The sequence below is a fragment of the Oncorhynchus tshawytscha genome, linkage group LG10, assembly GCF_018296145.1.
Source record: "Oncorhynchus tshawytscha isolate Ot180627B linkage group LG10, Otsh_v2.0, whole genome shotgun sequence".
Lineage (NCBI taxonomy): Eukaryota > Metazoa > Chordata > Actinopteri > Salmoniformes > Salmonidae > Oncorhynchus > Oncorhynchus tshawytscha.
The window spans coordinates 43954135-44026223 of NC_056438.1; the positions used below are offsets into that span (position 1 = coordinate 43954135).

General features: G+C 42.5%; 1 protein-coding gene across 1 annotated transcript; it reads left to right on the forward strand.

Moving 5' to 3' along the window:
- Positions 1 to 6496: 6496 nt before the first annotated feature.
- ephb3a (eph receptor B3a) lies at positions 6497 to 54856 on the forward strand. The gene is made up of 15 exons (XM_042328575.1): positions 6497 to 7257; positions 21708 to 21772; positions 25853 to 26525; positions 30262 to 30417; positions 31916 to 32251; positions 33090 to 33214; positions 34031 to 34187; positions 35113 to 35221; positions 35475 to 35527; positions 36839 to 36961; positions 38725 to 38972; positions 47183 to 47398; positions 48192 to 48341; positions 50175 to 50368; positions 52873 to 54856. The coding sequence occupies exons 1-15, from the start codon at positions 7194 to 7196 to the stop codon at positions 52985 to 52987; spliced, it is 2784 nt and encodes a 927-aa protein (XP_042184509.1). The 5' UTR covers positions 6497 to 7193; the 3' UTR covers positions 52988 to 54856.
- The last annotated feature ends 17233 nt before the right edge of the window (positions 54857 to 72089 follow it).

Consider the following 72089-nt stretch of genomic DNA (forward strand, 5'->3'; position numbering starts at 1 on the left):
ATTTAGAACCAAGACACACAGACTTCCAATATTGTCCAAAGAGCTTTATTCACCTTTGTTTTATGCCCTGGCCTTCAATGCCCTCCCCCCCGCCCCCACCCCATACACACAACCCCCCTACACACACACATACACACACACACACACCCCGTCCACACATACGGTAGCAGAGTCGACTGACTCCATAATACGCAGGAGAGCTCAGGCTCTGAGATGATCTGTCATCCTCTCCTGTCAGCTTAGCGCCACTGTGCCTCCCCTTTCAGACGCTGTTTCGCAGCTGATACCTCTAGTGCAATTCTCTATTCCCAGGCTTATCCTTGGTGTGCGTCCCAAATGGCACTCTATTCCCTACATAATGCACTACTTTTGACCAGAGCCCTACGGGCCTGCTCAAAAGTATTGCACTTCACAGGGAATAGGGTGCCATTTGGGAGTTAGCCCTTGACTTCGTGTCGTCTCGCTGCAGCGTCTCTTCGGCATGCTTTGTGAAATGTGTTTTCCCCCCCACCTCATCCCAATGACTGAATTATCATTTGTGGACTGCAGCGGGATCGTAAAAGGTTCTCTCCACAATGATTCTTCATAACACACATGTCACCACCACAGCAAAACCCAGATGGTTGTATTCTCAGTCCATGGTCAAAAGCTAAGGTATACAGTATGTGATGGACTTGACTACCTGTGTTAGGATCGGTTTGAATGAATGAATGAAGACACAGACAGACAGACAGACAGACAGACAGACAGACAGACATCTATATTTTAGTCATTTAGCAGGGCACATCCATCTATCTACAGTGCCTTCAGAAAGTATTCACACCCCTTGACTTTTTCCACATTTGGTTGTGTTCCAGCCTGAAATTAAAATTCATTACATTTAGATGTTGTGTCTCTGATCTACACACAATACCCCATAATGTGAAAGTGGAACTATGTTTTTAGACATTTTTACAAATGAATAAAAACAAGTAAAAGTTCAAATGTCTTGAGTCAATAAGTATTCAAACCATTTTGTTATGGCAAGCCTAAATAAGTTCAGGAGTAAACATTTGCTTAACAAGTCAGATACGTTGCATTGACCTACTCCATGTGCAATAGTGGTGTGTAACATGATTTTTGAATGACTACCTCATCTCTGTACCCCACGCATACAATTATCTGTAAGATCCCTCAGTCGAGCAGTGAATTTCAAGCACAGATTCAACGACAAAGACCATGGAGGTTCTCCAACGCCTCGCAAAGAAGGGCACCTATTGGTAGACGGGTAAAAAAACTGACATTGAATATCCCTTTGAGCAAGGTGAAGTTATTCACCACACTTTGGATGGTGTATCAATACACCCAGTCACTACAGAGATACTGGCGTCCTTCCTAACTCAGTTGTCGGAGAGGAAGAAAACTGTTCAGGGATTTCACCATGAGGCCAATGGTCATTTTAAAACAGTTACAGACTTAAATCGCTGAGGATGGATCGACAACATTGTAGTTACTCCACAATACTAACCTAAATGACATAGTAAAAAGAAGGAAGCTTGTACAGAATCCTGCCTGTTTGGCCCTGTCCGGGGTATCATTGGATGGGGCCACAGTGTCTCCTGACCCCTCCTGTCTCAGCCTCCAGTATTTATGCTGCAGTAGTTTATGTGTCGGGGGGCTAGGGTCAGTCTGTTGTATCTGGAGAATTTCTCCTGTCTTATCCGGTGTCCTGTGTGAATTTAAGTATGCTCTCTCTAATTCTCTCTTTCTTTCTCTTTCTTTCTTTCTTTCTTTCTTTCTCTGTCTCGGAGGACCTGAGCCCTAGGACCATGCCTCAAGACTACCTGGCATGATGACTCCTTGCTGTCCCCAGTCCACCTGCCGTGCTGCTGCTCCAGTTTCAACTGTTCTGCCTGCGGCTATGGAACCCTGACCTGTTCACCGGACGTGCTACCTGTCCCAGACCTGCTGTTTTCAACTCTCTAGAGACAGCAGGAGCGGTAGAGATACTCTCAATGATCGGCTATGAAAAGCCAACTGACAACTACTGTGATTATTAATATTTGACCATGCTGGTCATTTTTGAACATTTGAACATCTTGACCATGTTCTGTTATAATCGCCACCCGGCACAGCCAGAAGAGGACTGGCCACCCCTCATAGCCTGGTTCCTCTCTAGGTTTCTTCCTAGGTTTAAGCCTTTCTAGGGAGTTTTTCCTAGCCACCGTGCTTCTACACCTGCGTTGCTTGATGTTTGTGGTTTTTGCAAACTTTAGTGCAAAGGCTGGGTTTCTGTACGGCACTTTGATATATCAGCTGATGTGAGAAGGGCTATATAAATACATTTGATTTGATTTGAATATAAATATTACAAAACATGCATCATGTTTGCAATAAGGCACTAAAGTTTGCAAAAGGCACCTTATTGATCTCCTGTGTAGCTCAGTTGGTAGAGCATGGCACTTGTAATGTCAGGGTGGTGGGTTTGAGTCCCACAGGGGACCAGTAAAAAAAAGGAAAAGCATTTATGCACTCACTACCGTAAGTTGCTCTGGATAAGAGTGTCTGCTGGTTGACTAAAACGGAATGTTGTGCTGTGAAAACATTTGCAAAGAAATGCATTTTTTTCCTGAATACCAACATCACTGAGCAGCACTCTTCATATTTTCAAGCATGGTGGTGGCTGCAACATGTTATATGGGTATGCTTGTCATCTGCAAGAACTAGACCATTTTTAGGATGAAAAGGAAAGGAATAAAGCTAAGCACAGGCAAAGTCCTAGAGGAAAAACCTGGTTCAGTCTGCTTTCCAACAGACAGTGGGAGACAAATTCACCTTTCAGCAGAATAATAACCTAACACACAAGGCCAAATATACACTGGAGTTAATTACCAAGACAACATTGAATGTTCCTGAGTGGCCTAGTTACAGTTTTGACGTAAATCGTCTTGAAAATCTATGGCAAGACTTGAAAATGGCCGTTTAGGAATAATCAACAGCCAACATGACGGAGCTTGAAGAATAAAAATAAATAAATAATGGCCAAATATTGTACAATCCAGGTTTGCAAAGCTCTTAGAGACTTACCCAGAAAGACTCACAGCTGTAATCGCTGCCAATTGGGATTCTAACATCTTATTTTAGTAATTACATAAGAGGATAGTAATGGATGTACAGAACTAGTAACTGATAATTCCCTGTGAGAGATGACCATGGTCACACTTCTGATAGCACCACAGCCCACTGGTGTGGACTATTCATTGGCAGTGTAAGTTTTTTTTTTCTTTAACCTCAGAGGGTTGAACATTTATCCAATGAAAATGTATTTGTGTTTCATTTTCCATCCTCCCCAAAAATAATTTTGACTTTGGCGTTAGAGAGTATTTTGTTTAGATCGTTGACAAAAAAAATGACAAATCCATTTTAATCCTGCTTTGTAACACAACAAAATGTGGAAAAAGTCAAGGGGTGTGAATCCGTTCCTAAGGCACTGTAGATAACTTACCGGACCTCTAATTCATATACAGAATTCTATAGAGCATTCTCTCAGGCCCCAACCTTCTGGAAATAGCAGACAGAATCATGGTGGTATTGATGATAATGTGTTGATGGCAACATGTTAATGATAGTGTGTAAATGATACTGTTGACCAACACGTTCCTAGGAAGAGGAAGTCACAGAATGAGTGAGAGGTTTAGATTTCACACCCGCATAGATGCTGGCAACACTCTTCAGATGACAGTCCTTCCTCTCTTCAGAAGCCCCTCTGTTGTTAAATTCCTGCTATAAGTGGTGGTCTAAAATGCAGTGTTTGCCCTATAACCCACCTAACGCCTTTCATACTTTCCCCCTTGAATTCAGGAAACACTGGTCCTTTGTTAAATGACAGAAATCGATCCTCTCTCTCTCTCTCTCACACACACACACACACACACACACACACACACACACACACACACACACACACACACACACACACATAGGTATCCAATACACACAGGAAGGGGTATCCAATACACATAGGGAGGAGAGTGAGAGTGTTACCACCCCTACACACAAATTAAAGTATTTGAAAATGCTCCTCCACAGGCTACTTGATAGACTGGTTACTCTTTGCTTCTTGATAGCACTGACTGAATATACAGTTCATTCGTTGTCTTGACATCTGCTAATGAGAAAAACACCCTGTATAAAAAAAGTACACTTTCCATATTCTCAAAAGAAAAACACTGTTTTGAGTCTGTCAACTATTAAAGCACCCAATACATTGATCGCTAGATGCATAAGTTACATCACAACCACAACAATTGATTACACCCCCCCCACAAACACACACACACAAGTATATACAGTATGTATATATGCTGCATTCTTGGAATTTATGTAGAATACCCCCCTCCATTTTAGTATGATGTCATTGATTCTATGAAAATGCCAGGAAGCAGCGTCATATTTTTGGTTCAGTGTCAATGTAGTGATATGTGGTTTAAAGAGTCCTCCTGTCCATCACTGTTTCAATGGCGGGGCAGACCCAAGCCTGCTGGGAACTGAACTGTAGATAATAAGACCATAGAGACTGGGGACAAAACAAAAATAGTCGGGAGCTGGGGAGTCTGTGTGAGTGGGTGGGTTGGGGGGGGTCACATGGGGGCTACGGGGAGCTGGTCATGGGGGGATCAAGCTGGTGCGGGGGCAAAGGGGGGAACAGAGGAGAGAGACAGATGAATTAGCAGTGTTGAAGGGGAGCCTTGTTTGAACATGGGACTCATGAGTGCCATGCCCTGTAGCCTACACACACCACTGGGGGGAGAGACAAAGGAGAAGAGGTGTAGTGTAATGGAGTCTTAATCCTTATGAGTCTAAGTGACATCATTAAAAAAAATCCCATCAAAGTCTGTCAATTTAAGGTAGAGATATCAGGTCTTTTTGCATGGGCAGCACTCCAATCCACCGCATCTGCTACAGCGGTGTTTGTCAGACCATGAAACATCCTGAAAACCGGTCTTCCACAATATGGAAAGGGGAGACTCAAATGAACATGATGGTGTTCTCTGTTTTGCTCTATGACCACCACAAGTGACACGGGACTCATCTGAAGGTAACCCATAGAAACAAATGGAAGTAGTTTTGTGCCATCACAAATAAGGGGTTTAATGTGTAAAAAATATATATATTCCCTGAGCTTCTTTAAATCTCCTAGACATAGGACAGACATTTCAAAACCTTATTCCTTATGATTTTGACTGTCTTTTTGCCATTTATGAATGTGTTATTCAAGGTGTTTCTATGGGCTATAGTGTTAAAGGCTATAGTAGCCATCGAGTTTGCTGACGGAACGACGGTGGTAGGACTGATCCCCGATGACGATGAGCCTCCTATAGGCAGTGTTGTGCCAGGACAACAACCTCTCCCTCAACGTCCGCAAGACAAAGGAGCTGATTATGGACTACAGGAAACAGAGGGGTTGTAGTGGAGCGGGTCTAGAGCTTCAAGGTCCTCGGTGTCCACATCACGAAGGAATTAACATGGTCCACACACACCCACACAGTCGTGAAGAGGGTACGACAGCACCTCTTCCCCCTCAGGAGGCTGAAAGGATTTGGCATGGCCCCCGAGATCCTCAAAAGGTTCTACAGTTGCACCATTGAGAGCATCTTGACTGGCTGCATCTTCGCCTGGTACGGCAACTGCAAGGCACCCGACCACAAGACGGTACAGAGGGTGGTGTGCATGGCCCTGCCATCTAGGACCTCTATACCAGGCGGTGTCAGAGAAAGGCCCGAGAAATTGTCAAAGACTCCAGCCACCCAAGTCATAAACTGTTCTTTCTGCTACCACTCGGCAAGCAGTACCACTGCATCAAGTCTGGAACCAACAAGACCCTGAACAGCTTCTACCCCCAAGCCAAGAAAACTGCTCAATAGCTCATCAATGGCTACACGGACGACTTGCACTGACCAATTTTTCCACTAACTCACTTGCACTGACTCTATGTCCTCACACTGGACTCTACCCGCACACTCAAACATACTTACACTGACACCCCAAAACACAAATACACACACCACACAAACATAATATGCTCACACATGCATACGGATGCCACACACACTTTCACACTCACCACATACGCTGCTGCTACTGTCTACTATGTTGTTGCCTAGTCAGTTTACTCCTACCTATATGTACATATACACCTCAATTACCTCATACCCCAGAACATGGACTCTGTACTGGTACTCCCTGTACATAGCCATGTTATTTTACTCATTATTATTATTCATTATTCACTGTCTATTTATTCCTATTGTCACAATTTCGATTTATTTTTCATTTTTATATTTAATTAACTCTGCATTGTTGGAAAAGGACCCGTAAGTAAGCATTCCACTGTTAGTCTACACCTGTTGTTTACAAAGCATGTGACAAATAAAATATGATTGGACACTCAATAACCCGCGGGAGGCGCTATCTATCCATTTCAAAACGAGGCGTAGATATCGACATTCGTCACCTATCCACAGTTCGTTTTGTATCGAAAATGGATTGATTCAGACAGGTTGGGATTTGAATGAACAGAACCTCCACATAAACCAAGGCCTTTCTCTTGTCTCTGATGCTGGTCCCCAAAGTTCACGACATTCTCTCCGCGTCTCGGGAGGGGTGTGACTAGCAGAGCAGGGCAGCTGCTCCACAGCAGACAACCCCCCTCTTCTTACCCCTTCACCCGCACGCCCCAGCCCCCCTCTGTCTCGGCAGTCCCAATTGCCATTCCAACGAACACTCCTTGAGGAGCAACAGCTACATCTGAGTCAGCGAAGTGGATTACTGAGTTTTTCGAAGAAAAAAAAGAAGAAGATTTGCAGTATTTTTGGAGCAATGTGCGAGTGTATAGATGCGCTTTTGGACTACAATTTGGCATCGCTAAAGCGCGAGAAAGGCGGAGAGAAAGCGCATTGTAATGCTCCATAGCTTTGCTGTTTCTCCGTGGATTTGGCCGATGATTTGAATGAATAACAAAAATGACTACTTTCGGCGATTGGATGTAGGCTAGTGGAATGGGATGGTTTTTATTTGTTGCATTAATTCAAGACATGAGAATAAAGAGATTTGTAAAAGGTTCTACGTCTCGGGTGGTTTAGGTGCTGTGTATTGTGTGGCACCATCTGAAGGGTCCAGGCAAAACCCTTATTAATGTTGCAAGATCCTAGTTTATGACAATGGATTACTTGCTGTGGATATGCAGCTTTGTGCTTCCCGTGGTATTAGCTGTTGAAGGTATGTATGTCAAATCATTTTAATATACTACACTTTTGCTTGAACTTTTCATTTACATGTAGCCCCATTCTGATTAATCGGATTATAATACTCAATTAATTGGTATATACAGCCTGAAACTAATGACTGCAAAATCGTGTAAATATTCCTCACAAGACAGAATGTTGAGTAAATCTAAAAATCTGTACTCGGAATTTGAGGCAAAATATCCACAGGAAATATTTTTTTACCCGACTTTTTAGGGGTCCGGTAGGTACAGTGCCTTGCAAAAGTATTCAGACCCCTTGGATTTCTTCACATTTTGTTGTGTTTCAAAGTGCGATTAAAATTTATGCAATTGTCATTTTTTGTTAACAATCTACACAAAATACTTTAATGTCAAAGTGGACGTAGTTTCATATACGTTTTTTTTTATAGCATATATATATATATATATATAAAAATCTAACAAATATAGTCGTTGCGTACGTTTTCCACAAGCCTAATTTGGTGAAAGTGTCAAATTTAGCTTAAGAAATCACATGTTACATGGGCTCATTCTGTGAAATAATAGGATTTGACATTTTTTTACTTTAATTTTTCCTCTGTCCCCCACCCATCCATACATTACATCTGTAAGTTTGCCTCCCGAAGTGGCGCAGCAGTCTAAGGCACTGCATCTCAGTGCCAGAGGCGTCACTGGTTCAAATTCAGGCTGCATCACATATAACTGTGATTGGCTGGAGTAGGCCGTCATTGTAAATAAGAATTTGTTCTGAACTGACTTGCCTAGTTAAATAAAAGGTTAATGTTCCCTTCGTCAAGTATTCCATTTCAAGCACAGATTCAACTACTAAGACGAGGGAAATTTTCAAAAGCCTCATAAAGAAGGGCATTGATTGGTAGGTAGGTAACAATAACTATGTCTTTAAGCATGGTCAAGTTAAGAATTATGCTGTGGATGATGTATTAAACCACCCAGACAATATTAAAGACACAGTCATCCTGCTGAACTGAGCAGCAGGACAGGAAGAAAACCGCTCAGGGATGTCACCATGAGACCATCTGGGATTTTAAAACAGCCACAAAGTTTAAAAGCTGTGATGGGAGAAAACAGATCAAGAACATTGTACTGACTCCACAATAATGACCTAAATGACAGAGTGAAAAGAAGAACACAAGTATACTAAATCAAAAGTATTCTTAAACATGCATCTTTGTGCACTAAAATTATTTTCAAGCATCGGCAAATACTGGGGATTGTTTCAGGATAAAAAGAAATGGGATGGAGCTAAACACAGGCAAAATCCTAGTCTGCTTTACACCTGAGACTAGGAGAGGAATTCACCTTTCAGCAGGACAATAACCTACAACAGAAGGCTAAATCTACACGGGAATTGCTTACCAAGAAGATAGTGAATGTACTTGAGTGGTAAAGTTATAGTTTTGACTTAAATCTGCTTGACAATCTATGGCATGACTTGAAAATAGCAATTTGTGTAGATTGCTGACAAAAAAAGACAATTAAATCAAATTTGATCTCACTTGGTAACACAATAAAATGTGAAGAAATCCAAGGGGGTTGAATACTTTTGCAAGGCACTGTATATGTTTGGCACCTAGGTAAAGTGAATTTTATATTGGATCTTCGTTTTTTCTCTCGTCAATGGCTATTGAACCAAGCCTACCATGACACTGAATATTGTATATTCTGAATCAAGGGAGGATGGCGAACAATCAAAACCTTTTTTGTTGGGTGGTTTAAAATATAGATATTTTATGTAAATCAGAATAAAAAAACGAATAATGAAATTCACACAAAAAAGGAGTCAGAATATATCATTTTCAATGTCAGGCTCCCGAGTGGTGCAGCGCACTAAGACACTGCATCTCAGTGCTAGAGGTGTTACTACGGACCCTGGTTCAAATCCAGGCTGTATCACAACTGGCTGTATGTAATTGGGAGTCCCATAGGGCAGTCACAATTGGCCCAGTGTCGTTAGGGTTACGCTGGGGTAGGCTGTCATTGTAAATAAGAATTTGTTCTTAACTGACTTGCCTATTTAAATAAATAAAATGTCATGGCATGCTTGGTTCAATAGAAATTGACAAGAGAAAAACAAATATCCAATATAAAACACATTTTTACCTTGGTGCTGAACTCAATCAATCAATCCAATTCATTTAAAAAGCCATCAGCAGATGTCACTGAACCATATACCTACAGGCTCTACAGAAAGTCAGGTAAACAATACTTTCCCGTGGAAATGTTGTCTCAAATTTCAAACAGCTTGAAGGATAAACCGCCCAGACAACCGGTAGAATAAGTTTAGATATAATTGTATTCTGGCTTGTAAGGAACATTTACACAATTTTGCAGGCATTAGTTTCAGGTTGTATATACCAATGAATTGCGTATTACAGCCTGATTAATCAGACTAGCAGCCTAGATGTTTCCAAAGAATGTGGGTGTTTGCAAGCCATGATGAACTGCCAAAAATGCGATTATGTTTGAATATGAATATTACATTGTATAATAAGATGAAGCGCAGCTTTATTTTGCCAATGGCATGGCGTATACAAAAATCTGTTATTTTCATTGCAGGTTTTAACTGTGATAGGCTTAAAAAAATTTTTTGTTGTTGCTAAATCGCCTCTGTTGGCACAATTGAAAATGGATAGAGTAGATCGATTGTTTGGATACAAAGTTACCATTTATGTTCATACTATTCGGGTACGGCCTGTTTTGTATCACACCACTGTATTGTGCTGTGGTTGAGTCACGCATTGGATTTATTCTAGGAAAACGGACTAATGAGAACATACACACAACACACACACACAGAGACAGTTCCTTGGTATAGCTTTCCCCACAAAGGAAAGCAGGAACGCCCCATGCATTTTCGGTCCTCCACATGTCACCCATGTGTCACACGTCATTGCAGCTGCATCCCCGTCGCTATTGTCAACTACCTTTTGCTGCGTTGTCACACCCACTAGTTGAGTATTTCATTATGTTGGGTTGCTTGACCAAGCCCATGACACAGCTCAATATGACATAAAGCATTAATCCTAAATAAAACACCCACATACTGTATTTTGCTTCTCACAAAGTACACAAAGTACCACAGATAGGAGCTAGTTATCCGTGTCTTTGATATTACACTGATGGGGAGGTTATATACTGAATGTTTTCATATATGTTCAAAATAGGTGCCAAACATTACATGCTCAGTGTAAAAAACTTTAGCGTCAGTCTATACATTTCCTTCCTGTAGGGAAAAGCCAATATCTCTGGCAATTTAAAGAGGAAAGAAGAAACAAATCCTCTAATATCCTGAAGCTTTCTCTCTAGCCAATCAATACCAGTCAATTGTGTGTGTCATAGGACACATACAAAATGACAGGCCAAAGATACACGTAGGCAAGTTGCCTGTAGCTTTGTCTGATCAAGCAGACTGTAATACACAATGTAATTGGTATATACAGCCTAAAATATTGGAGTGCAAAATCATGTAAAATTTCCTTACAAGCCAGACTGTTGAATATAATTACATTTGAACTAGCTCTACCTGTTGTCTGGGCAGTTTTTCCTTCAGCTGCTTGAAATTTGAGACAAAATATCCACAGACAAGCATTCTCTCAACCAGCTTCACTTCAACCAAGAGTGTGCAAATCTGTCATCAAGGCAAAGGGGGGCTTTTTTGATTTATCACTTTTTTGGTTACTACATGATTCCATATTTGTTATTTCATATTTTTGATGTCTGTTACAATAATAGTAAAAATAAAGACAAACACTTTAATGAGTAGGTGTGTCCAAACTTTTGACTGGTACTGTACATCAGGAGGGTTGGCAAACCAGGTCCGCGGTTTGTGCTGAGTTCATGTGTCACGGTTTTCCTTAGGTGAAAGAGAGTCAGACCAAAATGCGGCGTGGCTATTGCGATCCATGTTTAATGAGACAAAGTAAACACGATCAAATACAAAAACAAATAAACGTAACACGAAAACCGAAACAGCCTAATACTGGTGCAAAGTAACACAGAGACAGGAACAAGGACAATCACCCACAAAACCCAACACCAAACAGGCTACCTAATTATGGTTCCCCATCAGAGACAATGACGAACACCTGCCTCTGATTGAGAACCATATCAGGCCATACATAGAACTAGACAAACTAGACATGTAACATAGAATGCCCACTCAGCTCACACCCTGACCAACCAAAACATAGAAACATACAAAGCAAACTATGGTCAGGGTGTGACATCATGGCTTAGTCGACTTGCTAACTGGTTGTATTTCTACTCATGCTTTGGCCAACTACTGTAGTTTAGCAGGTCGGAAATTTCAGAGTTTCCTAGTTCCGACTAGCACATGAACGGGGCATTATCCTCTGTGTTGGGTTATGCCAAACTGGTCAAATCCCAGGGAGAGATAAATGTCCCCAGATTTATTTCTGCTTTATGCAGGGTCCTACACTTTTAATTGAAGTCTGTGTATTTATAAATTGTCAATCTGATATCTTGAATATGGTTTTTGCCAATAATTTGTGATTGCTTGTAATGGTATGGTCCATGTCGAAGTATCCCATGTACCATACTTAAAGAAAACCTAAACCAAGGTAACTTCATTTAGACTCTACCAGCTCCTTTATAGATTTCTCTCCAAATTCCGCCACGTTCCCCGCCTGCCTTTCCTTCCCTGAGTAAAATGTGCTTCTCTTGTACGCCAGCCAGTGTTATCGCTCATCAATTATGGTGCCAGAGTCTAAATCAATGCAGCGGCAGCCTCCCTAGCTGGTCTCACAGAGATTTTCATAGGCTGATGATCAGCCAGTTTTCCCAACAACTTCACTTACACAACACTGGGTTGTTAACTAATGTCTGTCCTCTGAGGACGGGGGCAGGTTCGAGTAGTTGAAGTGTATTATGGGTTTTAAGGTTGTCGGGGTCGATGCCTCGTTGTCAGTATGGTGGATTCCAAGAGATTTCATTGGAATTTGGTTCTTGAATTGGCAGTTGCCTGTTGGTTTCCGTTACTTTTGTTTTGTCTATTTATTTACTTTTTGTCCTTCAAATTAATCCAATTCATTTGAGTGAGGTACAGTGCCGTTTAGTTCACTCCAATAGATTCATTGGAATTCATGGAAGTCTTGAATTAGCAGTTTCACGTTGGTTTCTATTAGGATATGTATTTTTTCAACACCAGTATGTCAGTCAAATTTTTTTGGGTGATTGGAGTTCAATGTCCAACTGTGTCCTTGGGTCTGTCCATGAGTTTAGCTAGTGACATAAGCTCTGGCCTCCTAGTCACCCATGCAATGGACATATGACAGGGTCAGTGAGTCACCTTCTTTATGACTAACCCCTATAACAGTGATGTTGTGCACTTGTGCTATTTTCAGAGTCGCATGGTATTGGAACGTAGCTGCAATTACGTAATAACTCAGAAAACCTTAACATCCTACAGAAATAGCTCACTAGGTATGCATGGCTGCAGAAGAACACACTAATATCCAATCATTTCCACACGTATAACTACGGAAGTAATACCGGCGCATGCTTTATTTATCTCTTCTCTGTAGAGCATACAGTAAATACTCATAATTATGAATGGAACCATATGCGCAGATGCAAATAGCCTGAAGGAGAACGTGGAATTGGGGTCGGCTTGAGTTGATTAAAGCGGTTCAACAAGCGTCAAACATAACATTGCTCAATCTTGCAATTGTGTGTAGAGGAAAAGGAAGACCCACTCACACGCAAACTAGACAGCGAGATAGTCATACAGTAGGCCTAAGCACTCTGAATTTGCCACTACGAATTTGCTGTTTACAGTCAAAATACCCATTTGTTGTATGTAGCCGACCATGCACAAAATCAGTGGAGAGATGTTACGCCTTTGAATATTTCATCTGTTTGTGGATGGGAGTGTGAAATTAATACGAGGAGAGGCTTTCCTTCCATAGCAGCCCATCTCAACAAAGTGAATTAAATATTAGCATGTGTGCTCCCATAGCAGCAGTGAGCATGTTTGCTCCAGTGATCAAAAACAGTATACACCATGGGCGGTGAATGAGATGCTGTAAGGACAACAAGTTCCCGTTTGAGCAGTTTTTTTGGCCCTGGGGAAGGTATCATCACTGCCAGTTTTATGATGGGGGGGGGTACATTTGAGTTATAGCATCAAGGGGAGACGTTTAAACGGTACATGTACATGAAGGGCAAATGCGTAGGTAGAGAGCTGTACATTTGGGACGCTGTTCAATCAAAAGCTGTGTCCGGCTTTCAGATTTCTGTCAATAACGATATATACTTCATTCGCGTCTAAAGTGTTTTTTTAAAATTTAGTAATGGGCCTACAGTTAATTCTCAATCTGAATTTAACTCATGTGTTAAGCCTGTGGATACAGGACCTCTAATCTACACTGATGTTCTTTGTGTGTTAGTGCGTGGAACTCTTCCCAGGCAAACACATGTTCAGTAATAATGAGCCTCGCTAGGGTCTGTGGAGAGTTCAGTTGGAGTAGAGTTTATGTTACCTCTATGCACACAGAGCGTTGAATCTAACATAAAAGAATCAACCTGGACCCTTAGATGGGCTTTTTGTCTTGGCTCTTGTTGAATGTGAAGACAGCTAGTCAGTGTTCTTGCTGCCTCAAGAAGCCCATCAAATTGCCAGATTTGAGTTATAGCAGCAAGGGGAGACTTAAACGGTACATGTACATGGAAAGCAAATGCGTAGGTAGAGAGTTGTACACTTGGGATGCTATCCAATCGAAAGCTGTGCCCGGCTTTTAGGTTTCTGTCAAAAACAATGCTTCTAAAGCATGTTTGATTTAGTATTGGGCCTACAGTAAATTGTTCTCAATCTGAATTGAACTAATGTGTTAAGCCTGTGGATACAGGACCTCTAATCTACAAGGTTCTTTGTATGTTAGTGCGTGGAACTCTTCTCATGTCCTCAATCTTCACACAATACCCCATAATGACAAAGCGAACAGGTTTTTAGAAATGTTGGCAAATTTATAAAAATAAAAATAAACTTATTTACAAAAGTATTCAGACCCTTTGCTATGAGACTTTAAATTGAACTAAGGTGCATCCTGTTTCCATTGATCATCCTTGAGATTTTTCTACAACTTGGAGTCCACCTGTGGCAAATTCTGTTGATTGGACATCATTTGGAAAGGCACACACCTGTCTATTTAAGGTCCCACAGTCCCACCAAGCCATGAGATCTAAGGAGTTGTCTGTAGAGCTCCGAGACAGGATTGTGTCGAGGCACAGATCTGACGTAAGGATACCAAGACAGTTTTGCAGCATTGAAGGTCCCCGAGAACACAGTGGCCTCCATCATTCTTAAATGGAAGAAGTTTGGAACCACCAAGATTCTTCCTAGAGCTGGGGGAGAAGGGCCTTGGTCAGGTAGGTGACCTAAAACCCGATGGTCACTCTCACAGAGGACCAGAGTTCCTCTGTGGAGATGGGAGAACCTTCCAGAAGGACAACCGTCTCTGCAGCAATCCATTCTTTATGGTGGAGTGGCAAGACAGAAGCCATGCCTCAGTAAAAGGCGCCTGACAGCCCGCTTGGAGTTTGCCAAAGGCACCTAAAAGACTCTCAGACCATGAGAAACAAGATTCTCAAGCTTGTAGCATCATACCCCAAAAGACTCAAGGCTATAATCACTGCCAAATGTGTATAATTACTCTATTAGTACATTCCAAAATCACTAATAGATTTTATTTAACCTTTATTTTGACAGGGAGTCATGCTGAAACCAATGTCTCTTTTGGTCATTTCTATCAAGGCACAAGGCGAGACCCAAATGTAGACACAGGAGGCAGATGGTTGGAGTCTTACAATGTTTATTAATCTAAAGGGATAGGCAAGAGAAATGTCGTGGACAGGCAAAAAGGTCAAAACCAGAGCAGAGTCCAGGAGGTACAGAGTGGTAGACAGGCTTGTGCTCAAGGCAGGCAGAATGGTCAGGCAGGCAAGTCCAGAAACGGGCAAGGGTCAAAACCGGGAGGACTAGAAAAAGGCGAATGCAAAAGCAGGAGAACGGGAAAACTGCTTGCTGACTTGGAAACATACAAGACGAACTGGCACAGAGAGACAGGAAACACAGGGATAAATACACTGGGGGAAAAGCGACACCTGGAGGAGGTGGAGACAATCACAAGGACAGGTGAAACAGATCAGGGCATGACAATTTCCATGTAAAAGGACCCATGAGCACCAACATGAAGTTCATACAGATGTTGGATCTTAATTTGATCACTTTTGTTGCTGAGAATGTTCCTGCTCAGCAGGAAATGTAGCCTGTTTGTTTTTTGAAAAGGCTTCTAAAGTTTTTAATTTTCACTTTGAAATTTGACTTGATTTGCCCTGACAAAAATGTATCAACCCCTACAAAAATGTCCATTAACTATAATCCACATAATAATTAGCATTTTATGTTACTGCAGGGTTATTTTCCTTAAGTAACAAACTGCCTTCAAATCCCATATCTGTAAGAGCATATAGAATTTGGTGTAAAATGAAAGCTAAGAGTCTATATTTTTGGGAAATTAAGGCATGGATACGTTTTTCAATAATTTCCTTGTGCTGTACTGTATAGTTTACTAGGGCTGGCACAATTACCGTATAACCATGTAACTGACGGTTATGGATGAAATAAAATAACCGTCAAAACCGGGGAAAAAATGTCATTAAGGCAAAAGGTGGCTACTTTGAACACTTTTTTGGTTACTACATGATTCCATATATGTTATTTCATACTTTTGATGTCTCAAGTTTTGACTGGTACTGTATATAATAATTTTGAATTGACAGCTGACTGAAGAGGGGACGGCCGGGCATTCGTGCGTTTGAGTCTGTTTCTGAGATAACGTGGACTCTTAAAACAACGTGATTAAACTTTGTTGCCCCATTTTAAAACAAGCAAGGTGTTGCAGCAAATTATGAATAGATTGGGCTTGGAACTTCTAACCTTGGCCATTTGACAGGTAAACTCATTTGTAAATTATTATTCTATATCTTTTTTTTGCTATTCAAACCGTTATTACGGAGACCGTGGTCATTTGGCGGGCCTATTATCATCATCCAAAATTCCATGACCGTCACAGCCCTATACTCTACTTTTCTTTACTGTATTGTGAAAACTTGTGAAGCATAGACATCTATAGTTGGTAAAGTTTTGTCCGGTCTGGACTAGAGGTCGACCGATTATTGGATGACCAAAAAACCCCTGCTACCGATTAATCGGTCGATTTTAAAAATGTATTTGTAATAATGACAATTACAACAATACTGAATGAACACTTATTTTAACTTAATACAGTATAATACATCCATAAAATCAATTCAGCCTCAAATAAATAATGAAACATGTTCAATTTGGTTTAAATAATGCAACAACTAAGTGTTGGAGAAGAAAGTAAAAGTGCAATATGTGCCATGTAAGAAAACTAACGTTTAAGTTCCTTGCTCAGGACATGAGAACATATGAAAGCTGGTTGTTCCTTTTAACATGAGTCTTCAATATTCCCAGGTAAGAAGTTTTAGGTTGTAGTTACTATAGGAATTATAGGACTATTTCTCTCTATACAATTTGTATTTCATATACCTTTAACTATTGGATGTTCTTATAGGCACTTTAGTATTGCCAGTGTAACAGTATAGCTTCCGTACCTCTTCTCGCTCCTACCTAGGCTCGAACCAGGAACACATCGACAACAGCCACCCTCGAAGCAGCGTTACCCATGCAGAGCAAGGGGAACAACCACTCCAAGTCTCAGAGCAAGTGTCGTTTGAAACGCTATTAGCACGCACCCCGCTAACTAGCTAGCCATTTCACATCGGTTACACGAGCCTAATCTCGGGAGTTGATAGGCTTGAAGTCATAAACAGCGCAATGCTTGAAGCACAGCGAAGAGTGGCTGGCAAAATGCACGAAAGTGCTGTTTTGAATGAATGCTTACGAGCCTGCTGGTGCCTACCATCGCTCAGTCAGACTGCTCTATGAAATCATAGACTTAATTATAACATAATAACACACAGAAATGCGAGCCTTGGGTCATTAATATGGTTGAATCTGGAAACTATCATCTCGAAAACAAGGTGTTTATTCTTTCAGTGAAGTACGGAACCGCTCCGTATTTTATCTAACGGGTGGCATCCATCAGTCTAAATATTCCTGTTACATTGCACAACCTTCAATGTTATGTCATAATTACGTAAAATGAGTTCGCAATGAACCAGGCGGCCCAAACTGTTGCATATACCCTGACTCTGCGTGCAATGAACGCAAGAGAAGCGACACAATTTCACCTGGTTAATATTGCCTGCTAACCTGGATTTCTTTTAGCTAAATATGCAGGTTTAAAAATATATACTTCTGTGTATTGATTTTAAGAAAGGTATTGGTGTTTATGGTTAGGTACATGTTGGAGCAACGACAGTCCTTTTTCGCGAATGCGCACTGCATCGATTATATGCAACGCAGGACATGCTAGATAAACTAGTAATATCATCAACCATGTGTAGTTATAACTAGTGATTATGATTGATTAAGTTTAATGCTAGCTAGCAACTTACCTTGGCTTCTTACTGCATTCGCGTAACAGGCGGGCTCCTCGTGAGGCAGGTGGTTAGAGCGTTGGACTAGTTAACTGTAAGGTTGCAAGATTGAATCCCTGAGCTGACAAGGTAAAAATCTGTCGTTCTGCCCCGGAACAAGGCAGTTAACCCACCGTTCCTAGGCCGTCATTGAAAATAAGAATGTGTTCTTTAATTGACTTGCCTAGTTAAATAAAGATTAAATAAAGGTGTTTTTTTTAAATAGGCAAAATTGGCGTCCAAAGTTACCGATTTCCGATTTGTTATGAAAACTTGAAATCAGCCCTAATTAATCGGCCATTCCGATTAATCGGTCGACCTCTAGTCTGGACCAACCAAATTGGGTCTTGTTTGGGGGGCAGATCTCATTAGAATAATAGCCAGTGGGTAGAATAATACTCAAACAAGACGTTTTCTACCTTTGTGTAACTATTTAGGATGCATTACCATGAAGAGAATGACATTCACAATTATACATTTCTGTATAGTACAGATCCAGGACCCATGATGTCGTTCTGTTAACGTCATTCTGTTACCGGGTGTTGACCCACTTCACTTAGTTCAATAATCAAAGTAGATTTTTTTCAAACTCAAGGTGTCATGTTATAGCTGACACCCCATTCTTTCTGCAGACATCTTTGAATCTTAAGTCGGACTAGATATTTAACAAAGAGTTTGGAAAATGTGGTCACATAAAAAACGGAGAGAGATTTTACTGTCATTCTGTTACCAAACTTTGCATCGGCGCTGTTGCTCAAGTAAATGTGTTTTAGGAAAATTGTCAGTAGCAATTGTTAAAAGTAGACCCTCATAGGTGTATGGTTTGTTAAACTTTGCAATCAATGGTTTTTGCTTGGCATACATTTCAATGTGAGAAAGTGAGTCTCAGCGTCACTCTGTTACCGTGGAATTGCCCTTTTACAGATGAACCCCGTATACACATCAAAACACATAAATACACATGTCAATATTCACATCAATACACAAAAGCAAAACACAGTCATGGAAAACAAACACATTATTCATTAAAAAAAGGTGCTCAATCAGCCTTTTGAAATGTATTATAATACATTTGAAGCGATAGTGTGATCAAGTGTTTTGGCGCCATTTCGCGCTGCTTTGAGACAAGCGCAGGGACTCGTCTTGATAAATCAATCAATGTGCGATTTCTTTCTTTTCACTAAATCTTTGTTTGGATATTGGTTGGGCTACAATTAGGCTGTGGAAATGTTAGCCGAATTGAGGTGCTGCTCATGATCATCTTGTCTCGTTGGCTCATTTGTTAGCACTGATCAGAGCATTTTGCCAAGCATGTTACTGTATGTAGCATATAACAAGTGGATTATTTTCCTCTTCAGTCGCCTGTGACTTCTCTTAATCAATCAATGTGATTTTGTTTCAGTGAATCGCCGTCTGTATATTTGGTTAAATCTCTGTCTGGGCAAATGAGTAGAGGGGCTAGCTCATCTGTCACTGATTAGATACAGTTCGCATTGCAATAATGTAGCCTAAATCAAGTGCAGGCCTATTATTTAGCCTGATCACGTGTAGGCAACTCCAAAAGCCCACGGAGGTTGTGAAATATGAACACAAGACTCACGTGCTTTTGTAAAATATAGATTTTCGATTATTTTCTATCGGTATCGTGATGAAGACACTCTCATTGTAAGACCCGACGCCTTTCTCCCTAACAAAGCGGAGTGAGGGTAGGAAAAGACATGAAACGTGGATTTAAAAAAAGCATGTGCTTGCCATGGGCTCAATTCAAAATTACAGCCATTCCACACCTTGCTGTATCTATAAATACTATTTGTATTTTATTCTGTTATGCTTGAATTCTATTCTTAGGCTACCCTAATCGCAGTCAACACACATATTTTACAGACGGCTAAGTGTGTCTTGTTTGTTTAATGAACAAAACAACTGTGGGCTGCACAGACCAGTAACATAATTCATCTCAATATGCCATTCGATTCTTTAGAAATGACATTTTATTAGTCTTATAAATGTTTCTTAGGACCTGCCTAAAACAAATTTAATAACGGATTTCCTTGTGATGGTGTATATTCAATGGATTTATTCAAATAGACGTCCACCCACATGGGCCCAGGTCTACTATCGCTCCACAACTTGCCCGCATGTGCACTGGAGATTTAAAAGGCTTATTCCGGCAAGAATGTGGTAAACAAATGGGACTATATGAATTGGGTTCTAAAAAACATTGGCAGATTTTTTTAGCAGGCACCATACCGTAAAGTCTGTCTGTAAAGGGAATGAGAATCAAGAAGGTAACCTTTTACACCTTATAGCTAATCTAGATCCAAACTATGGTAATAAGGAAGCTAATCCTCAGGTTTTGGGGAGTAACTGATTACAAAATAAACTAACTGGAATCAGATATGTTACCAGCAAAAAGCATTCTAATCAGATTACAGGTACTTTTGAAAACTAGATGATTACTTCTTGGATTACTTTTAAATTCAGAAAGGATTTTTGCGAAAATACATTGACACCTTTTTCTCAATGACATTCAATTCAGCATTGAAAAAAGGTGCAAGTTTAAGTTTGTTCTGACCACAAGTCGGAGACCACCATGATTCAGATTACATTACTGAGTTTGGGTAATCCAAAAGTTACATTCCAATGTTGGACAGGTAACTAGTAACTGTAATGGATTGCATTTAGAAAGTAACCTACCCAACCCTGATAGTTTTTACCCTTATTTAACTAGGCAAGTCAGTTAAGAACAAATTCTTATTTACAATGATGGCCTACACTGGCCAAACCCGGACGACGCTGGGCCAATTGTGCGCCACCCTATGGGATTCCCAATCACGGCTGGTTGTGATACAGCCTGGAATCAAACCAGGGTGTTTGTAGTGACACCTCAAGCACTGAGATGTAGTGCCTTAGACCGCTGCGCCACACGGGGGCCCAAGCTCCCATGCTTGAGCTTCTATTCAAAGTAATTGACACAACTGTAAATTGGAGGTGCATTCCAGTAAACAACAAGAAGATAACCTTTTGCAAGCCTTTGTTGTGTTTTGATGACTTCTCTCAACCATCATACAGATTGACAGGTGACAACGAGGTCTATTGATCCTCTTATTTCCTCTTTCTTCCCTGTATTTGTTTAACCTCCTCATCCTTCGATTTTCATACTCCTGACTCTCTCAAAATGACCTGTATAATACGAGGTCACCACTCTGGGGAATCCACTATGGCTGGGCCGAGTAGTGATTTGTGATTGATTGTGATATCACTGAGTAATAAAGCTTTGAAATTCGATCGAGATGATTTCTCCCTCCTAGAGGATGGGACGTTTTCTCAAATTTCTACATTTTCAGTGATATCAAAGGCAGACAGGTTTTTTCTTCCATCATCATCTTTTTATTTAGAGCTTTATGAGGATTTAACAGTTTTCTCATGACAGACTTTCTGTGTACCCAGTTTTTTATGTATCCGTGTGGAATTGATGCCGATAGACTTACTGTCGTCTTATGAGAAGAATAGACAAAAATAATAAATAAGGTAAATAATAGACTTCTGCTTTTAGGACTATAATTTTTATTTCCAACCACCACTTACTAGTTATTGCAGCGTTTCCCAAACTCGGTCCTCAGGACCCCAAGGGGGTTTTGGTTTTTGCCCTAGCACTACACAGCTGATTCGAATGATGAAAACATTTATGATTAGTTGATTATTTGAATCAGCTGTGTAGTGCTAGGGCTAAAACGAAAGCGTGCACCCCTTGGGGCCCCGGGTTTGGGAAACGCTGAGTTATTGTTTGTTATAATAGCTTCTTGGTTTAACTAACTCTCCTGTTCTTGATTTATAGAAACACTAATGGACAGCAAGTGGGCGACCACAGAACTGGCCTGGACCACATTTCCGGAGAGTGGGGTGAGTGTGTTGTTATTCCACAGCATTTGTTACATTTGCTACTTAGTACAGCTCCCCCTGACTTAAACGACACACCTCCCACTGTTTTATACCTCTCTTTGTAAAGTTTCTTTTCTTTTCTTCATTGCTAAAAACAAATGAGAAACATACACCTTTTAAGTTTTACTTTTAAGCAAAGTTTTTCTTAAATGAAGATCCCCAAACCTCCAAAATAGTCCAAAACACAAATCTCCAATATAGTAAAAAAAAATACTAAACTCTGCTACATACTCATGTTGAGTACATATAGACCCAAAATGGCAACAAACACGGCTGCAGCAACACTAGCTGAAGAATTTGGAAATACAGTACCAGTCAAAAGTTTGGACACACCTACTCATTCCAGGGGTTTTCTTTGTTTACTATTTTCTACATTGTAGATTAATAGAGAATACATAACAACTATGAAATAACACATTGAATCATGTAGTAACCAAAAAAGTGTTTAAACAAATCTAAATATATTTTGTATTTGAAAAATCTCAAAGTAGCCACTATTTGCCTTGATAACAGCTTTGCACACTCTTGGCATTCTCTCAACCAGCTTCTTGAGGTATTCACCTGGAATGCATTTCAATTAACAGGTGCACCTTGTTCAGTTAATTTGTGGAATTTCTTTCCTTCTAATGCGTTTGAGCCAATCAGTTGGGTTTGTGACAAGGGAGGGGTGGTATACAGAACATAGCCCTATTTGGTAAAAGACCAAGTCCATATTATGGCAAGAACAGCTCAAATAAGCAAGAGAAATGACAGTCCATCATTACTTGAAGACATGAAGGTCAGTCAATCTGGAAAATTTCAATAACTTTGAAAGTTTCTTCAAGTGCAGTCGCAAAAACCATCAAGCACTATGATGAAACTGGCTCTCATGAGGACTGCCACAGTAAAAGAAGACCCAGTTACCGCGGCTGCAGAGGATAAGTTCATTATAGTTAACTGAACCTCAGGTTGCAGCCCAAATAAATGCTTCACAGAGTTCAAATAACAGACACATCTCAACATCCACTGTTCAGAGGAGACTGTGTGAATCAGCCCTTCATGGTCGAAACCACTACTAAAGGACACCAATAAGAAGAAGAGAATTTATTGGGCCCAGAAACATGAGCAAAGGATATTAGACCAGTGGAAATCTGTCCTTTGGTCTGATGAGTCCAAATTTGAGATATTTGGTTCAAACCGCCGTGTTTTGTGAGACGCAGAGTAGTTTAACAGATGATCTCCACATGTGTAGTTCCCACCGTGAAGCATGGAGGAGGAGGTGTGATAGTGTGGGGGTGCTTTGCTGGTGATACTGTTGGTGATTTATTTAAAATTCAAGGCACATTTGACCAGCATGGCTACCACAGCATTCTGCAGCAATATGCCATCCCATCTGGTTTGCGCTTAGTGGGGCTATCATTTTGTTTTTCAACAGAACAATGACCCAACATACCTCCAGGCTGTGTAAGGGTTATTTGACCAATAAGAAGATTGATAGAGTGCTGAATCAGATGACTTGGCCTCCACAATCTCCGACCTCAACCTATTTGAAATGGTTTGGGATGAGTCGGACCGCAAAGTGAAGGAAAAGCAGCCAACAAGTGCTCAGCGTATGTGTAAACTCCTTCAAGGCGGTTGGAAAAGCATTCCAGGTGAAGTTGGTCGAGAGAATGCCAAGATTGTGCAAAGCTGTCATCAAGGCAAAGGGTGGCTACTTTCAATCATCTCAAATATAAAATATTTAGATTTGTTTAACACTTTTTTGGTTACTACATGATTCCATATGTGTTATGTCACAGTTTATGTCTTCACTATTATTCTACAATGTAGAAAATAGTAAAAAATTATGAAAAACCCTTGAATGAGTACATGTGTCCAAACTTTTGACTTGTACTGTATTTCTCTTAAAGTGGAAGAAGCCAATAGGCAAATTACAGCTGGGAATGAATATTTCAGCCGATCATATCCCCCATAGAAATGGTGAGAAAATAAAACAACATATATTTGACCCCTAGGCTAACAGCTTGACAGACCTTCCCCACTCCCGGGCAGTGTAATTTGTCTTTTGTACGTGAGCGCAAAGTCAGTCGATGAAACCGATGGGTTACCATGGCAACAATCTTTGGCAGTCCATTCTTTTCAGGCCTTTCTGCAGACTCACACCGAATGTCTTTGCACCCCAAGAAGTCATATGTCATTAGGGCAAGGCGGCCCTCTCAAAATGCGTGACAAGCCCATACGTTCTGTCCGGGTGCAATTATCATATTTGTGAGGTATTGCTGCTGCGACGTGTTGCACTTGATTTATGGTGTAGAACGCTGACTCCTGGACTCATCGTTTTGGAATAAATTGCATGCGTGCATGCTCTGCCAAATATGGAATTATGCATTCTGTTCCTCTTGTTGAATTGATCAATGTTTGGAGCCCTCATTAAGAATGGAAATGAATTATTCAGGTTGAGTTGTTAGAATCAAAAGATTAACTTCTTGGAAAAGGTGATTTATTCCTTGGGCAAAAATATGTTAATAACCCAGTTAATCATGGATCATGGTTAATCATGGATTTAATCCTGTAATAGATAGCTCTTTGAATATTTCCTATAGGTAGTCATGCCTATATTGTAGAATATATTTGGTGTAGAATATCTGGGGATATGAACTGGTGTAAATGGTTTATTTGCTGACTGCAGAGAACCATATCATCGTTAGACTGTTGTTGAAGCTAAGTGCTGTGAAATAATTAATTGACTGCTTCACTCAATGAGGTATACTGACCACGTTTCATAGCATGCAAAAAATACTTCTCACGGCTTTGAAGAGTAGGCTTGGAAATGTTCCACTTGAAATATACCACTTGAATCGCAAAGTACCGTAAAACTTCAATTAAACGCTGAGTCTCAAATAGCTGCCTGTCCCTTTTAATAGCCGAGCAACGCCACACATTTCAACACACAAACACCTGTTTCAAATAAACACCGGGTCTAAATGAATTGTTTATGCGGTAACCATGAATTACCATGAATTGTTTATGAGTTGTAACGTTTGATTTGTTGCATGAAATAATTCAGTAACGTCTCGAAAAGATTATGTCAATCATCCGTTTTCATCACAAGTAAGAAACTGCTAGCCATTGGTTGCGAACAGCTGAGAACTTCTAGCTAGCGGGCAAGCATAAAAACAGTCAACAACTTTGGGGAGTACACACCCTCAGAAATCGTCCGATCGCCCTCTAATGGCAAAAGTAAGAACTGCCGAAAATGTATGGTCAAACACGAAAACAATTGCTCTGTGAAAGAAAAACATTTTGGGGGTTGAAATAGAGGCATACTAAGACAAAATAAAACGTGACACAGTGTGTAAATGATAACACATTATTGAAGGAAATGAAGAAATGTATTAAAATGCTGGAAGTGAATGCTGGAACTAAACAATTAACTATTCAAATGAGCAAAAGCTGTGCGAATTAGGGAAATAGACGCCTGGCTCAAATAGAAGCCGGTCTCTAATAAGCGCCTGTTGTGTTCAGTGATTTGAGCAAATAAACAGCCAGTCTATTAATTCAAGTATTACACTATACACCATAACACCTCCATGATGCAACCAGAAAGAGGACATTGCATTTGAATTGCCCCTTTAGTAAATAATGCACTGTTTGCATTATACACGATTTGACATTAGAAATGGCAGAACTCATTAAAAATAGGCCCTATAATCTCTTTCAATATCAGCACTTACTAAATTACTGTAGCATTTGGAGAACCAACATTTCCTAGGAAGGACATTCTGCATTCTGATTGCTACCTTTCCTGTGCAATTATACTATGATTATATGAAGACCTAGGTTCAATTAGTATTTGTTTTCTTTCAAAGGCTTTGCATGTTAGAGCCTGTCTGGAGTGCCAAATGAGTAGGGTTTGCATTTTTGGCACTATTGCATTGGTTCAAGCAAGCTCAACCAAACGCAGCTAAACTATTTGAAATAAAATAAATACTATTTGAACCCAGGTCTGATGATATCTACAGTTCTCTTCACTAGTAACATTGTTTGTCTGTTTTCCTGCAGTGGGAGGAGGTGAGCGGCTACGATGATTCAATGAGTCCTATCAGGACATACCAGGTGTGCAATGTGCGCGAACCCAACCAGAACAATTGGCTGAGGACGGACTTCATCCCCCGTAAGGGCGTGCTGCGCGTCTACGTGGAGCTCAAGTTCTCTGTCCGTGACTGTGCCAGTATTCCCAACATCCCCGGCTCCTGCAAGGAGACCTTTAACCTCTTCTACTACGAGTCTGATGGCGATACCGCTACGGAAAGTAGTCCCTTGTGGAGGGAGACTCCTTATGTCAAAGTTGACACCATTGCCCCTGATGAGAGTTTTTCCTTGCTCGAGGCAGGCAGGATCAACACCAAAGTGAGAAGCTTTGGCCCTATTTCCAAGGCCGGCTTCTACCTGGCCTTTCAGGACCTGGGGGCTTGTATGTCCTTGATATCCGTGCGGGTTTTCTTCAAGAAGTGCTCGACGACCATCGCAAACTTCGCCGTCTTCCCCGAGACGGCCACAGGGGCCGAGGCCACCTCCTTGGTCATCGCCCCAGGGGCGTGTGTGTCTAACGCGCAGGAGTTGTCCGTCCCTCTTAAGCTATACTGCAACGGGGATGGGGAGTGGATGGTTCCCGTGGGGTCTTGTACCTGCATGCCGGGGTTTGAGCCTGCTATGGCCGACACGCAGTGCCAGGGTGAGTTTTTAGTCTATAGGTTTTTACTTTGGACTAAAGCCTGTTTTTTAATGTTGATATCCCTTTAAATGGGCAATAGGGATGCATAACAACAGAGGTTTCAAAAACAGGGGCACTTCCTGATTGGATTTTCCTCAGACAAAATTTTGACAGTTTTGGAAACTTTAGAGTTTTCTATCCTAATATGTCAATTATATGCTAATTCTAGCATCTGGTCCTGAGAAATAGGCCATTTACTTTGGGAACGTTATTTTTCCAAACATAATTTTTTTCCCCCCTAGCTTCAAGAGCTTAACTAAAGTTTTTAATGCTTAACTACAGCCTGGGTTTTAATGCTTAACCAAAGCCTGGTTTTTAATGCTTAGCTAAAGCATTGTTATAATGCTTAACCAAAGCCTGGTTTTTAATGCTTAACCAAAGCCTGGTTTTTAATGCTTAACCAAAGCCTGGTTTTAATGCTTAACTAAAGCCTGGTTTTTAATGCTTAACCAAAGCCTGGTTTTTAATGCTTAGCCAAAGCCTGGGTTTTTTATGCTCAATTCAAGTCACACAGTCTACTCCACCCTCTGTATGTATTGTGTGGCGCATGAATGAAGGGTGAAGGAGGGTGGAGAGTTTGCATTAATGAGCTGTTGCGGAGAGCAGCAGCATACAAATATTGAGAGAGGGGGGGATCGGAGGGAGAGGGAGAATGAGATAGTGAAAGGGAAAAAGATAGTGAGGAGAGAAAGGAAGATAGTGGGAGAGAGATTGTGTGAGGGAGAGACAGAGATTGTAAAGGAGAAAGAGATATTGAGGTGGAGAGAGATATATTGTGAGACGGAGAAGGAGAGATAAAGCGAGAGACAGACAGAGGGAGAGAGAGAGAGAAGGACAATGAGATTGAGCTGTGAATTGCTGATTGCCCATGCCAAAATGAGGAACGGTCAGAGAAAGAAAGAGAAGCTTCCTCGTCTCTCTCCTTTCTTCACCTGGGCGTGAGAAACGGTGAATAACACGCGCCAGAGAGCTCATTTATGGCCATTTGGCGGCTCAAGGTTAAAAGCCTGTTGTCGACGCCTGATAAAAGGCTCTCCAGAGGCTTCAGGCGTGGCGGAGGTGGGCGGTGGCGAGGAGGAGGAAGTATAATTTCCTGTATGGTCTCCCCACCGTTAGTTCATCTACAGGCGGCTGCACTCATTACCACCGCTCAGACCACCGTGAGCCAACACTGCCACCGCTCACCATTAATCACAGGGATGTTACATCAGTCTAGAGAGAGAGGTGGAATGAAGAGAGAAGGGGGGGGTTGTAGAGAGGGAGGGATGGAGAGGAAAGAGGGGATAGAGAGGGGAGGAGAGAGGGAGGGGTGGTGGAGAGGGAGGGTGTGTGGGGGGAGAGGGAGGGTGAGTGGGAGGTGGGGTAGAGAGGGAGAGGCCAGTGAGGGCCACAGAACTTTCAGGTATCAGAGAGAGAAAGACAAATGGGCATTCCCTCCAAGGTTAATGGATTAAAGCGGAGGATTCAAGTGATTGTCCTCGAGAAACAAAACAAACAAACAAAATTAAACGATGGTGCAGTATATAATAAGACAAACATAAATCAGATTAATGTTTCAAGAGTGTATCTGGGTCTGAGGTCTTAGTCGAGTTACGAGATCCAAAACACATTTTCATGTTATCTTAACCAAACTATTTATTACATTTTTTTTTTTAGCTAGAATGCGGAACTTTAAAGTTCGCTAAATTCACACGAAGTGGCATTCCCGGAGAATTAGGACTTAGCTTAAAATCAAACTGGAAAACCACTTAGCCCGACTAGTTAATCACAACCTCTCGCCAGAAAGGTTTTTACGAGCACCCATGCTGATAAGACAGATGTTAGCCAGAGCCACGGTTTTACACCACACTTAAGGAATGTGAGAAAGGTGAAAGTAGAGTCTAGTTTCTAAGTGATATTTACAACCTCTTAGTGTAAACCTCCTTAACCCGACTTTTAGTGCAAATCTTAACCCCGTTTGAGGTTGAGACCTTTTTTGGTTTATCTTGACACTTTTGTCAATGACGTTGGCGATTGAATTGATAGAGGTTGGCCCCCGACAAAGAGAAGCAAACCAGCATCCCTATAGTTGCAAATGATTGATGATCAAGCTGCTTTGTACCCACGTTTTTGAATTGTGTTCTTCTAAGCCCCAGATAGACACCTGAGTGATGGATTCGGGTGTGTGCTTACTTTCTTTCAATAGTATCCTCCACCCTTGTTAGCCAGACCGGAACAATCTACTGTAATCCGTCCATCTTCATCTTTCGCTCTCAATTTACCTGTCATCCATAGTCCTCTCTGGGATAGATTGAAATCCCTCATATGTTATGATGAAAATGAGAGGGTATGAAGGATTTGCACAGACTAGCTAGAAGTTTCTAACGGCTTCCTGACATATTTCCACCCCACACGGACTGAGGTAGTCGAGTGTGACGATATGACACGGAGGTCTTTGACAGACTAGCTAGAGGGATGTGACAAATGAGGAGAGAGAAAAAAATCTTAGCGTTTATTTTTTTTTGTGTTGGTTTTCCGTTAAAACGATAAGAAATGTTAATAAATTCCGTGTGATTTCAATGTGCGTCCATTTCAGATAGTTAAGCATTGCACCTGTATTACCATTACTGTACCTCAGTTCCACCTCGCAAATGTTGCATTTTACCGCCTTCTCACTTAACTTCTCAAAGCATTGCCGTGTAGGACTTCGCTGATGTCGCTTGCCTTCCTCTGCCATTTTTCCCCAACCGTTAACAGCAATGACGTGGTGGGGGAGAGTCGTCTCCAAAATAATCGACTCCTGGTGTCGACTCCCATTTCTGAGTGCCAAGATTAGAATCCGCAAGGAATCGACTCCTACGATTTGGATACTTTTGGAACGGAGGAAACGGATTAGTTGGTGTACCTCTGGAAAAAAAATAACACACACATTTGCGTCTTCCAAAGCAAGGGAGAAAGAGGGGACGGGCACAGTACAGGCATGTCGGCCACTAGGTAGACAGAGTCAGAATCGTGCACTAGGCCTGTCTAGCGGCAATCAAAAGCTGAATCTCACAATGGAATGCTTTATCTTGCAAACTTCAGTAAAGCAGGGCCTATCATTAAGGAATATGCTAGTATACTCTACACGCACCAGACCGAAGACTGAACACACACTTGCATCATTAGCGAAGAGAAAGAGCAGACGAGCCGGCACGAGGAAGAGAGACGAGGGGGCAGGCAGAAAGAACCGTGTGGATATGTCATGGTAATCTGTATCTCACAATGTCTTGTCTTGCAAATTTGCCAAGTAGCCTAAAGTTCACCTCTATCTCTCTGGGTTTATTTAAATTACCCAACTTTCCCCAGGCCTTTATAGCCTATCGTCTAGTTGGGCTATAACACGGCAAAGAATATGTTTCGTAATAACTGCACTGTGATTTTAATTTTGTTTACGATCGCAATTGTGTTCACACCCCTCGCTAGAAGTTTCCATAATAAAGAGTTTAGGTGCTCCTCACCCATTCAAACGTACCCCGAAAGAGATAGTCTAGTGTAACATTATGGTTTGAAAGATTTGGACAGAGTAGCTCTCTCAAACTCAACGAGAATGGCCCTAATATCAATAGTTAGGCCTTTCTAACATTCTTGACCCCTAGTCGGCCTTGGTTTGGGGTTGTGCTTTATTGACTTTGACAGTGTTCTGACTGTCCCTTTCGCTTTTGTCTTCCCAATATAGCGTGCGCCCCCGGGTCATTCAAGTACAAGCAGGGGGAGGGCTCGTGTTACCCCTGCCCCCCCAACAGTCGCACGAGCTCCAGGGGGGCCAACATCTGCCTATGCCAGAATGGCTTCTACCGTGCCGACAGTGACCCTCCAGACTCAGCCTGCACCAGTAAGTCAAGCTCACCGTTTTTCATTAGCAGTCGTCATTGGCCGTAGATATTCAATGAAGATTCTCCGTTGAGCATGGGAGATTCTCCATGCGATTTAGTCTAGAACTAGGCTTAACCTTTGTCTGAGGAACTGGCCCAGAAAGTTTTTCGAAAACCGCTATGGTACAAGTGTCTGTGAAGGCAGTTTAGTTTTAACTTGAGCAACTGCGGTTGTTTCCACAGACACCTTTATCAGAGAAATCCCCCTTTTTCTCAGAGATATCACAATAGGTGTGTGATAGACATGCACTGCTTTGACATTGTGACATAGCCTAACAGCAAAGGCCTTTTTTCCCCCTCTGGCATAACATACATTAACTGTGACTGAGCCCCTATGACTCGTGCACACTCTCCTTGTTGAGAAAATTCGGACTGTGTCACTGTGTCCAAATCTTTTCAAACCACTGTGCCACTATCGTCGCAGACCATTCGGACTCCATACATCCCCTATAGCCTGTCAGAGCGTGTGCCAGGCCTGGCAGACAATGTTTAGCAAGGGGTCGAGGGTGTTGTACTCGAAAGCTCAGCTCGGGCTCACGTTGGGAGCCCAGCATTTTAGACTTTGTGCCCAGTTAGATGAGGCCACATTCTAAACTGTGTCAGTCTAATTGGATAGGACAGAGGGGGGAGACACTAGCTCCACTTAGGACGAACAGGCAGAGGAGCTGAACTGAGTTGGTTGAGATGCGTGAACTGACACACTCTGAAAGCATTACCTCGCCATGTGCTGCTGCCGTAGTAGGTGTTGTCTGAGTCGGCTTTGAGAGGCGTTTGGGTTTAGATTCCCCCCCCAGCCTCTGTAACTGGATGAAAGAAACATTCTGCTTGCTGCTCCAGCTGTCCCCTGTAGCATTTATCACACGTTACCCCGATTTCATACCGTTCTTATTTAAAGAACTCGTCTCCATTGAGTAACACTGTTCCATAGGTATACACTACTATGCACCACCGCTGTGCAATGGATCATTTAAATTCAGATCATCGCTATTTTATGGGTAATGAATCAAGTTTCATGAATAGTGATGTTTAAGTCAAGCGTGGCTTGGATATGGTTTATATTCGCTGTATGAATCCTGCTATTTATTTCATCATGTATATAGCAGAACATATTTCTACTTCATGGAATGAACTCCCGTTGCTATTTAATGGGTAATGATTTAAGTTCCATGAATTATAATGTTGAAGTCATGCATGGAATGAACATGGTATATATAAAATAAATGAAGACTTCTGTTCAATTTTGTGCTGGAGATCATATTTCTCCACCAGAAAGTGGACAGTTGTATGAACTGTATAGACCCAGGAAGATAAGCCCTAATTGGTATCTTAGTAAGAAAATCATAAATGCTTAGAGTGGGGTTCGAAGACTATGGTTTTAACAGTGAGGTTCTACAATATTAGCCTCTATAAGGGGTGTTCAGAGGACATCACTAACCCGTATGTGGCGTTTCTGTCCAGCGGTGCCCTCGCCACCTCAGAACGTCATCTCCACGGTGAACGAGACCTCGATCGCCCTGGAGTGGGAGGAGCCGCTGGACGTCGGTGGGCGGGACGACGTCATCTACAACGTGGTGTGTAAGAAGTGTCAGCGCGACCAGAGCCCGTGCTCGCGCTGCGACGACAACATGGACATGTCGCCGCGCCGACTCGGCCTGACCCAGAAGAAGGTGGTGGTGAGGAACCTGCAGGCGCACACCCGCTACAGCTTTGAGGTCCAGGCGGTCAACGGCGTCTCTGGGAAGAGCCCCGGCGCACCGCGATACGCCACCGTCAACATCACCACCAACCAGGCCGGTTAGTATCGTCGCAACGCTTTGTCAGCGCTTAACGTTAGCAGCACTCAACATGAATAATTGATATCGGCACTCACTCTCACCTCACCACACGACAACACACCACTCAAGGTCACCACTGTAAGTGAAGTAGCTACCTACCACTTAACATCGCCTCTCTGACTACACGACGACACACCACTCAATGTCACCAACTTTACCACTCAACTCAGGTTAGCAGCAACAAAGTCATCTACTTTCTACCGTCTCATCTTGTTCTCAGGACTGATGCTTTGTGTGAGTTTATGGCCTCAGTATGTGTCATTTCAGCTTAGTACCAAATCAATAAACTGAAATGTCATGGAGAATGGTCACATAAATGTCATGGAGAATGGTCACATAAATGTCATGGAGAATGGTCACATAAATGTCATGGAGAATGGTCACATAAATGTCATGGAGAATGGTCACATAAATGTCATGGAGAATGGTCACATAAATGTCATGGAGAATGGTCACATAAATGTCATGGAGAATGGTCACATAAATGTCATGGAGAATGGTCACATAAATGTCATGGAGAATGGTCACATAAATGTCATGGAGAATGGTCACATAAATGTCATGGAGAATGGTCACATAAATGTCATGGAGAATGGTCACATAAATGTCATGGAGAATGGTCACATAAATGTCATGGTAAGAAGTCAGATAATTGTAAACAATGCCAGATGAAGAGCTTGTACACGTTGCCAATTTCATTTATACAGTGGAACAAAAATGCTCTTAACATATTTAACATGAAAGCTTGCATTTCTTTTTACTTATTTACATCACCCTTTTTTGTTGTCCAATCACAGCACCGTCAGCAATACCCACAGTGCACCTGATGAAGTCAACGTCAGACACCCTCAGCCTGTCCTGGCTTCCCCCAGAGAAACCCAACGGGGTCATCCTGGATTACGAGATTAAGTACTACGAAAGGGTAAGGCACTGTTTTATAGCCTGGTCCCAGATCTGTTTGTGCTGTACAGCCCACTCCTATTGCCTTTTTCCCAGCCTCTAACCTGGTCCCCGATCTGTTTGTGCTGTATAGCCCACTCCTATTGCCTTTTTCCCAGCCTCTAACCTGGTCCCAGATCTGCTTGTGCTGTATAGCCCACTCCTATTGCCTTTTTCCCAGCCTCTAACCTGGTCCCAGATCTGCTTGTGCTGTATAGCCAACTCATAGGTGTTGTAGGTGTTGACTATACAGCACAAACGCATCTGGGACCAGGCTCACTGTTCTCTGATTCAACCATGATTTACATTAGGAAACATTTACTCTGTACCTTAAGTTTGAAGAGTCACTGGAAAGAAAACAATTGTACAAAATATGTTTGAAAAGTAAATATTGCATCTTTTGTCTGATGTAGCTGGGTTGTTTTTTGGCATTTCACAGGTTAGCGCTCACTTGATGCAGATGTGTATTGTTTTCTTCAGCAGCATTAGCATCATGTGCCCGATGGACATAGACATGCTGCTCATATAGAAAAGACTATGAACCAAATTAACTCAACTACATCAAGTGAATGCTGTCCCTTTTTTAAAAAAGAAAAAGAATTTAGCATTTTTTCTAATCTAATCCATGTGTTGTCGGGGTTCCTCAAGGTTTTCTTGCTTCTAGGGAGTTTTCCTTGTCAGTCTGCCTCTGATTTCCGTCTAAGCTGTGTTACTGTAAAATCATGTGATAGCTGCTGATGTTAAAAGGGTTTCATAAGTACATTTGTTTGATTGGTTGATTGATTGTTGTGTTCCATAGGGCCAGGCCATGTCACACACGGTAACGGCCCAGCACAGCTCAACCCGTGTGGAGGGACTGAGGGCTGCCACTCCCTACGTTGTCCAGGTCCGGGCTCGCACTGTGGCTGGCTACGGACACTACAGTATCCCTATGGACTTCAGCACCTCCATACACAGTAAGCATTTCTCTCTCTCTCTCTCCTCCTCCTCCTGTGCTCCTTCGTTGTCTCATTCTTTCTCTCTGTGCTCTGTGTCGAGCTCTTCCTCCCCATCTGTCTCTGTGCCTCTTACTTTCCCTCTGTCTCTCTTCCTTTTCTGCCTTCACTAGTTCATTGTCTTTTTCTCCTCCTCTTTCTGTCTCTCTCTCTCCCTTCACTGTTTATCGGTATCCTCCACCATTGCTAACGCCTTTCATGTTTTTTTTTCACCGGCGTTTCAAAGCTTCTCTATGTTCACTTTAATAAGTACAATCCACCCAAGCGAGTGAAAGAACACTGAAGAAGCCATTTGAAGAAGTTGTCTGTTTAAAAAAAAAAATGCTCTTAATGGCTGTGTGATATTTCTACAGTCTATTACGGAAGCAGATTAATGCAGGATTAAAACATGTAAAAACATTGAAATGAAATGTCTTGTTTTTCAATATGCGTGTTTTCTTTTTTTACCAGAGTGCATTGCTTTTTGGAATAAGTAAGTAGCCTTGCACAAGGCTTGGCTTCTAGGAGCAGCAGCCAGTCTCCTGTTTCTGTAGCGTGAGGCAGCTTGATGTGCAGGACCGCTAGTCTATCGCAAGGCCTTAACCCCAATCTGATTCAATTCTGAGTGCCAAGCAGAGACGCACTGGCCGGGGATCGAACTCCCAACCTTCCAATCGCAGGACGAACACTAACCACAAGGCGCTAACTTGGCTTTTTGTTTTTAAATAAAGCACTGTTTTTATTGTGTCTAAATGAAAAACTAAACACAGATTGGAATACAATTCACATCCCATTTATTTTGTTTTGGCATGAATCCGCTTCTATATTTCACTAGCTGTTTCTTTTAATTCCTCAGTGACATTTCAGGTGTTTATTGTTTGTTTATCATTGTTTTTTTATTCCTCAGGTGACCCTCAGAAATCGGTGCAGGACCAGCTGCCGCTCATCGTAGGCTCGGCGTCGGCCGGTCTAGTGGTCATTGTTGCCATTGTGGTCATGGCCATAGTTTGCTCTAGGTAAGATTTTTTTATATGTATCTATTTATCTAACACAGGCCTTTTTGGTCATTATTTGGCAACTTCTTGAATCCTGAAAAGCCCTTAGAAAGCCTTAAGCCAACCTTAGCATTGTTCCATTCTTCCAATCCCGACTGTCTGAATACAATCTGTTATCTTCCGCTTGTTATTTGAAAGCAGCCTGTGGAGTGCCAGCCAGGAATGAGGATTGATCATACGAATGAGATTGTGCGTGTGTGGTCCTTGTTTGCAGGAAGCAACACAGCGGTTCGGAGCTGGAGTACACAGAGAAGCTGCAGCAGTACGGTGAGCACTGGGGGAGAGTGTGTGTGTTGGGGGAGCGGGTTGTATATGTGTGTGTCTTTGGGGCAGGGGTTGTGCTTTTGTGAGTGTGTTTATTTGTGCAGCAGCGGTACGGTGAGCACTAGGGGAGGGGGTGTGTTGGGGGCAGGGGTTGTATGTGTGTGTGTTGGGGGAAGCGGGTTGTATGTGTGTGTGTTGAGGGCAGGGGGTTGTATGTGTGTGTGTGGGGGAAGCGGGTTGTATGTGTGTGTGTTGGGGGCAGGGGTTGTATGTGTGTGTGTTGGGGGCAGGGGTTGTATGTGTGTGTGTTGGGGGAAGCGGGTTGTATGTGTGTGTGTTGAGGGCAGGGGTTGTATGTGTGTGTTGAGGGCAGGGGGTTGTATGTGTTGGGGGCAGGGGTTGTATGTGTGTGTGTTGGGGAAGCGGGTTGTATGTGTGTGTGTTGGGGGCAGGGGTTGTATGTGTGTGTGTTGGGGAAGCGGGTTGTATGTGTGTGTGTTGGGGGAAGCGGGTTGTATGTGTGTGTGTTGGGGGAAGCGGGTTGTATGTGTGTGTGTTGGGGGAAGCGGGTTGTATGTGTGTGTGTTGGTGTCAGGGGTTGTATGTGTGTGTGTTGGGGGAAGCGGGTTGTATGTGTGTGTGTTGGGGGAAGCGGGTTGTGTGTGTGTGTTGGGGAAGCGGGTTGTATGTGTGTGTGTTGGGGGAAGCGGGTTGTATGTGTGTGTGTTGGGGCAGGGGGTTGTGTGTGTGTGTGTTGGGGGCAGGGGGTTGTGTGTGTGTTGGGGGCAGGGGATTGTGTGTGTGTGTGTGTGTGTTGGGGGCAGGGGTTGTGTGTGTGTGTGTGTGTGTTGGGGCAGGGGTTGTGTGTGTGTGTGTGTTGGGGGCAGGGGTTGTGTGTGTGTGTGTGTTGGGGGTTGTGTATTTGTGTGTGTGTTTGGGGAGGAGGTTGTGTGTGTGTGTGCGCGCATGTGTGTGCATACTATACAACTCTAATCCTGAAGAGCTGCAGCTTCTGTGGTCCTTTTTTCAAACTAAGACGGTAAACCACCTGATTGAATGAATTATTCAGTCATCTGACCAAGGCAGGAAACTGCATTTGCTCACAGAAAACCATGATTATCTAGATCAGGTTTTTAACCCCCCTCCCCCCCCGCTCTTCAAGACTCCCCGAGCTGTGTGATAGATATGCTCATATGCTGTTCATGCTTCCAATTTCAGACCAGTCATGACTGTATTATAGTCACTCGGTGTGTGTTCAAGACCTGGCGAAAAACATCTGATCCAATCCTCCCTTCATTCATTTCATCTCTCTAGTTTCCCCGGGGGTGAAAGTATACATTGACCCGTTCACTTACGAGGACCCCAATGAGGCCATCCACGAGTTTGCCAAGGAGATAGACATCTCGTGTGTGAAGATCGAGGAGGTCATTGGTGCAGGTAACCAATATAGCTAGTTGTTGAAGTTTCGTCTTTTTTAAGGATATTTTTTCAGGGGGTAGATCAGCTTTAATATTGCAGATAGATTGCGGCTTCCATCAATGTAATTGTCTACATCATTTCCAATCCCCATATTTTTTGTTTAGATATAGATGATATATTATATACCTTTATTATTTTCTCCTAACCCTAACATCCCTCCCCTAATTGGAGTAAACTAATGGACAACAACACTTAGGCTTCTACTTCCAGCTTATTCATACTATATACATTTATGGACACCAAACATTTTACAAAATGTATCTTTTGTATGTTTTTAGTCCCAGCCTTCAGCTCCACTCAACCCCTCCCATCTATCTCTGAACACCATCCAGTTTTGATTTCTATTTGCCACATATTTTTTGACTGTGCTATGATGCTTCACAAAAGTTCTGAACCTTAGATTCTGCATATTGTAAATTAAAGATAACATTTTTTTTTTGCTCGACTATTCAGATGTTATTGATCGATTGACTATGCCTTTTTAAAATCACCCAGCAGTTGCTATTTGCAGAGTTAGCTCCAGGTAAATTGTTGCAATTCTTCTGCCAATTCCTGAACCCGTGACCAAAAACAAGCTACTGTATGGACAGTACCAAAACAAATGATCTAATGATTCTGTCTCCTCGCAGCAAAATCTGCAGAGCCGGGATGGTTGTATCCCCCATAATATATAACGTTCTATTGTTTGCAAGAATTTTGTACAACATTTTAATTTAAAAACTCTTTGAGTTTTGAATCCAGGGTTGTTTTGTGTATCAGTTCATAAACCATGTGCCATGGAATTGGTACATCAGAAATCTCTTCCCAACTATTATGCAAACTATATGGCACAGCTGTCAATTTTTTGGTCCTGAAATGAAATTGGTTTACTTTTTTAATTTATCACCATTTTCTTTAGTCAATTTTGGTCTTTAATGCAGGGTCGACAGACAAGTTCCTTACTTCTCCCCCTTCTACTTTCCTCTTCCATTTTTGCGTTAATGCTGCAATTAGTTGGTTGTAATTTTAAGTAGAGCAGACATTTCCATATATTCTTGTTAGCTGCATGTGTGACATAACTATAATTTTCAAAGATTATACCTTTTTTAGTGCAGCCTTTTTGAAATGTGGATTTTAAGGGGTAGGCTTTTTTGGAGTCAGTTGTGTTTTGGGGAGTGGTCAATGTTGAGGGGGGGGTTGGTTGAACAGGATTTGTGCTGGGTGGGCAGTGTGTGTGTTCAGAGGATGGGCAGCGGTTGTTGAGGGGGTATGTGTGTATTGGAGGGGGAGTTTGGAGTGTCTGCTTCTGTCACCCACCAAGTCTGCTGTTTCTTCTCTAAGAGCATGTCGTCTATCTCCTAACTTCAACCTTGAATGCCTCCTTTGCTTTCCTTTCTTTCTCTTCTTTCTATCTCCTTTTCCTTTTTAAACACAACTTTTTACCAAGGCACCAAAACCCCCAAGCTTCTCATCCGTCCCCTCTCCCCCTACACCGGTCCCAGGCATCACTCCCGGTTGCAGGTTGATCTTTCCGTCCCTCAATCCCTCCCCAACCTCTCAGACCCCTGAGCTCTCGCTCTCTTTTCCTCCCCTCCTCACAAACTCCATCCCTTGCTCTCTTCCTCCTAGTCTTCCTCTTCTTCCTCCTCAGTTCAAACCAGTAATGCTCCCTCTCCCTCACTCCCCCTCCCCAATCCACACTCCCTCCTCCACTCCTTCCACTCACTCCCTTCCACACCCAGGTGAGTTCGGGGAGGTGTGCCGTGGGCGCCTGAAGCAGGCCAGCCGCCGTGAGGGGGTGGTGGCCATCAAAACGCTGAAGGCGGGTTACACAGAGCGCCAGAGGCGGGATTTCCTGGGGGAAGCGTCAATCATGGGTCAGTTCGACCACCCCAATGTGATCCGGCTGGAGGGCGTGCTGACCCGCAGCTGCCCCGTGCTCATCATCACCGAGTTCATGGAGAACGGAGCGTTGGACTCCTTCCTCAGGGTGAGTGAGGCTGACACCAGTTGTGGCGACGTGAGGAATTGTACATGACAACTCTGGTTGATATTGATAGCCTAGGAGTTGTATACTGTTTAAAATCCCAAGGCTCATGGAGAATGGAGCGTGGGGCTCCTTCCTCAGGGGAACACTGACTGAGTTGTGATGATGCATGCAATCATACAGGACACATTCAATTGATATTGAGTCTACTCTACCGGATCAAATCCTGGAGTCACGCATTATCACACGTACTGTGCGACCACCTACTCACCAGTGGAGGCTTTGAGTCGTACCGAACACACACCAGTTATGACAATCCGTGGAACCGTTCCTGACCCCTCGGATGAATATTGATAGCGGCTGTGCTGAAAATCCTAAGACCTGCATAGTTATACACAATACAGCTGACAGATAGGGATTCTCCTGCACAAAACCATTGATGGAGCTACTCTTTGACTGTGCTACGTAAAAGCCTGGGGGCAAGCACAATTGCACATAGCACCTCCTACACATCAGTGGATGCTGAACAAATCCGCGGGGGGAGTAGAGAACTTCTGCAACTTTCGAGAGTTCTATTACATGACACCTACTGTAATGACAGTGGGCGGTGTACACACACGGCAATGCTCTCTGACTCAGTTAGAGCTCGTTTTGAGTTTGTTTTTATTTAACCCATCTATTACCAGGTACAGTGGGGGCAAAAAAGTATTTAGTCAGCCACCAATTGTGCAAGTTCTCCCACTTAAAAAGATGAGAGAGGCCTGTAATTTTCATCATAGGTACACTTCAACTATGACAGACAAAATGAGAGAGAAAAAATCCAGAAAATCACATTGTAGGATTTTTAATGAATATATTTGCAAATTATGGTGGAAAATAAGTATTTGGTCAATAACAAAAGTTTATCTCAATACTTTGTTATATACCCTTTGTTGGCAATGACAGAGGTCAAACGTTTTCTGTAAGTCTTCACAAGGTTTTCTCACACTGTTGCTGGTATTTTGGCCCATTCCTCCATACAGATCTCCTCTAGAGCAGTGATGTTTTGGGGTTGTTGCTGGGCAACACGGACTTTCAACTGCCTCCAAATATTTTCTATGTGGTTGAGATCTGGAGACTGGCTAGGCCACTCCAGGACCTTGAAATGCTTCTTACGGAGCCACTCCTTCGTTGCCCGGGTGGTGTGTTCGGGATCATTGTCATGCTGAAAGACCCAGCCACGTTTCATCTTCAATGCCCTTGCTGATGGAAGGAGGTTTTCACTCAAAATCTCACGATACATGGCCCCATTCATTCTTTCCTTTACATGGATCAGTCATCCTGGTCCCTTTTGTAGAAAAACAGCCCCAAAGCATGATGTTTCCACCCCCATGCTTCACAGTAGGTATGGTGTTCTTTGGATGCAACTCAGCATTCTTTGTCCTCCAAACACGACGAGTTGAGTTTTTACCAAAAAGTTATATTTTGGTTTCATCTGACCATATGACATTCTTCCAATCTTCTTCTGGATCATCCAAATGCTCTCTAGCAAACTTCAGACGGGCCTGGACATGTACTGGCTTAAGCAGGGGGACACGTCTGGCACTGCAGGATTTGAGTCCCTGGCGGCGTAGTGTGTTACTGATGGTAGGCTTTGTTACTTTGGTCCCAGCTCTCTGCAGGTCATTCACTACATCCCCCCATGTGGTTCTGGGATTTTTGCTCACCGTTCTTGTGATCATTTTGACCCCACGGGGTGAGATATTGTGTGGAGTCCCAGATCGAGGGAGATTATCAGTGCTCTTGTATGTCTTCCATTTCCTAATAATTGCTCCCACAGTTGATTTATTCAAACCAAGCTGCTTACCTATTGCAGATTCAGTCTTACCAGGCTGGTGCAGGTCTACAATTTTGTTTCTGGTGTCCTTTGACAGCTCTTTGGTCTTGCCCATAGTGGAGTTTGGAGTGTGACTGTTTGAGGTTATGGACAGGTGTCTTTTATACTGATAACAAGTTCAAATAGGTGCCATTAATACAGGTAACGAGAACTTAAAGAAGAAGTTAGAGGTCTGTGAGAGCCAGAAATCTTGCTTGTTTGTAGGTGACCAAATACTTATTTTCCACCATAATTTGCAAATAAATTAATTAAAAATCCTACAGTGTGATTTTCTGGATTTTTTTTCTCATTTTGTCTGTCATAGTTGAAGTGTACCTATGATGAAAATTACAGGCCTCTCTCATCTTTTTAAGTGGGAGAACTTGCACAATTGGTGGCTGACTAAATACTTGTTTGCCCCACTGTAAGTTGACTGAGACGATGTTCTCATTTACAACAACGACCTGGGGATTAGTTAAAACCTCTTAAGCCTACCCCCTACTTTTTCGAACATTCTGTTAAAAATCGCGCAACATTTTGGCGTCCTGCTACTCATGCCAGGAATATAGTATATGCATATGATTAGTATGTGTGTATAGAAAACACTCTAACGTTTCTAAAACTGGTTAAATCACGGCTGTGACTATAACAGAACGTCTGTTTCATCGAAAAGCGCAGGAAAATCTGATCACTGGAAATGGAAAAAAATATCCATGCGCCACTTCAACCCATTGTTAAAGGTGAACCGTATTAAATGAGGCCGAGGTTGCAGTACCTACAGCTTCCACAGGATGTATAGAGTCTTCTCATTTGATTCAGATTTGATTCTTGGTAGAACCGACCAAAGGGAACCGATTCCCTCCGACCACCAACTTGATGTATTGGCCCGGTGTTTTTCCGGACATTTTTCCAGACGACCAGCTATCGAATTTACATCGCCTCCTGATGATTTTTATCGCTTATTAACGTGTACTAATACCTAAAGTTGCATTAGAAAAGTATTTTGAAGTGTTTTGTGAAAGTTTATCGTCGACTTTTTAACTTTTAAAAAATGACGTTACGTTATGAAACGCAATTTTTTTCCGTTTATCACACAGTCTTCATAGATCGATATCTAGGCTATATATATAGATTTAATTTAAAAAAAGACCCAGTATTGATTATGGGACATCAAGGAGTGCCAACAAAGAAGATGGTCAAAGGTAATGAATGTTTTATATTTTATTGTGCGGTTTGTGTAGCGCCGACTATGCTAATTCTTTTGTTTACATCCCCTACGGGTCTTTTGGGGTGTTACATGCTATCAGATAATAGCTTCTCATGCTTTCGCCGAAAAGCATTTTAAAAATCTGACTTGGTGCCTGGATTCACAACGAGTGTAGCTTTAATTCAATACCAAGCATGTGTATTTTAATGAACGTTTGCGTTTTAACTAATACTATTAGCGTTTAGCGTAGCGCATTTGCATTTCCAGAGCTCTAGTTGGGACGTCTGCGTCTCAAGTTGGAGCAAGAGGTTAAAGGGGAGCGCAATGAGCCAATTGGAAGCTGGGGACGATTTGGTGGCTGTGATGGTATGAGGGCCAGATTGGGAATTTAGCCAGGACACCGGGGTTAACACCCTTACTCTTACGATAAGTGCCATGGGATCGTTTAGTGACCACAGAGAGTCAGGACACTCGTTTAACGTCCCACCCGAAAGATGGCACCCTACACAGGGCAATGTCCCCAATCACTGCTCTGGGGCATTGGGGTCTTTTTTTTAGACCAGAGGAAAGAAAGAGTGCCTCCTACTGGCCCCCACCCCAACACCACTTCCAACCAGGACCAACCATGCTTAGCTTCAGAGGCAAGCCAGCAGTGGAATGCAGGGTGGTATGCTGCTGGCTCTTATTAGCCGTTATCCTTGATGAGCTCTTAGGAATGACACACTGTCCATTCTTAAGTCATCGTACTATAGCTTACATAAAGTGTAGCTCCTTTCCTTTAAGAGTAAACCAAGATCCTGCCTACGAATCAAAAAAACAACAACCCAGATTTAACCTTTAACCAGGAAAGACCCTAGAGGTTAGAGACAAGGTTAACGTAGTCATTCACAAATGATCTCTCTCAGAGGACGATGAGGAAACTTAAGACCATGCACCACAGTGCAATCTCCATAGCCCTCCTTGTCTTATCTCATCTTGTGACTGAAGAGCAGCTTCTCACTCCTTCTCACGCCCTCCTCTCAGTCAGATGTCCATCCAACCGTGTATGTGTATGTGTGTGTATGTGTGTGTGTGTGTGTGTGTGAATCATGGATACACTCTGCCGTGATCTAGTGATGGCCCGCCAAACTATTGTGCCTGACTATGGGATGTAGGCAGAACAACACACACACACACAACACGTGCATAACAAGAACAAACATGTTTGCACGTAAGGACAAAAACACACACACACACACAGCATATGTTTTACTATCCTTGTGGGGACCTAAAATGCATTTCCATTCAAAATCATGTTTTCCCTAACCTTTAACCCTAAACCTAACCCCTAACCCTAATCTAACCACTACACCTAAGCCCTAAACCATAACCCTAACCCCTAAACCTAACCCTAATTGTAACCCTAAACCTAAACTCTAATCCTAAAATAGCCTTTGTCCTTGTGGGAACCTGGGAAATGTCTCCCTGAGGAATAATTTGACTTGTTTTACTATCTTTTTGTGGGCTTTTGGGGATTTTCGGTACCCACGAGAATAGTAATACAAGCCCCCTAACAGACCTAACCATCTATGCCTGTTATGAAGCATTTTGTTTACATATCCATCCAAACTTGTTTTCCTGTCAAACTAAATTTGAGTATAGAGTACAAAACAGAATGTTTACATATTTGGCATGTTTGGAATGTTTCCCTCCTGAGTTGTTGAGAAACAAATCTCGATTTCCAGACTCCCTCGTGAGACTTGGAAGTATGGCATCAAATTAAATCAAACTTTATTTGTCACAAATGCTTACTTATCCAACAATGCAGTTTAAGAAAGAGTTCCAAATCAAATCAAATTTTATTGGTCACATACACATGGTTAGCAGATGTTAATGCGAGTGTAGCGAAATGCTTGTGCTTCTCGTTCCGACAATGCAGTAATATCTAACAAGTAATCTTAACAAATTCACAACAGCTACTTTATACACACAAATACACACAAATGTGAAGGGATGAATAAGAATATGTACATATAAATATTTAAATGAGCGATGGCCGTGCGGCATAGGCAAGATGCAGTAAATGTTGTAGAATACAGTATATATACATATGAGATGAGTAATGTACTATTAGGAAAATATTGACCAAATAAACTAAAGTAAAAAGTAACACAATACAATAACAATAACAAGGCTATATACAGGCGTACCAGTACCGAGTTAATGTGAGGGGGTACAGGTTAGTCGAGGTAGTTTGTAGATTGAGGTAGGGGTAAAGCGACTATGCAAAGATAATAAACAACTAGTGGCAGCAGTGTAAAAACAAATGGCTGGGGTCAATGTAAATAGTCTTGGTGGCCATTTGATTAATTGTTCAGCAGTCTAATGGCTTGGGGGTAGAAGCTGTTAAGGAGCCTTTTGGTCCTACACTTGGCGCACTGGTACCGCTTGCCGTGCGGTAGCAGAGAGAACAGTCTATAACTTGTGTCACTGGAGTCTGACAATTTTTGAGGCTTTCCTCGGACACTGCTTAGTATATAGGTCCTGGATGGCAGGAAGCTTCGCCCCAGTGATGTACTGGGCCGTACGCACTACCTTCTGTAGCGATTTACAGTCAGATGCCGAGCAGTTTCCATACCAGGCGGTGATGCAACCAATCAGGATGCTCTCGATGGTGCAGTTGTAGAATTTTTGAGGATCTTTTCCTGTAGTCCACGATCAGCTCCTTTGTCTTGCTCACATTGAGGCAGAGGCTGTTGTCCTGGCACCACATAGCCAGGTCTCTGACTCCCTGCGACTATAGGCTGTCTCATTGTTGTCGGTAATCAGGCCTACCACTAATGATGGTGTTGGAGTCGTGTTTGGCCACACAGTCGTGTGTTGAGGATCAGCATGGCAGATGTGTTGTTGCCTACCCTTACCTCCTGGTGGCGGCCCGTCAGGAAGTCCAGGATCCAGTTGCAGAGGGAGGTGTTTAGTCCCAGGGTCCTTAGCTTAGTGATGAGCTTTGTGGGCACTATCGTGTTGAACGCTGAGCTGTAGGCAATGAACAGCATTCTCACATCGGTGTTCCTTTTGTCCAGGTGGGAAAGGGCATTGTGGAGTGCGACTGAGATTGCTCATCTGTGGATCTGTTGGGGCGGTATGCGAATTGGAGTGGGTCTAGGGTATTCAGGATGATGCTGTTGATGTGAACCATGACTCGCCTTTCAAAGCACTTCATGGCTACCGACATGAGTGCTACAGGGCAGTAATCATTTAAGCAGGTTACCTTTGCTTCCTTGGGCAAAGGGACTATGGTGTTCTGCTTGAAATATATAGGTATTACAGACTCTGTCAGGGAGAAGTTGAAAATCTCAGTGAAGACACTTGCCAGTTGGTCACGCATGCTATGAGTACACGTCCTGGTAATCTGTCTGGACCCGCGGTTTTGGGAATGTTGACCTGTTTAAAAGTCATGCTCACATCGGCTACCAAGAGAGTTATCACGCAGTCGTCCGGAACGGCTGGTGCTCTCATGCATGAACAATACTAATGAGAAATGGGACTGATTATGTATTGGAGCTGGTAATAGAAATATAATTTCTAGAACAAAAATGGCCATTCAAGTCATGGAGCCATGATTTTCCATTCTAGTTATTCTAATTCTGTGGAGCTGTAGTGAGGGTAAGCATAGTTAGCATGGCACCATCAATGTAACGCTCATTTCCTTTCAGTCAAGACTGGATCATGCAGAAAAAGGTTGAACCTCCTTGTCGTTCTGTGAAAGGACAATTGAATTCTAACTGTAACTAGTTGACAGCGGACATTCCTATTCACTTTCACGCTGTTTCATCTGTAGTTACAAACAGAAACACACATACACACAGCACAGCACATGGAATTTAGTTATTAAATATTCATTTAAATTATTAATCTTATTAGATGGGGTCAGACAGCTTTAAATGTGTGTCTGTTGCAGACTGAAAGAACCAGTCATGGATGGTTATGGCATATGTCATGATTATGTTTATGTAAGCTTAGGGACTGACTGACTGACTTCATCTACCGATTCCCTCTCTCTCTCCCTCCCCTCTTACCTTTTCCTCACCCATCTCCCCCTTCTCTTTCTCCCTCTTACTTTTTTTCTCACCCATCTCCCCCTTCTCTTTCTCCCTCTTACTTTTTTTCTCACCCATCCCCCCTTCTCTCTCTCTCCCTCCTCTTACTTTTTCCTCACCCATCTCCCCCTTCTCTCTCCTCTCCCTTCTGTCTCTCTTTCCTTCTTCTTCCTTCTGTCTTTTTCTCCCTTTCCCATTCCCCTCTATCTACCCTCCCCCTGTCTGCATTACCCTCTATTTCACTACCTCACTCACCCCCATTCCCCTCTATCTACCCTCCCCCTGTCTGCATTACTCCTCTATTTCACTACCTCACTCACCCCCATTCCCCTCTATCTACCCTCCTCCCTGTCTGCATTACTCCTCTATTTCACTACCTCACTCACCCCCATTCCCCTCTATCTACCCTCCTCCCTGTCTGCATTACTCCTCTATTTCACTACCTCACTCACCCCCATTCCCCTCTATCTACCCTTCTCCCTGTCTGCATTACTCCTCTATTTCACTACCTCACTCACCCCCATTCCCCTCTATCTACCCTCCTCCCTGTCTGCATTACTCCCCTATTTCACTACCTCACTCACCCCCATTCCCCTCTATCTACCCTCCTCCCTGTCTGCATTACTCCCCTATTTCACTACCTCACTCACCCCCATTCCCCTCTATCTACCCTCCTCCCTGTCTGCATTACTCCCCTATTTCACTACCTCACTCACCCCCATTCCCCTCTATCTACCCTCCTCCCTGTCTGCATTACTCCCCTATTTCACTACCTCACTCACCCCCATTCCCCTCTATCTACCCTCCTCCCTGTCTGCATTACTCCCCTATTTCACTACCTCACTCACCCCCATTCCCCTCTATCTACCCTCCTCCCTGTCTGCATTACTCCCCTATTTCACTACCTCACTCACCCCCATTCCCCTCTATCTACCCTCCTTCCTGTCTGCATTACTCCTCTATTTCACTACCTCACTCACCCCCATTCCCCTCTATCTACCCTCCTTCCTGTCTGCATTACTCCTCTATTTCACTACCTCACTCACCCCCATTCCCCACCCATACCTCACAGCTGAATGATGGGCGCTTCACGGTGACCCAGCTGGTGGGCATGCTGCGTGGCATCGCGTCGGGCATGAAGTACCTCTCGGACATGAACTATGTCCACCGGGACCTTGCCGCCCGCAACATCCTGGTCAACAGCAACCTGGTGTGTAAGGTGTCCGACTTCGGTCTGTCCCGTTTCCTGGACGACTCATCAGTCGATCCTACCTACACCAGCTCTCTGGTGAGTGGTGTGGGAGGGAGAGTGTGAGTTGTGGGAGGATCTGCTTGTTGGCTTGATCTGTGTTTATATGGTATGTCTATGTTTGTCTGTGTGATTGCTTGTTTGTTTGTTTATCTTTGTTTGTTTGAATTTTGTGTGTACGTGTGTGTGCTCACCATGTGTGGTCTTTTTGTCTTTCTGCAGTCTGTATATGAGAGTATGGTTATCAGTGTGTGTCTGCCTGTGTGGGTGCATGTCTGCTTGTGTGTGGGTGCATGTCTGCTTGTGTGTGGCATGTCTGCCTGTGCATGTCTGCCTGTGTGTGGGTGCATGTCTGCCTGTTTGTGGGTGCATGTCTGCTTGTTTGTGGGTGCATGTCTGCTTGTGTGTGGGTGCATGTCTGCTTGTGTGTGGGTGCATGTCTGCTTGTGTGTGGGTGCATGTCTGCCTGTGTGGTGTGGGTGCATGTCTGCCTGTGTGTGGGTGCGTCTCTGCCTGTGTGTGGGTGCATGTCTGTTGTGTGTGGGTGCATGTCTGGGTGCGTCTCTGCCTGTGTGTGGGTGCGTCTCTGCCTGTGTGTGGGTGCATGTCTGCCTGTGTGTGGGTGCATGTCTGCTTGTGTGTGGGTGCATGTCTGCTTGTGTGTGGGTGCGTGTCTGCTTGTGTGTGGGTGCATGTCTGCCTGTGTGTGGGTGCATGTCTGCCTGTGTGTGGGTGCGTCTCTGCCTGTGTGTGGGTGCTTCTCTGACTGTCTTTACTCCATCGCAAAGCATGCTCCAATGTAGCAACCCTGCCTCTCCCTGTGTCTCTGCAGGGAGGTAAGATTCCCATTCGCTGGACCGCCCCCGAGGCCATCGCCTTCAGGAAGTTCACCTCGGCCAGTGACGCGTGGAGCTACGGAATCGTCATGTGGGAGGTGGTATCCTACGGAGAAAGGCCCTACTGGGACATGAGCAACCAGGATGTGAGTTAGTTATACGCACTGGACAAAAATATAAACGCAACATGTAAAGTGTTGGTCCCATGTTTCATGAGCTGAAATGAAATGAAAGATCCCAGAAATGTTCCATACTTAGAAAAGGCTTATGTCTCAAATGTTGTGCACAAATTTGTTTAAATCCCTGATAGTGAGCATTTCTCCTTTGCCAATATAATCCATCCACCTGACAGGTGTGGCATATCAAGAAGCTGATTAAACAGCATGATTTATCACAGGTGCACCTTGTGCTGGGGGGGCAATAAAAGTCCACTAAAAAATGTGCAGTTTTGTCACACAACAAGTTTTGAGGGAGTTTGCAATTGGCATGCTGACTGCAGGAATGTCCACCAGAGCTGTTGCCAGACAATTGATTGTTTAATTCTCCTACCATAAGCGTCGTTTTAGAGAATTTGGCAGTACGTCCAACTGGCCTCACAACCGCAGACCCACGTGTATGGCGTTGTGTTGTCAAGCGGTTTGCCAATGTCAACGTTGTGAACAGAGTGCTCCATGGTTGCGGTACGAACCCGCCTAGTGGGCCACCCATCCATAGTTTAGGGTCAATTCGTTGATTTCAATTAACTGATTTCCTCATTTGAACAATAACTCAGCAAAGTCTTTGAAGTTGTTGCATGTTTCGTTTTAATATTTTGGGGTTATACTCTCTGCCTACTCTTTAGATAGAGTCTTCCACAACACTCGCCTGCTACTTATGTATGTATTCCATTATGTATTCATGGTATTGATTTGATAGGGACAGTGCACACGAATCAACTATTTTCAGGGTGAAAGTCAATGTTAAAGAACCGGAGTTAGCAACAAATCTTATTTTAGTCACTTTTAATAAATGACCTAAAATGAAGTATTGGTAATGTATTAAGCACTGTTTAATTTCAGGAGTGCTCGTTTACATTGCAGTGACATTGCAGCCTCTACTTTTAGCTTGAGCTTGACAGTTATGCTTAAGTGTGTTTTTATCTTCACTGTGCAGGTGGTCAGTGCGGCTGTGTGCCTGGGTTGGCGTTTTTTTTCTTTTTCTTCTTTTTACTTTATTGCCTCCTGCCACCCCTATCTACACCTGCATCTTCACCCCACGGATATTTACTACGGCAGAGTAGCAAACACACACACACACACACTCTATCCCCGCAACACATCTTACCATCTCACTGGGCTTCTACCTTATTAATAAATAGAGAACAATGATGCTCATCCAAACGTGGCATCCCAACGTGTTGTATTACTACTGCAGCTAGTTTCAGTAGAGCAGCACAGAAAAGTGGGAATAGTATAGGAGAGATTTTGTATGATCCCCGGAGGCACATTTCCATTGCAGGAAGATGTAATTCAAATACATACAGACAGCATATGGATATGAATAGCTTCCCTGTACAGAGAATAGAAACATGTCGTACCAAATCAATGAGAAAACAAGGAAAGTTGTGGAGTGCAGTAGAGAGATTCATTATCATGATCAAAAAACACAACTGCTTTGTAGCAAGCAGTTAAAAATGCATACGTAAAGTGAAGGTATGAAAATGAGTAAAGGGAACAGCTTTATTTTATTCCACCGTGAATTGTAATGTAACATTCTCCTTTTGAATTGCCAGATTTTTTTTTTTTGGGGGGCGGAATATTGTATTATATCACAACATATTCTATCGCGTTGTAGAGTGTCATATTGTGCCGTAGAGTATCGTATCGAAATTGTATTGTATTTTGTTGTGACATATCGTATCATATTGCATTGCATCGCAAGATATATTGTGTTGCATTGTACCGTACTGTATATCATATTAACCCTTTTACTTTCTGTAGGTGATGACTGCTGTGGAGCAGGACTACCGCTTGCCCCCTCCCATGGACTGCCCCATGGTGCTGCACCAGCTCATGCTGGAGTGCTGGGTGAAGGAGAGGAACCTGAGGCCCAAGTTCTGCCAAATCGTCAGCACCCTGGACAAGCTTCTCCGCAACGCCGCCACCCTCAAGGTGGTCACCAGCACATACTCAGGGTGAGTGGAGGGGACTGGAAAGCGGTATTTTTGATTTGCACAACAAGACCGGTGTTAAGACAAAGTAACAAGGCAACAGTTTCAAAAATAAGTATATACGAGTGTGCAGGAGAGATCAGAAACCTAAGAGATTATACAATCTTTATTGTTGGTTTGATTTTGTCGTTTTGGGGTGCGATCAACAATATCGACCGTGGTTAGTTGGCCTTAAAATGTACACTGAGTGTACAAAACATTAGGAACACCTGCTCTTTCCATGCCAAAGACTGACCAGGTGAATCCAGGTGATCCCTTATTGATGTTACCTGTTAAATCCACTTGAATCCGTGTAGATGAAGGGGAAGAGACATGTTAAAGAAGGATTTCTAAGCTTTGAGACAATTGAGGTGTGTGTGTGTGTGCCATTGAGGGTGAATAGGCAAGTGCCTTTGAACGGAGTATGGTAGTAGGTGCCAGGTGCACCGGTTTGAGTGTGTCAAGAACTGAAATGCTGCTGGGTTTTTCAAGCTCAACAGTGTCCTGTGTGATTCAAGAATGGTCCACCACCCAGCCAATTTGACACAACTGTGGGAAACATTGGAGTCAACCTGGGCCAGCATCCCTGTGGAACGCTTCCGACACCTTGTGGAGTCTGTGCTCCGACGAATTGAGGCTGTTCTGAGGACAAAAGTGGGTGCAACTCTGTATTAGGAAGGTGTTCCTGATGCTTTGTACTCTCAGTGTATGTTTAATGCATCAACTGCTATGTGGCAAAGCTCTGGATCAGCTCTGTTTACCAAACAAAAACCGCAAAATGATCATGTTCCTTCACTTAACAGCTCCTCTCTTGAGCCTCAATAGAGAGCGATGGTAATGATGTCTTTTTGTAGGCACTAACTCCACCATGGCTCATTGGTCAAAGCCTGTGGGGAAATGAATGTTTTCTTTGGAAAGACGTCAAAAGTAAGATCCGTGGTAAACACAGGCTTAGGAGACCTTATATATATATAGAAATAAAAAAATCTATGAGATAATCTTCATTAGCTAACGTCACTTTTTGTCAAATTTGAAGCATTTATGTTGTCCAAACAAACACACAAAGCACATAAAGGCTTCATAATTCATATAAGGTCATGTTCACTGACCAATATTATCTCTAAACGTATAAGATCTCTCCTAAGCCTTTCCCCCAAACTCCATTCTTTCCCCATTCACTTCCTCCATAGGAACGGCTGGACGAACCAGGTTACTTCCCATATATATATATATATATATATATATATATATATATATATATATATATATATAATAAAAAATCATTACCGATTTTTTTTTTTTTTTTTTTTTTTAGGACTACAAGCTGGCCAGCTCTATGTCTTCGTTTCCGCGTTTCACTGTCGCAGCATTACCCCACGGACGATTCCCATTGCAAGGAGTGGGCCTAATTGCGTGTGGAAACATAATGACTGACCTAGGTTTAATTCCCTGTGCTCTTGGCTGTCTCTTAAATGTAGGTGATAGGACAGAGACAGAGCCGGGGCTGCCGATGTGGAAACAAACTACCGGAGGGCTGAGGTGATGGAGTGTGTGTAATAAGGCAGATTCAGGAGAAGCTAAAAGAGAGGAATGTGTTTAATTAGGTTGCTAATTAGCTTTTTTTTATGCTCCAAGGGAGGCCAAGCCATTTGCTTTGATGGGTCGAATGGGGAGTTGTGTGTGTATGTCAGTGTGTCTGGCATGTGTTATGCTACATATCACTGTATGCAGATGGCATGCGGATGATTGATTTATGGCCTCATCTGTATGTGACAGCCACAGAGAGAGAGTGAGAGACCCCTATCAAAGGTAGTGCACTATATAGGAAATAGGGTGCCGTTTGGGATGCAAAAAAAGACAATGTAGCATCCTCAGAAGGTTGATGAAGGAGATACTAGTTTTATTACAACCCCAGAATGATGAATTGATTCTGCTCAGAGGTTAAATTGGATTTTGTAATTGGTGGAACTGGCTTCTAAAATAGGTTGTCTTTTCCATGATCGGTATCAACACATATGTGATCGATTCTCACTGTGTGCTACTACGTGTGCTGTGTGCTGTGTGCTGCCTCCCATCCTCAATGTTGTTGCCAGCGTAATACTATACCTAAACACAGCAGCATTCTTAAATCCTGGTCCTGGAGAGCCGTCAGGGTATGCAGGCTTTTACCAGATGATTATTGTAAATACAAAAATTTGTTCTTAACTGACTTGCCTGCTTAAATAAAGTATTTTTTATTAACCTTTAATTAACCACGGTTAAAATATGTATATTTTAAATAGTAACAAGCCCAACAAACCTAATTCAACAAATCAAGGGCTTGATGATTTGTTGATAAGTTGAATGCAATGCGCTACCCTGGGTTGGAACAAAACCCTGCACACCCTATGGGTCTCCACTCCAAGACCAGGAATTTAACAAGACTGGTCTAACAATTTGGACTCTTGAAAGAACCACCTGTGACTGATCTTTGCCTCTCTTGTTGACAGGGATCTTTTGCGGATCGGGGGGACACTGCCTGGCCACCACAGGAAGAGTCTAGACAGCAGTCAGAATGATATAGTTCGACAACAGATGAGCACGACTCTCCCCATCAGGGTCTAAGGTTTGGGTCTGGACCAACAAACCAACAAACAACCAAACCAGAGAGAGCATGGGAAACTGGACCCACTAGAAACTACCTAGGAACTCTACTTGCAGAGCCCAATGGATGAATGAATGACCCTACCTAGACAAAACAAACATTGTCTACTGTAATTAGACAAAACATTGTCCACAGGAGACAAAAACGTCTACTCTACCTAGACAAAACTAACATGGAAAAGGAAGTCTCAACGTTGGACAGCTTCAGTAGGGCACCATAGAAAATAGACTTGAGAAGCTTGTGGATAACCCATCATTGATGTTGAATTGAATTTGTGAACCGTCCATTGACAGAAAGCCAAACTCCCCCTCAGGTTGTGTTTGCATGTCTGCATGTGCTTTCTGGGATGTGTTCTTTTCCCAAAATGATTTCCATGCCTCCTCTGCCATTATCGTTGACTTTGACCATGGATGGGAATGGGCATGGATACTGTGGACTTCGACGTCTGGAAAGGAACGAGGGCAATGGTGATGCAAAAAAGGCTTGTTCACACATGGGACTTTAAGGATGGGTTCTATGGATTCTAAATGAATGTGGGCACCTGAAAGATTGTATCCCAGTGCCCATTGCCAGAGAACCTGATTTTAGACGTCTATAACAATTGCTGTTTTTTTTTAAAATCTGGTTTCATCCACTTTCTTTTAAATGTGGTCTTCCATGTTACTGGGAGGTTTTGGTTTCATGGTGCTGTATGTGTTGTTGTGTGTCCTCTTCACCTACTCTGGATAAAGGGGGTGACTGAGAAGGACTTGTCTGACTGTACAGGACACACCGTCGTGTGCAATGCCATGCCAAAGTGGAACTGTTGTGGATGAACACCATGGAAACAAGAGACGATGGTTCCGCATAACTGTTACTCTACAGACATATGCCATATTTTCATACTCTTATTTTATTCAACTATGCCTTGTTTTGGATGCTAAGTTATTACTTATTGTTAAAAAATATATATATAATATTCACACATTAAACTCAATACACTAAACAGTGAATTTAATGATTAAACAAGAATCAAATATTTTACGGAGGCTGTTGCTCGTAGGAAAGGTTTAATGGTGAACAATAGCTATTTCTAGTCACCAGTGCTGGCTCACATTTTCAACGTGTCAGTACAGTTGTCAATTCCATTATTCTGGACTAGCTGCTGATATCTTAGCCTGGGGCTCCAGTCCCTTTGTGCCTCAACCAACTCCTCTCTTGTGTTCATCCATTGTCATGCCTAACATGTTTGGCCTGACAACGGTAGTCAGGGGAGTTGGCTAAAGCACATACAGTATGGAACCAGACTGTTGATGTGTCAGATCTATTCTTTAGTCAAATGTGTCACGGATCAATGCAAATGAAAAAGGTCACCATTGAGATAATAACTATGTGACCGTAACATCAACCTGACCCACAAAATGTTAACGTAGTTTGAATTATTCAGTTAATTACTCTTGTTTTGTGAAGTACGACCAGCTGTCAGCATCAATCTCTCACATTAACACTGCCGCTGTGCTACAGTTATTATATGATCCCCATCCGTACTGCACCAATCCGCTCAGAGTTCATCTTCATTTCACCCTCTGGCCTTTGTGTGAACCCTTGTTTGGATGTTGGTTGCTGGTGAGAGGCAACATCAAAAGGAAAATGACAGTTTAAAGGGGCCATGTACCAGGAAAAAAAAGAAAATCTATGTGAAAGAAGAAAAATACGAAAATGTATGTCCGTCAGTGCAGACTTCTTTCTGTAAGAGTAAGATGTATGGAATTGTAAAAAAAAAAAAAATGAACAAAATCCACATTTCTCTTTGAGTATTTTTACGATAATCATATGCAAATAAATTATTAAAGTGATCTATGGTATTCTCTTTGATTTCTCCGCTGGTCCAGCAGAAAGTAATTCCAGGTCTTCTCTTCTTCCAGTTGTAGGACGAACAGAGGAAATAGCAAGTACGTTCAGCTTTTAGGAATATCATATTAGTTATAAAACCCATTCACTATTAAACTTAATCAAAGACCAGTCCACACAGCTGATTAGTGAGAAAGCAGGACTATAGATTTGCCCTCTGTCGTTGGAGAAGCTTCAAAGAAGCAAGATACCCTGGCATCACTCTAAAGCTGGTACTGTATCTTTGTGCATTTTTTTTGGCAACCTGTACACAATCGCATCATGTCACATCGGTTTTCTCTTGTCAATATTGATGAGCGGAGCTGTCACCTGGCAACACGCTAGCTGCGGAGACTGATGTTATGTTCTTATTGACTGCGTTGAAACGGATCCTCACGGAGGTTTCTGAAGCCCTATGCATATTTAGGGATTTCTTTGGACTCAATGTTGAGCCAGCAGGCATATGATAATCTCCCTGAGGAGAGATCAATGGTGACTTGTCCGTCCTCCTCCGATATGTCCTTGAGAGGGTAGACATACTGTATTTTTACTAGGCCCATCAAGAGAGACATACCATATAGAAACCATGTAGAATTGTTAGAGAACTTGCTACTGTGTCCCAGTTCATAAACAACATGGGGATCGTCATTGAGATATATGGGTCAGCTCTGGCATGAATTCCATCTTGTATATAATTGGTATCAGTATATCTGTGCTATAGTGTGGCTTGTGGGGAAGATATGCTTCTTCTACTATAGCCCACAGTAAGTTGCATCGTGACGGACAGCACTATACATTGATGGGAGACAGCCTATTCATATACAAGTGTAGGATCTTAACTTGATCAGTATTGTTGCAGAAACAGGATTTGAACGTTTAGTCCATAATGTTGCTTGATCGGTGGTTAAAACATTTGCTTGTCCAAAATTAGGTTACATGAAAAGAAGGGATTGGAACTGAAATTGTTAAGCTCTGAACCGAACTGTAATGATTTTTTGTTCCTTTCCCCTGTTCCTATCTGCAAAATAACTTCCGAACCGGTTCAAACCCCCTTCAAAGTGCAGGTTTACATTGTTATTTTCTGTTCCTACATCTAAACCTCTAAAATAAACATGTTTTTTAAATTATCTCGACATGAAATGACTTCGCAATCAGTGAGGATAGAGCAGTTTGCTATGGAGCGGACAAGCAATAGTTGCTTTAGCCTATGCAGTGCATGGGTGCTATCAGCTGCCTAGGCTTGGGTTGTATACATACACGATGGACAGCCAGTGTAGTGCGTGAGAGGCGACTGAAATTTGTGTAGGTGGGGAGAGATGGTGGAGGAGGAGGCTTGGCGTGAAGAGCTGGACATCTCGTTATGACATGCATTATCTGAATTAGGCTCACAGAATTATACCTATGGAGGAACTTTGAACGTCTTCGAACTTCCATTCTCTACCGTGCTTGACTTGGGATGGAATACGTGCAGGAGCTCTTTTTCCAAGTCCGTCCATTAGACTATGTTCACCAAATTTCACACATTACATTATGCTATCGAGACCTCTGATTATTCCCTGTTAAGGGTTTAGACACATTTTCCATGACTTCTCCATGACTTTTAACCAAATGTCCATGTTTATTATTATAGCCTACATGAAAATGTAAGCATTACTGACACTGGAAAGCTGTTGTGTCTTATCCCATGTCGACCTACCACCTCCTGCCATTGTGCCCTTGATCAAGGCACTTAGCCCCACACATAGAACTGCACTGTTGTCCCTCCATTTGGAGATCTTCTGGGTGTGCAGGCTGGGCTTTTTATCCAGCACTGAAACACCCAAGTCTGCTTATCAAGGTCCTGTTGATCAGCTGATGTTTAGGCTACAATGTGGTTAGACCAGGGCTTGAACAAAAGCCTGCACACCCAGTAGCCATCCTGGAGGATGGTAGCCACCCTTGTCTGAAAATATTGTAACATTACAGCCAAATAATTTTGATTTTATAAAATGAGTCCCTCCTTCAATAAATCAGGGATCGAATGGATAAGGTAGACTACTGCAAAGCAAGGTGAATGGATAAGGTAGGCTACTGCAAAGCAAGGTGAATGGATAAGGTAGGCTACTGCAAAGCAAGGTGAATGGATAAGGTAGGCCACTGCAAAGCAAGGTAAATGGATAAGGTAGGCTACTGCAAAGCAAGGTGAATGGATAAGGTAGGCTACTGCAAAGCAAGGTGAATGGATAAGGTAGGCTACTGCAAAGCAAGGTGAATGGATAAGGTAGGCTACTGCAAAGCAAGGTGAATGGATAAGGTAGGCTACTGCAAAGCAAGGTGAATGGATAAGGTAGGCTACTGCAAAGCAAGGTAAATGGATAAGGTAGGCTACTGCAAAGCAAGGTGAATGGATAAGGTAGGCTACTGCAAAGCAAGGTAAATGGATAAGGGAGGCTACTTCAAAGCAAGGTATCTAACTACACATGTTTATACAGTATATAAGGCTCAAATATTCATGTTTCAGGGGAGATCTATGGACAACAAAATGAATGCTTAGTTGGCTATAGTTAACTAGCGAGACAACTGCTACAAGTTATGTGTTGAATTGATGATCTAGTTAGTCTGTCTCATTACTTCATAGTACCTGCTGCTGAAATGTCGTGGTCTCTCCTCGGGCAATGGCCTGCTTGCAATGGCACACATGCAGCACTACATGCACTGAAGGGTCATTCTGATAATGGCTGACATGTTGTTTCTGTTTTATCGATTGATCATATTTAAATGTGATCTTTCATCAATTACATTAACAAAAATCATGAAACTAATAAAAATGACTTTTCATGGCCTTACAAACCTTAATTTGACAACTTGCATCATTAGGGCTGTGGTGTCATGACATTTTGTCAGCCAGTGATTGTTAAGCAAATAACTGCCGGTCTCACGGTAATGGACCTTTTGGAACATCTACATTTTACAAAGTCTAATAAATCCATGTAATATAGCCTACACCATCACAATAAATCCATTATTTATTTTAGACAGGTCTAAAGGTACATGACAGGAAGAAAATAATAAAATAGAATAAAATAGAACAGATATTTTCTCCAAGCGATTTGAGGGAGTGCGCACATGCGGCTATTCTGTGTTGAGGGGTTAACAAAGAAACAGGTACTCCTATTTGCTTAATTTACAGTTATTTATGCAACTTTAGTTGTGATACAAACGTTGGGCTATATGTTTTCATTTTGGAATACAGTACATTATAAGGCTGCAAGATGCGACTCCAATGATGATTTGAAAAGGTTGCATGAAAGGCATGAGCTCCGCTTTGTTATTTGCACAGGCTGCACACACTTCATCAGTCTCTCATTCACAATTTGACAAGCACTTGATAATGCCTAGAATTTCCCAGCAGCATGTCCTTTGTGTGTCTGTAATGCCCCCTAAAACAATCCATGTCTTTTGCAGCCAGTGGTTGTGGTGCCCTTGGGCTAAATATAATAATTATTATTCCCTTCACATGGCTCTCTCATATAGCTTTATTCTTGTTACATTTACAGAAGTATTCGGACCCTTTGACGTGAGACTCGTAGCAAAGAAGAAGACTACTAGTACTGTAGCTGTTGCTTCATAGAGGCTCTTCAGTGCACTAGCTCTTCAAAGGAGAGGGCATTGACTTGCTATTGGCTTCAGACATTGTGTATGCTTGATATTGACTAAGACCATTGACACGTGGTGCCAGTAGTGGGATTTCGCATTCTATTTTTTCTACAATCTCTCAGGGCCACCGTGGACTAGAAATCTTCAATCTTCCATCGCTCACTTAATCTCACTGGGAGTGTCTCGGAACTCATTTTTTATTCTCCAATTTAATGCGAGATGACAGCAAGCTTACAGGAAAAGATGCGACACCATCCCCATATTACAGACTATTAGGTAATGAGAAATCAACTGAGACAGTTCATCCATAGATTTTAATGAGTGTGCTTGATGGAGTAAAAATGGAGGACGCGGCACATAGATGACAGTCAATTTCAGGGCAATTTATTTCCTGCTTACTTGTCGTATGCTCATCGGTGGCCAGACACTCGTGCAGTAAAACGTCAAATCCCCACATCACCAGTGAGATCCTGTGATAAATGTGAGATTAACAACTGACAAGCTCTTGTACTTAATACTGTGTGTACATGAGACTGCGTGTGGGGGAAGGATAATCATCCACACACATGCCAGCATGTACCCACGCTCAAACATGTATCCAAACGCAGACAAATACATACATGCACACTTGCTTGCACATGCACACACAACACACACACTCCCTTCCCCCCCACACACAGCCACACACACACACACACACACATAAAGCACACATGCCATCCATCCAACACACATCCACCCTATTCCACTCCCCACTCCCCACACACACAGATACATCCCCCAAACCCCGGCTCCCACATACGACCAGTGGATTGGCAGTGACTTCCCCCTCTCTCACATATCACCTTCTGATTTCACCGGTACGGTTTCTGCCTAAGCTCAAAGCACTCATTTACCATTCTGTCCAAAGCAAATGTAATGTCTCCAATTACAGGAGGCTCTGCAAGCAGGCAGATTTGGGGCGAGGTCAGAGCCAGAGTTTGCTACGCATCAGGGCATTTTAACAGAGTAGCGATTTTCTGCCGGTGGGGCAGATGATGGTGTCTGTACGGCCCCATCAGTGGAAAACTACCCCCTTTATGTAGAAAACGAAAGGTTGCTTGGCTGAAAACTGCTGGGATAGTCACAAAACGATCTGCCTTTCAACTGTGCCTGCTATCTCTCTATCGGATGAAACCTCAACACAGCAGATGAAAGGTTGTATCAAGGAGGACGGGGAAAGGTTGACAGGCGAAGTTGTTGGGAAATTGCAAAATGTTGCGGTATGAATGAGGCCCATACACTTTTATTATAGTGATCGCATCACGCACAGAAACATTGTTGAGGTGAACCTTCATACCGCTAATGAACATAGGGATGGATTCAAACCTTATCGCAGAAGGTCCGCCTTATAGCTCGATTGAATTGTAATAATTGTAATAATTCTTAAAATTGTATAATTGTGACAAACAAAAATAACCTAAGCAATGCTGCCAAACATTTCCCTGTTTTCCTGTCTTGAAGTCAACTCAGCAACTCCCAGCAGCCTTTGTCATTAACATCCTTAGTTTCCAATGTTTTCGCATTAGCATGACAGTGCACTTTGTGTTCGGCCGGTGAGGCTGAGGAGGCATGAGGCATGTGTGCCAGTGTTGTGATCTGCTAAGAGGCCACCTAAGCCTACCATTGATCCAATTGGTGTCAATGCTCCAGAGGGCCTGAGTCTGATGGACAGGGTGCCGGATGCGCATCAGAATGTGCCTGGGGGCGGGGGGGACACGAAGGGGGTCATCAGAAACAGAAAAGAGAGAGGAGGATGAAGTCTTGTGGTAGAAGTAAAAGTAGATACTTTTTGATCATCGGTCTCTTAATATAAGTGAACCTATGTGGTTTGTTATTTGACGCTTGCTCATCATGGCTCGAGGGATGACACTAATTCACTGATCTACACATCATGTGGAGCTGCATCACAATTATGCCAATCCACTGATTGTGAGTTTGAGATGATTGAGTCTGGCGTCATTCAACGAGAATGTGCCCTATTATTGGAATCACACAAGCTCAAAGACCTCAAAGCAGAGATTTAAGCCATTGGCGAGAGTCAAAAAATACTGTAAGTAAAAGTGTTACCCAATTGCATTGTGGGAAAGAAGGCCTGATCACTGACTTGTGGTGTCAAGCAGTCATCCAATCACAGTGATGGACACTGGTTGAAGAGAAGAGCCTACCGAGACAATTAGCTCGCATGTGAATGGGTGAAGGAGAAAGGGCAGATTTGGCCTGATTATGCGTCTGTGTGTTTGCTGATGGGATTGGAAGGTCCCACAAACCTCCGACTTGTATTTGCAAACCACACCAGGGAAGGGGAAAAGAGGGATAGATGGGTAACATAGGCCTTTGAGCAAACTTACTGGAGGTTGTTTGATACTGGGGCGATGAGGTCTCTGAACAGATGGGAAGAAAGAGAGAAAGTGAAAGGGGTTGCTGGATCTAAAGCTTGGAATTCCTCACCAAAAAAGCTGTATCTGTGCAATGTAGCCATAGCAGGCAGTTGTAGTTCTAAAATATTATTTCAAGAATGGCCTTGTTTTGGCCCTAGGGCATGTTGACACTGGAGTGAGAACAGCTTTGGGGACCATTTCAACAGGATTTATATCTGAAACGATAAGGAGAGACAGGCAAACTGATTTCCTCAACCAACACAAAAGTCTTGATTTTGAGATGCGTTTACCATAGCAACAAAGCCACCTCAGATGACTAACAAATACAAAGGCATACCGTGGCAGATTCATATTATCTGAAACTACCTGGTATATGTGAAATGAATGAGCCTGTTGAGCGTTTGATGGGCTGGCTTGCAATCTCACATACTCATGCTCCCTTGTCTTGCTTTCAAGTCATCATCCCCATGGAAACGCCTGACATCGGCAATTTATCACACACCCCATAATACTCCAGTCTGGTCCATAAAGCTCCAGCTAGCATATGCTTAACACCTGTTTTAACTTTTACAACCCTCAGCTGACAAATGACTATACGGGAGTAAAAAGTGAACGGCTTAGTCCAATCAATTTGGCGTATGCGTGTGATGCGTCCTTTGTTATTGACGGACATGAGAGGTTATACATTTATGTCCCAGGTGGCATGTGATGTAGTTTACAAAAGGTCAATCAAGTAAGGCCTTTTCATTCATCCAGTAAACCCATATAATTCACATCGCTTCCTATCTCACTCGTCAGCATAGTAGGTGTTTGTAGGTGGTGTTAATAATGTTACCTCGTCAGAATAACAGGTGTTTGTAGATAGGGTCTATAATGTTACTTCATCAGAATAACAGGTGTTTGTAGATAGGGTCTATAATGTTACCTCGTCAGAATAACAGGTGTTTGTAGATAGGGTCTATAATGTTACCTCATCAGAATAACAGGTGTTTATAGGTAGTGTTAGTAATGTTACCACATCAGAATAACAGGTGTTTATAGGTAGTGTCTAATTTTACCTCGTCAGAATAACAGGTGTTAATAGATAGGGTCTATAATGTTACCTCATCAGCATGACAGGTGTTTATAGATAGGGTCTATAATGTTACCTGACGTTAGAATAACAGGTGTTTATAGATAGGGTCTATAATGTTACCTCGTCAGCATTTACCTTTTTATTTATAGGTGGTGTTAATAATGTTACCTCGTCAGAATAACAGGTGTTTATAGATAGGGTCTATAATGTTACCTCATCAGAATAGCAGGTGTTTATAGATAGGGTCTATAATGTTACCTCATCAGAATAACAGGTGTTTATAGGTAGTGTCTATAATGTTACCTCGTCAGCATAGCAGGTGTTTAAAGGTAGTGTTAATAATTTTACCTCATCAGAATAACAGGTGTTTATAGGTAGTGTTAATAATGTTACCTCAAATCAAATCAAATTTATTTATATAGCCCTTCGTACATCAGCTGATATCTCAAAGTGCTGTACAGAAACCCAGCCTAAAACCCCAAACAGCAAGCAATGCAGGTGTAGAAGCACGGTGGCTAGGAAAAACTCCCTAGAAAGGCCAAAACCTAGGAAGAAACCTAGAGAGGAACCAGGCTATGTGGGGTGGCCAGTCCTCTTCTGGCTGTGCCGGGTGGAGATTATAACAGAACATGGCCAAGATGTTCAAATGTTCATAAATGACCAGCATGGTCGAATAATAATAAGGCAGAACAGTTGAAACTGGAGCAGCAGCACAGTCAGGTGGAAGTTGAAACTAGAGCAGCAGCATGGCCAGGTGGACTGGGGACAGCAAGGAGTCATCATGTCAGGTAGTCCTGGGGCATGGTCCTAGGGCTCAGGTCAGTTGAAACTGGAACAGCAGCATGGCCAGGTGGACTGGGGACAGCAAGGAGTCATCATGTCAGGTAGTCCTGGAGCTCAGGTCCTAGGGCTCAGGTCCTCCGAGAGAGAGAAAGAAAGAGAGAAGGAGAGAATTAGAGAACGCACACTTAGATTCACACAGGACACCGAATAGGACAGGAGAAGTACTCCAGATATAACAAACTGACCCCAGCCCCCCGACACATAAACTACTGCAGCATAAATACTGGAGGCTGGATACCTCATCAGTACCTCATCAGCATAGCAGGTATTTACAGGTAGTGTCTATAATGTTACCTCATCAGCATAACAGGTATTTGTAGGTAGTGTCTATAATGTTGCCTCGTCAGCATAGCAGGTATTTGTAGGTAGTGTCTATAATGTTACCTCGTCAGCATAACAGGTATTTATAGGAAGTGTCATAATGCTACCTCATCAGAATAGCATCACTTCTCTACTCCTCCTTTACTATTAGCACATGTGTGGAATGTCATTCACGTACTGTATTAACTTCAGTCTATGAGCATGTCACACTAAGGAAATTACACCACGGTTGCTGATTAACCTGTAGGCTCACTCGTGCAGTAACCACTTTCCTTTCTTTCAACCAATGGGCTTGAGTCTAGGGGTGTATTTATATGTCAACTCCAACCTTGTGTCTTCCACTTGCTGTTTTTCAGCAACGGTCTTCCAATGACCTTTCACACCCCCACTACCACCAACTGAAGCCCCGTCATCGGATCCCCAGGGGGGGTTCGATGCCAGCTGCCCAGCATAGGGCAACCTGTCAGCAGCATCTGACTCTGAGGAGCATTCCTTGGAGACGAGGCCTACACCGAACTTTTCAGTAAAATTCCATATTGTAGTCTGCCTCTGTTGTCATTCAGTTAAGCCTGTACTTGATTGAAATAAGTATTATTACCAATGACAACCTTTTAGTACTGTTGTCAGTTTTGAACTACATTGTATCTTGCTGCTGACCTCTGTAATTGAATGGAACCCGTTGTGTGTGAGTAAGAGTAGCAGCGGTGAGCAATGCACAATGTTCTCTCACAGACCTCTGCGGGGTTCTGTGTGTGTGTGTGTGTGTGTGTGTGTGTGTGTGTGTGTGTGTGTGTGTGTGTGTGTGTGTGTGTGTGTGTGTGTAACGATCTGTCAGTGATGTCGATGTTTCCCTAGTATAGTCATCCTGCCATTGGGCCAGGATAGAAACATCCTCATGGTGAAGTCATCCAGTTGTCTCTTCTATTCTTCACACTCTTTGACCTAAACATTTTTTTTATCAAGGTGTACTATGAGTGACCTTTTACCTTTTGTTGAGTCTAAATGAGCTTTGTTCCTTCCCACCTAGCATACCAAACTAAACGTGACGTCATACTGTACATGCTATACATTCCATAATGTATTTCATACGTTAGATCGTCCCAGAGTGTAAGATATTAAACTCCCGGATGAGCCCTTAAAAATGTGTTCCAGGTCTCAGGTGAAAGAAATATATACATTCCAAAAATGCATATGGAAGGATCCATTCACAAATTGTGGAAAAATTTGGAATAATAACCATTGGATGTAGACCTACCTAAAACATTCTGAGCTGAATACCTCAGCTGCTCTAACTGTACAGTAGGTTGTGAGGTACACCCTTCTCTCCTACAAGTTTAATGTCTCCATCAAAGGAGGATGAAAAGACGGGATTTAGCCCTACATAACAGAGGATAGGAGTTATTTTTCCACTGAACTCCAGTGGGTTTCTCATTCCCTCGTCCCTGGCGAACGGTAGCCATGGCAACAGCTAGATGGAGAGAAGCGCGCCGATGATAAGGGATGAGAGAATGGGATGAAAGGGTCGGCAGATCGTTTGGAGAAGCCTGACCCTTCTGCCAAGGACCTGTCTCGTCTGGTGAATTAATAGCGTACACAGTTGGAGTATAGAGATTGACAGTATGGGCCCCCAAACTCTCTTGGGGGACAATTTAACACATATCATGAGAAAAGAGTGACACAGACACTTCTGAGGCGATTTCCCAAATTTCTAGATGGATCTTTCTCACTTTACTCATTTAAAGTGAAGTTGCCACTACTTTATTTTTCACTCACTATTAGAAACACACTTTGAAAGCCAGCCTACTTTATGAGACGACTCATTTGTCAAGGTATAATTGCAGTCATAAACAGTAACAACAACAAAAACAGTGAGGTGAATTTGGGTACAGCAAATACTTTTTTACTCAAAATCAAAGCTACCTTGGCTTAGAAGCTACTGGAATTGAAATAGATGCTCAATTCCTTTCCTTAGAGTCTTCACACTGCCGAAGAAGCTGCTTGTGTGCTTCAGTATGTCAGGCCTAAAGGCTGCCTCGGAGGCAGCTAGACAGATGTGGGGTGGGATTGGACACACAACATTTGTTTTCTCAGCAATGAATTGGGCTGAGTGTACCTAATTAGGCAAAATGGCCACTAATTGAGCCCCAGCTGTATGTAAAGAGATGTGAATCTACTTCCACACACCCAACATCGCTTCAAGCTCCGAGACTCTCATCCTCTATTCCTCTATTCCTGTTCCTCGCCCCGAGCTCCCTTTGTTCATTCACAGCAGAACATGGCACGGTGAATGATTTGTCAGGATAATGAGTACTGGGAGATAGACTGGAGTACAGTAGGGAGGGTTGCTGTACTTTGGGGCTCACTATTAGCTAGTACAACATGTAGTTCTGCAAGTATATTTGAAAACTTCAATTTTAAGAAAATAGTTCTAGAAATGAAGGATTTTCAAAACAATGTATGTAGGCTATATTAAATATACATATTTCAATAGCATACTTAAGATAACTTTCATGTTTGCAAAAGGCCAAGATGATTAGATGCTTTGTATTACTAGCGGGTTGAACTTGAGGAAACAAAACTATGAATGATTCAGTGCATCGTTTTCAAAGGATCCATCTGCAAAGCTTCTTAGGGCTGACTGAAGATAACATGGGTTTCTCCCAGACTTCACAGAAAACAGATTTAAAAACTGACATTTCCGCTGAACTAAACCCCAATGAGTTAAATCAGTTGGCATTGGACTTCTTGGAAGATGAGATTTTCTTTGCAGCTCTTGTATCTTGGTCATCAAAGTGTTTGGCATGCCACCAAACTGTGAATTCTCAATAATCTGATTTGGTCGTTAGAGCCACAATGAAGCCTTTGCGGGAGCTAGTGCAAACAAAGCCCTCGGCAGTAAAGGAGAAGCTGAGGCTGCGTCACAAATGGCACTCTACTCCCTATACAGTGGTCAAAATGAGTGCACTAGGTAGGAAATAGGGTGCCATTTGGCACGTCAGCCCGAGAGCCAGTCCAGGGAGGGGTTTGAGGCTGAGAGGCAGGTGGAGATGGATTTTTACGAGGACCCTTTATCTTAAATTCATGAACAGTGAGTCATTTGATGAGATGGGCACTGCAGAAAGTAATGATAGATGCACATATTGTAACGTTTTTCGTCGGGAGATAGAGAGGAGGACCAAAGCGCAGCGTGGTAAGTGTTCTTGATGATTTTAATTAAAGAAGGCACTGACCACTGAATCAAAACAATAAACGATGATGTGAATTTACAAAACAGTACCGTGTGGCCCAAACACTCACACGGAAACAAACACCCACAAACCAAAAGTGAAACCCAGGCTACCTAAGTATGATTCTCAATCAGAGACAACTAACGACACCTGCCTCTGATTGAGAACCATACTAGGCCGAACACAAAAACCAACAGAGAAAAACAAACATAGACTGCCCACCCCAACTCACGCCCTGACCATACTAACTAACACAAAGAATAAAATAACAAAACTATGGTCAGAACTGTAAAAAAGAAGACGAACTGTGTTTACTATGGTAACTTAATCTTAACTTTGATGAATGTTTGATACTGGGCTCCCGAGTGGCACAGCGGTCTAAGGCATTGCGTCTCAGTGATACAGACCCTGGTTCGATTCCAGGCTGTATCACAAACGGCCGTGATTGGGAGTCCCATAGGGCGGCGCACAATTTGCCCAGCGTCGTACGGGTTTGGCCTAGGTAAACTGTCATTGTAAATGAGAATTTCTTCTTTACTGACTTGCCTAGTTAAATAAAGGTTAAATCAAATAAATAAATAAGTTCTCATTAGTAGATGGAACTAGATTAATGATTAACTGACACACTGAGGCCCACTCAGAACAGGTAGCGAAGAGAGTTTTACGTTGCTTCCTCTTTTTTGCCTGTTGTTCTCATTCATACTGGCAATACTGCTTTAGTAGGTGAATGAATACAATGGTATTAGTTTCTTGGTAATGCTGCACCTTTTTTAGTCTTTTGATTAAAAAAAGCAATTGCATTGCTATTATGTAAAGGCTGACATTTTTAAGTGAAGAAATTGCTGACCTTTGCAGCCAGTATAACACATAACCACGTGATTTTTTTTGCCCCAATTAATCTAATGTCAAGATTTTTATCATCCTTTAAATGCAGAAATAACTAGGACAGTGCAAAAGAGTGTCATTGACTTCTTCTAAGCCTTTTCTATTGTGTAGGCTAAGCTAAGTCAAGTACCTAGCAGCAGACAACTTCTATAACTCACATTATTGTAAATTAGCCTTCTGAGGGGAGGAGTCAATATGTTGTTCAAGGTCATAAACTCGGGACCGTCTGTGTTTACCCCCCCCCCACCCCACCCTGCAGAAACTGTTTTCAAAATAGGAGTAGTGTGCTTTCCAGTAGCCCTTTCCTGCAGTCAATGACCAAAAGCACCTTGTTGGCCTCATGGGTGGAATGTTATTAATATTTTGCATAATTTCATAATTAAATTTTTTTTTTAATTAAAAAAATTAACTGACAAATCTGGTCTTTCTATGTCAAACAGTTTTGTTGTATTTCAGTCTTCTGTGATGTTTATAAGTGTAATATTGGAATATTGGGATGTAAACTCAAAATCTAATACATTTCAACTCTATATCTGACAAATCCCCTAACCATGTGTGTGAGGTGTATACTTGTTTCAAAGTCTATTTGTTTAAGACTACCAAGAAACACTCTGTGTGACCCTGATTTAGCCCACTGCAGTAAAAGGTTAAAGGGAAAATCCACTCAAAAACCACTGTATCCAAAACGTTTTGCATATCAGCAGTCAAGTTTTCAAGTGAATGGACTTTCATGATGATGTTGCCAGTGACACTTTGCTTCTTGAAATTGCAATATCTTGATAACATGACTGCTGACATGTAAAACATTTTGGGACTGTATCAACAGTGGACTAAGGAAAACAAAATATATATACATTTTTTTTGAGTGGATTTTTCCTGTAAGGCGGTTAACCAGCTGATGGATACTGTAAGGCCTGGGATTTAATTGAATTCCGGCAGTCTCATTTCAGGGTTTATTTTTCAAACCTCAGCCAGGTCACAGCGCTGTGTCCATTAGCGGACAACGCTGTGCATTCAATGAGCAAACATGAAAATTGAGTTACTTCGGAATTGAGTTGCTTGGGAATTCAATATACATTCCTAATTTCAACATATTACTAAGCTACAGTCCTCACAGTTATCAGAGGGATAACATGTTAATAAACTTCATGGAATATCATACGTGTAAACAGTTTTTCATTCCTACAACAACATAGTGTATCAGCATGGCCATCTTGAACACATTTGTAAATAGACTTTAAACATTGGATTTATGTTTGCAATGAATATACCATGAACTATATGCCTCCAGCCCAAAAGGCAAAGAAACATAAAAGCATTTACTTTGGGCTGATAATATACTACCATTTCAACATCTCTGTCTCCAATTACCTGAGCTCACATGGCCTTCCTAGTAGGTCCACAATAGCAGACGCTGTTTATCTCAAAGTAATGAGAGAATTTATAATCAGGTACTACGGGTAGGAGTTAAAGTAAGGACAAGTTTAGTAACATACATGCTTTTGAAAACAATTGCTTCCAAGTTACAAGTTCATTAAGAGTTTAAACAAGATACAATCAACGCACGTCTCAGAATTTCTTCTCTTTGAAGTGCTAGCCTAGCTAGGTATCACCCTGCTTTGACTTGTCCTTTTATGGCTTTGTTAAATGCAGACACAGTGAAGCACCAAATGGAACCGTTCTCTCTCTCTTCTCTCTCTCTCCTTCTCTCTCTTTCTCTCTCTTCTCTCTCTCACTTCTCTCTCTCTCGCTTCTCTCTCCCTTCTCCCTCACTTCTCTCTCTCTCTCTCTCTTCTCTCTCTCTCTCTTTCTCTCTCTTCTCTCTCTCTTCTCTCTCACTTATCTCTCTCTCTCTCTCTCTTCTTTCTCTTTCTCCCTCTTCTCTCTCTCTCTTCTCTCTCACTTTTCTCTCACATCTCTCTCTCTATCTCTCTCACTTCTCTCTCACTTCTCTCTCACTTCTCTCTTCTCTCTGTCTCTCTTTCTCTCTCTTCTCTCTCTCTCTTCTCTCTCACTTCTCTCTCACTTCTCTCTCTCTCTCTCTCACTTCTCTCTCTCTTTCTCTCTCACTTCTCTCTCACATCTCTCTCTCTCTCTCTCTCTTCTCTCTCACTTCTCTCTCTCTTCTCTCTCTCTCTTTTCTCTCACTTCTCTCTCACTTCTCTCTCTCTCTCTCTCTCTCTCTCTCTTCTCTCTCTCTCTTCTCTCTCTCTCTCTCTCTCTCTCTCTCTTCTCTTTCTCTCTCACTTCTCTCTTCTCTCTCTCTCTCTCTCTCTTCCCTCTCACTTCTCTCTTCTCTCTCTCTCTCTCTCTTCTCTCCCACTTCTCTCTCTCTCTCTCTCTCTCTCTCTCTCTCTCTCTCTCTCTCTTCTCTCTCTCCATTGCCTAAACAAAAGTGAAATAAAAAGTGAACAGTAAATATGATACTCACACAAGTTCCAAAATAATACATTTCTCTCGCTCTCTCTTAATTCAATTTCAATTTAAGGGGCTTTATTGGCATGGGAAACATGTTAACATTGCCAAAGCAAGTGAAGTAGATAATAAACAAAAGTGAAATAAACAATAAAAATTAACAATTAAACGTTACATTCACAAAATCTCAAATAGTTAATGTACAAAAGGGAAAATAAATCAACCTAAATATGGGTTGTATTTACAATGGTGTTTGGGTCTTCACTGGTTGCCCTCTTCTTGTGGCAACAGGTCACAAATCTTGCTGCTGTAATGGCACACTGTGGTATTTCACCCAGTAGATATGAGAGTTTATCAAAATTGTGTTTGTTTTCAAATTCTTTGTGGATCTGTGTAGTCTGGGGGAAATATGTGTCTCTAATATGATCATACATTTAGCAGGAGGTTAGGAAGTCCAGCTCAGTTTCCACCTCATTTTGTGGGCAGTGTCTGCCTACTGCAGCCTTTCTCAATAGCAAGGCTATGCTCAGTCTGTACATAGTCAAAGCTTTCATTAAGTTTAGGTCAGTCATAGTGGTCAGGTATTCTGCCACTGTGCAGTCTCTGTTTAGAGCCAAAAGGCATTCTAGTTTGCTCCGTTTTTTTTGTTAATTATCTTTTTGTTTTCTCATGATTTGGTTGGGTCTAATTGTGTTGCTGTCCTGGGGCTCTGTGGCGTCTGTTTGTGTTTGTGAACAGAGCCCCAGGACCAGCTTGCTTAGGAGACTCTTCTCCAGGTTCATCTCTCTGTAGGTTATGGCTTTGTTATAGAAGGTTTGGGAATCACTTCCTTTTATGTGGTTGTATAACAGTGGAGGCTCCTCAGAGGAGGAAGGGGAGGACCATCCTCCTCAGTGAATTTCATAAAAACAAAGATGGTAAAACATTGAAAAACGTATCCTTTTTAGATAAAACTATTCTAAATATATTCACGTCACCAGATAATTGATTAAAACACACTGTTTGCAATGAAGGTCTACAGTAGCCTCAACAGCACTCTGTAGGGTAGCACCATGGTGTAGCCGGAAAACAGCTAGCTTCCATCCTCCTCCTGCTACATTGACTTCAACACAAAACCTAGGAGGCTCTCGGTTCTCACCCCCCTCCATAGACTTATATAGTAATTGGGACAACATCCGGAGGACGTCCTCCAACCTATCAGAGCTCTTGCAGCATGAACTGGCATGTTGTCCACCCAATCAAAGGATCAGAGATTAAATCTAGTACTGAAAGCATAAGCTACAGCTAGCTAGCTAGCACTGCAGTGCATAAAATGTGGTGGGTAGTTGACTCAAAGAGAGAGAAAGACAAGAACACTTTTCAACAACAAATTAATTTCTTCAAAAATGAAGGAGAAGCAAGAGAGAGGGAGATTATTATTTTTTTTTTACCCAAATTTCGTGGTATCCAATTGTTAGTAGCTACTATCTTGTCTCATCGCTACAACTCCCGTACGGGCTCGGGAGAGACGAAGGTCAAAAGTCATGTGTCCTCCGATACGCAACCCAACCAAGCAGCACTGCTTTTTAACACAGCGCACATCCAACCCGGAAGCCAGCCGCACCAATGTGTCAGAGGAAACACTGTGCACCTTAGCGTGCACTGCGCCCGGCCCGCCACAGGAGTCGCTGGTGCGCGATGAGACAAGGATATCCCTACCGGCCAAGCCCTCCCTAACCCGGACGATGCTAAGCCAATTGTGCGTTGCCCCACAGACCTCCCGGTCGCGGCCGGTTGCGACAGAGCCTGGGCGCGAACCCAGTCTCTGGTGGCACAGCTGGCGCTGCAGTATAGCACCCTTAACCACTGCGTCACCCAGGAGGCTGAGAGAGGGAGATTTTGTCCTTTTTTTCACTTTCTGTTTCACATTTTCAGCTAGAAAATGCAGCTGGCTAGTTTAGTTACTCAAACACCCGGCTGAAACAGAAGGATGCTATGTTAGCTAGCTGGCTATGACTATCCAACACAACAGTGGAACTCTTCCAAGTCAAGCTTTTGGTTTTATTAAGTTATTACCACCGTGGCCCGCCGGTGTAACTGCTTACTGACTATACACTGTAACGTTACTGCATGTTTGTAGCGGGTTTACTAACACATTAGTTATATTAGCTATGTTGACTAGGACGTTACTTTAGCTAATATGGAGACAACGATGTAGACTGTGTGTCACGGTTATGACATGGTTTGGCTTCAAAAGGTTTGTTCTTCATTGAAGTTCACAAACGAAGTGAAAAGGTGAGAGGAGGAGAGTGCATAGAGGCTAGAATGAGAACAACCTGGCTGCTATGATCAGGGGTGTATTCATTCCGACGATTCTGTTGAAAAAAAAAAA

Coding starts and splice junctions, on each gene's coding strand:
- ephb3a (XM_042328575.1), top strand. CDS start 7,194: ATGACAATGGATTACTTGCTGTGGATATGCAGCTTTGTGCTTCCCGTG. Junction 7,258..21,707: donor CGTGGTATTAGCTGTTGAAG/GTATGTATGTCA, acceptor CTTGATTTATAG/AAACACTAATGGACAGCAAG. Junction 30,418..31,915: donor TCCAGACTCAGCCTGCACCA/GTAAGTCAAGCT, acceptor GTTTCTGTCCAG/CGGTGCCCTCGCCACCTCAG.